The 63,953-nt window shown below is 31.5% G+C and overlaps 3 protein-coding genes and 1 long non-coding RNA gene across 5 annotated transcripts in view; 2 read left to right on the top strand and 2 right to left on the bottom strand.

Moving 5' to 3' along the window:
• Positions 1 to 33,200: 33,200 nt before the first annotated feature.
• On the bottom strand, positions 33,201 to 37,317 carry LOC139501678 (uncharacterized). The gene is made up of 2 exons (XR_011658627.1): positions 37,159 to 37,317; positions 33,201 to 33,395 (listed from the first exon to the last, which is right to left on the bottom strand). It is a non-coding gene; the product is annotated as an uncharacterized lncRNA (long non-coding RNA).
• An 815-nt stretch (positions 37,318 to 38,132) lies between these two features.
• On the top strand, positions 38,133 to 51,099 carry LOC139500541 (uncharacterized). The gene is made up of 4 exons (XM_071289290.1): positions 38,133 to 38,568; positions 42,808 to 43,811; positions 44,988 to 45,147; positions 47,948 to 51,099. The coding sequence occupies exons 2-4, from the start codon at positions 42,822 to 42,824 to the stop codon at positions 51,097 to 51,099; spliced, it is 4,302 nt and encodes a 1,433-aa protein (XP_071145391.1). The 5' UTR covers positions 38,133 to 38,568; positions 42,808 to 42,821.
• A 29-nt stretch (positions 51,100 to 51,128) lies between these two features.
• LOC139500540 (putative ankyrin repeat protein RF_0381) lies at positions 51,129 to 52,718 on the top strand. Its single transcript, XM_071289289.1, has one exon. It carries the CDS (start codon positions 51,129 to 51,131, stop codon positions 52,716 to 52,718), a length of 1,590 nt encoding a protein of 529 aa, XP_071145390.1.
• An 8,656-nt stretch (positions 52,719 to 61,374) lies between these two features.
• The window catches only part of LOC139501823 (E3 ubiquitin-protein ligase MIB2-like), a 43,647-nt gene continuing 41,068 nt past the window's right edge, over positions 61,375 to 63,953 (bottom strand). For both annotated transcript variants that reach the window (XM_071291038.1, XM_071291040.1), the window contains exons 26-27: positions 63,069 to 63,247; positions 61,375 to 62,202 (exon numbers count right to left, since the gene is read on the bottom strand). In XM_071291038.1, coding sequence (XP_071147139.1) covers positions 62,019 to 62,202; positions 63,069 to 63,247 — 363 coding nt within the window. In that variant the 3' untranslated portion in view covers positions 61,375 to 62,018. The remainder of the gene's footprint in view (positions 62,203 to 63,068; positions 63,248 to 63,953) is intronic.

Raw genomic sequence — 63,953 nt, 5'->3', positions numbered from 1 at the left:
TAAAAACGTACCGGCAAAGTAAAGCTCACTATAAGGTGGAATCATAGGGGATTTGTCAAAGTTTTGAAGAATAAAACTACCAAAGAAATTAGGGAGAGCATATTTGATTTCTTTAACAGAAAGTAACTTCTTTCAGTCAGGAATACTTCTCCCATCAATAATCTGATACACGTTGGTGGAAGCTATAGTCTTTGTGTGGCGTTCCCTTTAAGCAGACTTTATTGAGTTTTTTTATGTCGTAGCGCTCAAAAACGTATTCTATGGTGTGCGCTAGAGAAATACATTGGGTCATATTAACTGCAATATCATCGAATGTTTTACTTTTCTTATCATCAATACATTGAACCAATGCCATACCTTCTCTCAAACTCATAAAAGTTGTGAGTGATGAGCCAAAGGAAGGTAGGGAAAGTGCACAAGAGACTTCATATTCGAATTGCTTCACCAAATCAGGAATTTGAGCAGACGACCCATACTCTTCACAAATTGCTGACAGATTCCATCATTACATCTTTCAACTGAACTGAAGAATCAACGTTTACTCTTAAAACAGTAAAGGCATTTCGATACACTTTTCGAAATTAAAACACCTTTACGAACTACTAGGACGTTGTCATAAAGGACTTTCTAATTCAGACAATTTCCGAATAATTACAAGTCCAAATGGCTCTTAATTTTTTAAATGTTATATAAAGAAAAGAAAAAACATATCAAAAACCTTAACTTTCGTTTATTAAAATCATACGAAACAAAACCTAAAATAACAACGATGACCAACACGAAATGGGAACATGAACAAACAAAATAGATCGAATTGAACAAATTTTAGCAATGAAAAATCGTTGTGATACAAAATATCATTTATAAAGTTAAAGAACAGTATCAGTCCGGTTCAACTTGTGTTTACAAGTCGAATTATCGGAGGAAAACCTGTATCTTCGATTTTGTAGTGTAGTTTTTGTTTCAATGCAGAAGTCGAAATATTGCTTCTGAGATAAATGATTTTGATATTGTTGTTTAATAAAGGTTTGAAATATCATATACATGTTGATTATTTTACATTTTGCGTAAAAACAAATGATAAAATTGACTTGAAACGTATTCTATCAAATGCAAACTATTTTCAGTGTTCAATTTTTACAAAAACTCTTCAATAACGGATTAGTTTTGCTAAACTTTTTTTGAAATCGCTAAAATAAGGTGTCACAACAATTTATATAAAAACAGAAAGCATATCATGAATTTTCTTTTGGAATGTAGACCTAAAAACTTTTGAAAATCAATTTTTCTTTAAAGTAAGGAAGCATACTTCAAAGCCCATTTTCAAAAAATTGCACAAAACGATTTTTTGACGACAAGTCAAAATGTGAAGTGTAACCTTTGAACTACCAATACTGTGATTTATAGCTGTATAGTCCAAATGACGATTAAACTCTTTAAATAAGCAACTTTTCCTTACTTGGTCACCGTACTATATATTGTGGCTAAATATCGTGTCTTGCTATTATTTTCAAGTTTTAAAACCATCACCAATATTTTTAAGCTAACCCCATTGACAGCTAAAATACGTGCACCAAAGAGCCTCATCGAAAACGCTACACAAATGGTCTAGATATGAATTAAAAACTACTGGAATGTGTCAGTTAGTCACCAGCCCAATAGAAGAAAGTAAAATCATAACAATACTGAATTCCGAGGAAATTACATTGTGTTATAATCTAAATCAATATCAACACAACCATTCTGTAACAAAAAAGCACTAAAAGGCATATAGACAAAGCACAATAGCAAAAAAGAAAGTCACAAATTTACAATAGCGCAATAATATAATGACGGGATGTATAAGTACAGAGCCACGTCAATTGCACAAACAAAACCCAAAAGTCATATAGAAAGAGCCTTTGTGTATGATAAACCAAATCCCTTCTGGAGAATGCAACACATTTTAATATTAGGAAGGTATGTATAATATATGTAAAGTTCTAACTAGTTCCGTGTTTATTCAAGTTGTAAAAAGTAAAATCACAAAAATACTGAACTTTGAGGAAAATTCAAAACGGAAAGTTTGTAATGATGTATTAAACGCTCTGTCATAAATGCTCACTTCTACAAATATCCTCTTCATATTATGAGCAAGATTTCAATATCATTATTTGCATTACATGATCAACGACCCCAGGTCAAGCGAATACAGATAATTATTTTTCATATGATACAATCTATCTAAATACACATTATTAAGATTTGCAGATGTAATTTCGTTCGTTAGTTTCTAATCTACATATTTATAACAAAGGGTGCTGGCCTTATTGGTGCTGGGACATGTTTCTTATCGATTAACCCAACCTTAAACCTATTAACCCATAAACCCAATTGATATATTTTTGTTATCAAAAGTTAAATAAAAAAATACTGAGCAATGCTTCCCATTACGTGTATCAGTAAAAGGTAATATTTCTCCACGTGTGAATTCATAATTTCAATAATCTGTCCTTTATCTAAATAACCGAATATTCAAATGATGAAATAATATTTTATTTTATATGAGCTTTGGATTTCAAATAGTTTGGCCACGAGCACCACTGAAGAGACATGTATTGTCGAAATGCGCATCTGGTGCAGGAAAATTAGTATCGTTATAAATGTTATTACACTGTATAGAAAAATGAACATCAAAATGGATAAACACTAAAACACGAAGAAGAATATTTCATATAAAATGTTTATGATATTATTTTAAATTTAAAACATTGTCAAATTTAAATTATAGTGTACATGATACTAAACCCCTAACGGGAAGGATTGTGACTGATGTTCATATGATGAAGTCAGTTTAAATGAAGTCTGGAGCTGGCATGTCAGTTAACTGCTAGTAGTCTGTTGTTATTTATGTATTATTGTCATTTTGTTTATTTTCTTTGGTTACATCTTTTGACATCAGACTCGGACTTCTCTTGAACTGAATTTTAATGTACGTATTGTTATGCGTTTACTTTTCTACATTGGCTAGAGTTATAGGGGGAGGGTTGAGATCTCACAAACATGTTTAACCCCGCCGTATTTTTGCGCCTGTCCCAAGTCAGGAGCCTCTGGCCTTTGTTAGTCTTGTATTATTTAAATTTTAGTTTCTTGTGTACAATTTGGAAATTAGTATGGCGTTCATTATCACTGAACTAGTATATATTGTTTAGGGGCCAGCTGAAGGACGCCTCCGGGTGCAGGAATTTCTCGCTACATTGAAGACCTGTTGGTGACCTTCTGCTGTTGTTTTTTCTATGGTCGGGTTGTTGTCTCTTTGGCACATTCCCCATTTCAATTCTCAATTTTATGCATTATGTCAATATAGTAACTAGCCTGCTTTAATGCAAGCACGAAAACTGTGAGTAATATGATTAAGAATATTATATTAAAAGTAACAAGTTTTTAGTGATAATAGCATAATTTTTATAGAAAAAAAAGTATAATATTAATATCCAAAATTCATATTGAAAATTGCTGTTAAAAATCATTTGACTTAACACAAAAAGACACCATCATGGCAAATAGACATAAAACGTGAAAAGACATAAAACAGAAAATATAACAAGATCACTCACGATTTAAAAATGTGAACCTAATTTGTTTAAATTAATCAGTTAGGCATACAATCTCGAATTTTCTCGTTGTTCGACAAATTATATAGACCTAAGTTTAGGCTTTTTGTTTTGGCAGCTTTCAAAGAAGTGTAAACACTTTTCTATTATTAATGTAATTGTTGTTCTAGATTTTTAAATTGATAAAGACAGCAGTACTTTACCCCTGTTCAATTCATACACATCAATTATGAGAGAAAAACAACAGAACAACATCACTTTTAAACGGCTGAGATATGATTCAAAAGTGATTCAGCATTTTACTATATGAAAAAACATGTCATTTTTGCCTATAATTTTATGTAAACTTTACAATACATACCGTTAGTAGAAGTTCGAATTGTCATCTAGCTGTTCTAGATACCAAGATATAAAGCAGACATAGCCTTAGTCACGGTAAATATTAACCCACGAATTGTGTAGTGAAGGGCATCATGTATCTTAGGGGACTTAAAATTAAAGGATGGTGTTTGTTGTTATATTGACATGCCATTACCTGCCTCCTCATTATAAATGTAAGGAAATGTGTTTCCTTTACGGTTGATAAGACCATCTTAACTATTTTTTTTTAAACTAAATGATACATCAGAAAATCTTTGAATTTCATATCTTATGGTATAAAAAAGGGTATTAACAAAAATGTCGAATTTACAAAAAGTCAATAAAAACTATCATATTCAAACGTAAGCATGTACAACTAAAAACAACTGTCATATTTCCTTTTTGGAACAATCATTTTTCGAAGGAAATATATGACTCTATCTGATTTATAGATAGCTTGAGTTTCCACTTGTTGTTTATAGTTTCGCTTTCAGTGGTAACATTGACATAACTTGCAAGCAACCCGAACAGAATTGTTAAAGCTGACAATATTTTGTATCCAGCAGCCAGAACTACGTAAATAAACATAGCATATAACATAGCTATTAGAAAATTTAAATACAAATACAAATGATTCTAACAAAAACAGTGTGAAAGAGGAGTGACAGATTCCAGAGGGACAGTCAAACTCATTGATCAAAAATTAACTGACAACGCGATGGCTAAAATTGAAAAGACAAGCAGACAAATAATAGTACACGAGACACGTATCCCACCAACAACTTAGGGTGATCTCAAGTGATCCAGAAGGGCACCCGTCGTGTTGCTCATGTTATTAAAATTCCGGTAAATAGTCTAATTCGGTAGGTCACATTCATGAAAAGGGTAGCTGATTGTAGTTACGACGTAGGGAACACTTCCGATATTATCTGTTAAACTGTTATTCCATAGCGGTTAACCAACTCGTGATGGCGTCCGTAAAATGGCGTCTGTAAATTATAGTAAAATAATAGTGTCATTATAGTATCAAAAAAATTGAACAAAACACGTTTAATAATATCTTGAATCCGAAGCGCTTTTCTGGATTTATCTTTATCAGGAACGCTAAAAGCCAAACATTTGAAATTCGAAGATGTATAAGTACCCAAACCGTTGAACAATCAACTTTCCATGTATAGTACAAATCTAGTAAAATATAGATACAAGGTTCAAAAAATCTAAGTAGGACAGTTGAAAACTATCGCGTTCTGGTGGTACCACTTGACCACATGTAGCAAGACCACCTCAAGCTATTAAGGTGGCTCCTGGGTACAAAAATTTCAGCACAAAATTAAACCTTTATTTTTTCATTACAAGATTTATTTACTACACTATTAGTTATTACTTTATGGTATGGTACAAAAATCAACTAAAAAAATTGATTCGGTTTGGCCCCTGATGACTTTTTAAATGTTTATATCATTAAAAAAGCTCCAAATTATCTCCCTTTGGTGCAATAATGCCATTTTGGGCATTACATTTTAAATATCTTTTTTAACTCATCGGTGACCTATATTTTTTATTATTGTTTTCAAATAGGTTGTACATAAACTAAATAATTGTAAAATTTAAGCGATTTCTGTAAGTAGGTTATTTTTTTATTTCGATATTACATCTATTTCTCCTATTAGTTCAACACAGATTGTGAGCTTAAAGGAACGGTGACCCCAACTTTTTGTTTAATATTTCTTTTAGGAATAAGATAAAGTTCATTCATAAAAAAATATAGCGAAATCCTATATTAGAAAAAAAATTTGATTTATACCCAGAAGCCCCCTTATAAAGGATTCAATAAAAATAAAATAACTTTTTCATTGGAAACACATGTGATCCTTTACTTTCTAGCGATAGTGTTTCATATCACTCACTGCGAAAAGGAATAAAAAGTAAAATCACAAAAATACTGAACTCAGAGGAAAGTCCAATCGGAAAGTCCATAATCACATGACAAAATCAAATGACAAAACACATCAAAAACGAATGGACAAGAACTGTCATATTTCTGACTTGGTACAGGCATTAGTCAGTAAGATCAAAGGAAAAGTTCGTAAAATAGCGATAACAATAGTCATCAAAGGTATCAGGCATACAACTTGATACCCCAAACGCGAGTGACGCTCAGATCAAAATAGAAAACTAAACAAGTATAAAGTTGAACAGCGTTAGGAACCTAAATTCCAAATGTTGTGCCAAATACGACTTAGGTAATCTATTCCTGGGAAACGAATATTAAAAATTTTGAATAATTCAAACTTTTGTTAACAGTAAATTTATCAAAATGACCATATAATTGATATTCATGTCAACACCGAAGTGCTGACTACTGGGTTTTTGATACCCTCGGGGACGAAAGTCTAATAGCAGTGGCGTTGACCCCAAAAAAAAAGAAGGTTTGGTGTAATTGCGAATATGACATGAGACAACTCTTCATATGTGACCAAATGACACAAAAATAACAATTGTAAGTCGCTGTAAGACCTTCAACAATGAGCAAAGTACATACCGCAAAGTCACCTATATGATGCCCTAAATGACAAATGTTACACAATTCAAACGAGAAAACTAACGGCCTAGTTTATGTCAAAAAAAAAGAATGAACTAAAACAATCATGTTACAGAGCATCAAAAAACAACCACTGAATTGCAGAGTCCTGACTTGGGACAGAAACATACATACAGAATGCGGTGGGGTTTAACAAGTTAGCAGGATTCCAAGCCTCAACATCATCTGGTATATTGGTGTAACATTACAACATACACACTGAAACTTTTGACAATGTTTGAATTAAGTAGTGTTATTCTCTGTATTATGGCAAAGTTTCGGGGTAATTATGACCTGTGTTTATGGCAAATCAAAATACACCGCCTTGTGGTGTGCCTAACAGGGTTGGAATGTACTTATTAGGTTACAGCTGACATATTGTTTTCGGTATCGGATTTGACCTGGAACTTGTTAATTATTGGTAATTTTAGTTATGTGGAAAACAAAAGAGTATGAAATGGTGTGATTTTTCATCAATACCATAAACACATTCTCTGCTCCATGTACTCAGACTTTGTAAAATGTCACCAGGTTGTAGAAAAAGTTGATTAGACATGAATATGTCAAAGAATGGCTTATCCTTTTTCTAAAAACTTTTACAGAATGTGGAACGCATCTATCCCATCGAACTAGAGATAAAGAATACTACAGATACAGTTAAGTCGGCTTCAAATCTTGACTTACATCTAGAAATTGACAATGAGGGTTGCTTGAAAACAAAACTTTACGACAAAAGAGATGATTTCAGCTTTCCAATTGTGAACTTTCCATTTCTAAGTAGCAACATTCCAGCAACACCTGCATACGGGGTATATATCTCCCAATTGATACGATATTTCCGTGCTTGCATCATGATTTTCTTGATAGAGGGTTGCTGCTCCTTACAAGGAAGCTATTAAACCAAGAGTTCCAAATGGTGAAGTTGAAAGCACCCCTTCGTAAATTTTACGGACGCCATCACGAGTTGGTTGACCGTTATGGAATAACCGTTCATAACTGATATCGGATATGTTCCTTCCGTCGTAACTACAATCCCCTTCCCTTTCATGAATGTGACCTACCGAATTAGACTATTTACCGGATTTGTTATCACATAAGCAACACGACGGGTGCCACATGTGGAGCAGGATCTGCTTACCCTTCCGGAGCACCTGATATTACCCCTAGTTTTTGGTGGGGTTCGTGTTGTTTATTCTTTAGTTTTCTATGTTGTGTCATGTGAACTATTTTTTGTCTGTTTGTCTTTTTCATATTTAGCCATGACGTTCTCAGTTTGTTTTAGATTTATTAGTTTGACTGTCCCTTGTTTACAATTAACAATTAAAAAATCCGGAAGGGGATTGTAGTTACGACGTCAACCAACTCGTGATGGCGTCCGTAAAAGTGAATTGCATTTGATACCAATCAATATCTATAAATACAACATTGTCAATACTTAATCAACATCCACATGTATACACAGTATTTTATATCAGGATATAGCGACACAGTCCACAGCTTTGTAGAAGTTTCAAACTTTTTACCTCTTATGTCTGTTTGTTTTCTTTACGTATCGTTGTTAATATACTTGGATTGGTAGTCACTTTTATACAAGTGAGAATTAAAACAAGCCATAAAACTTATTTGAATCTACGATTTTCTACATAAAAAAAATGCTTGTATAAATTGAGGAATATTACAGTTAATATTAATTTATTTGAAGTGTATGATCTTTTGATTTTGCCATTTGATAAGGGACCTTTCGTATAGTTCGGCGTTTGTTTTTTTGTGATTTCACTTTATAATAGTTGAATTATTTGCTTCGTCGTTTTTTCTTCCTGTCAGGTAACAAATTGTACCTCATAATTTAAGTTATAAGAACTGTAAAAGAGACACGAGGTTATGTTGTCTGTCTGTACTAGGTAGTCCATTGTACAGCAAATCACTCGATTTTGTTATATAACGGTATTTATGACATGGTTCTATAAATGCGTTTTTCTTACATTTATTGTCATATAAATTGGTATTTCACTAGTATGATCCTACATTTGTTTCATTTAAAATACTTAGTTGGTCTTTTAAGATCAAAGTGGATTTTTTTTTAATCTTTCTTCCATGGCAGCTGGTTAATTGTAAACGATAATTCGAGATCTGCACCCTTTGCAAATGAGGAAATTGTAAACAGAAACAAGCCCGGAATACACATGCATCAATAAAAAAAGCTTAAAAAAACAAAATATTTCAAGAATATCTTTTTATTTATCTACAATCAATATAGTAAAAGATTGGTTTCGTTTGCACGATGAAAAAATAAAAGATTCAACTCTCTTTTTTTTTTTTTTTTAGATTAGTCTGTATTGTTTAAGCACTGAAATTAGAGAACATTCTTGTAGCGTGCACAAAAATCAGTTGCATGTGTTTACACTGCATGCAATTTGTTTAAAACTGAAATCATATATCAAACTCCGTCTATATTATTTGCATATCTGATTTTGAAACTTAGATATACATGTTAGCTGCTCACTCAAAACGGAAGTGTTGAACCACCAATCAAATGTATCAAAAAACTTATTTTTTCGCCAAAACTCGGCCTATTACGTACCTTCATCTAAGGAGAGTAGTGGATTCCCCGAAGATTGCCGATTGGACCCTCGTAGTTCTACCATAATTGACACATCTGGTTATTTGGGAAGCGAGAAGACGCTATCAATCTCATTCTGAGAAACATCTAACTAAAAACGCATTTTTTTTAACCACCTTTATACCCGTTATCTGCAAAAAAATCTACAGAGCCAATTTTGGAAATAGCGAATGAATATTTCATTTTGTCTCAAATGCCAAAGCTTTTTGGGGAATTTTTTGTTTTTGATTTTTTTTCGACTCTCGAATTCGTTTCACCTTCAACTGTCATAATCTGAGCACCATTGAAGATTTTGCATAGATTCAAACTTGAAACGAAGATAAAACAAAGGGGCATTCCAACTAAAAAGCAGAAAATTAAATTGAAAACACCATGGCTAAAACAATTTCAAAATAACACACAAACAATTGAAATGTATATATATATATCGTAATCAAGGTTACTTTTCGTGTAGGATGAATATAAAATGTACATCAAAGATACATCTCTTTAATATTCTGTTAACAATGAGCATTTAATATTTCAGTCTGTACGCTCCTAATGCGACATTTCTTCCAGCGATGGTATGAAATTCATACCAAAGGTGTTTTTTTACTTGTCTTATTAGCGATTTAACGTATGCAGGGGTAATGTCCCTTGACAATGTATAACCTGTGACACATTACAAGCACTCTTGCAATTCAGATGCTTGTTAAAAACAGATTATTAATCTGTGAAAGAACCGAATGTATTGAATTTCGGCAGATTTACAAAGTCTAGAGAATCGAATAAACCTCAAAAGGAGCGAGATCAAATTTTTTGACGTATGGTTAATTATTTGTTCTGGTGTTTTAATTCCTTAACTTGTCCGACATGTCTATTGCTTTTATTTTTGTCATTCTATCTCTTGGATAATTGTCTCATTTGAAATTATATCAAATATACTTATTTCATAAGAGAGGGGCGAAAGATACCAGAGGAACAGTCAAACTCATAGATTGAAAATAAACTGACACCACCATGGCTAAAAATTAAAAGACAAACAGACAAATAATAGAACAGAAGACACAACAACACTAAAGACTAAGCAACACGATCCCACCAAAAACTGGGGGTGATCTCAGGTGTTCCAGAAGGGTAAGCATATCCTGCTCCACATGTGGCACCCGTCGTGTTGCTTATGTTATTACAAATCCTGTAAATTCGGTAGTGCAAATCCGTGAAAAGGGAAGGGTATTGATAATCATCTCCTATTGTGCATGCATCTCTCGCCATTCGAAACATAGTTTTCTTCAACTTGATAGTTTGCATATCACTTTAATATCTTCAATCAATTTTTCAAACTCTCCGACATAATAACAAAAAACATTAATCAGGCCAATACACAAACAGCTAGTTCATAGTACATTTGTTTTGTTTTTTTATCAAATAAATCTTATTCTTATATTTAAATGATAATCGTACCAAGCGGGAGGCTTTAATCAACAAACTAGTGTAACCCCGCCACATTCTGTCAGTGTCTGTCTCAAGTCAAGAGCCTGTATATCTGTGGTTGTCGTTTGTTCCTGTATATCACATTTGTTTGTCGTTTATTATCTTGTAAATGAATCAGGCCGTTAGTTTTCTCGTTTACATTGTTTTATATTTGTCCTTTCGGGTCCTTTAATAGCTGATTATGTGGTATGGGTTTTACTCATTATTGAAGGCCTTATGATGACTTTAAGTTGTTAGTTTTATTTGGTCTTGTATGACGAGTTGTCTCATTGATAATGATACCACATCTTCTTGCTATGAAGTAAATATACTCATCTTTAAACTCGTCTTTCATATTTATAAATTCCTTTAGCCATTATTCTGGATACTTAATCTATGCTAATTCTAAAAAGAATAAATCAGACATTCCAGACATTCACACTCTATAATCATCTGCCTTCTGAAGATTGATCAACTCTTATATAATACATAAAACCCGTATCGACGGAAAATAAACAGTGAAACTGCTTCTTAATTATTAGTCCCTACTCAGAAAAAATGACAAATATTTCCGTTTTAAATTGTTATGTAAATAAGAACATGATTTTGACTCTTTAATATGTTATCTTAAGCTACAAAGTATGATAAAAATGTGTCTTATGCATATTGATACGTCCTACGTTAGTAGAGGCATATTGCAATTGAAACCGGTAGTGAATGTACTGTATTAGCCAATGTGCTAAGACGGAGGTTTCTTTTTTGTTCTTAATCAAAATGCTAGTCATAAAACCAGGTGTAACCCATCATATTCTTCGGAAAATGCATGAACAAAGTCAGGAATATTGCATCTTTTATTATGCTTGTTAAATTGATTGAAAGTGTTTGATTTTGTAATTGTCGTTATCTTTAGAATTGTTGTTTTACTTCTATTGCTAGCTTTGTGATGGTTATGATATAATAAATTAAACGTTTCATAGATAAACTTCGTTAACAATAAATATTTATCATATAAATCATTTTCAGAGTTTACATTGAATTAATGTCAAGAGTTCTGTTATGATACTGTGGACATTTACCACAGGGACTTTATTTGAAATAAGTTAACTCTTATGTAACATTACTTCAATGTCTTTTTTATTTTATTTCAAAATTTAAGTTTGAACATGGTAAACACATAAAAAAATAATGCACATTTACGTTATATTTTTAGACGGTATTGTTACAACTGACCCTTCCAACTTGGAAAATTCTTCCCATTTTATATCCATTTTTATAGTGACTTTAATATTTCAGTCAATGTTATCATCTTTAGTTTAATTATCAAATCAGGGATATCGTCATACAAAATGTCTTACATCTTTATGTGATTATTTAACAGGTCTCTTGGATTTGTTTCTGTACCTGTTAAGATATCTTATCACAAACAAATAAATATCATATTCTTTTTTTACTGTTTTGTTGTGTTTAGAACTCGTGAACTAGAAAACATTCATATAAACTAAGTAGTCTTTTTAGTACGATTATATATTTAATGTCCTAAAAAATATAATTTCAGAACTGTCTATATTCATTTTTTCAACTGTTAGAAACAATGTAATTAAATTTGTTCTTAAAGGATTAAAGTATATAGAATATTTTATTCCAATAAGAACAGATATTCTGGGATTATTTTTGTAACATTTAAGGAATCCATCATGAGTTGGTTGACCGTTATGAATTATCTGTTTCTTATATGACAACGGATATGTATCAAAGGAGAAGCGAACGACAAAACATAGGATATAAGGAATGCACATCAATAGGCTTCTGTAAGTTAAAGTCATATGAAACCTCAAATTAAAAAAAAATGTTTTTTTATAACAAAATGGATAGTTTTCAATAACAACCTTATGTACATATACTTTTTTCTGAGGAAAATTCTTTGCTTTTTCCACATTTAGAAGAAGTATACTTCTTTTTAATTGATTGCGTCCAGGACGCAATTTGCCGACATACTTTTTCGTATTCGAAGTGACCTTAGCGTGACCCTCCTCGTAAAAATCCGTTTATCACAATACGCATATATCTGTCACTGAAATAAACTATTATCTGAGTGTACATGTTATACAAGTGCTCAATATCCATGCTTGTTTGTTGATTGTTTACTTTAAGGTGACAATCGGTAAACAACGGCTTCAAAACACGACAATTAATGAGCTGCCGTATTTTCACTTCATACACAGGCAAATTTAATTCACATCAATTTCACGTGAATTTAAATTCATGTGAATCTCACGTGAAATTCACATCAGTTTCACCTCAAACGAACTAATACGTGAAACTCACGTGAAATCAGTTTTTGTGAGTTTCACGTGAATCTCATGTGAAACTCCTGTGAATTTCACATGAAAATCACGTAATTTATTATATATTGATATAAGGTTACAAAACGTCTCAGGTACGAAACAACCTTGTAAGTTACGAATCGACTAGTTACGAAACGATCAGTTTACGAAACGACCTGCACCCGTGAAATTCAAATGAATTTCTAAAATAGAGTAATTCAAATAACATCTAAATTTTCAAATTTAATAAAAATCAAGAAAAATATTAAATTTTATTTTTGTAAATTTCACGTGAAATTCATGTGAAAATTTTCACATCAGATTCATGTGAATCTCAATTTATGTGAAATTTACATGAAAATTTTTACGTGAGTTTCATGTATAAGCTCGATTGAGGTGAATCTCACGTGAAATTTACAAAAATAAAATTTAATATTTTTCTTGATTTTTATTAAATTTGAAAATTTAGAGGTTATTTGAATTACTCTATTTTAGAAATTCATGTGAATTTCATTTGAGATTCATATGAAAATCATGTGAGCATGTTTTGCCTGTGTAACAGACAGAGAGAAAACACAATGACAATTATACGATATACATTATTTTTCACCAGTCACTCGTTTTATATGACTTTTAATCATATGTGCTAATTATTGTGTAGATTTTGAATAAATTTATAAATGCATGACCGAACAAACCAAAACAAGTAAAATAACGAACGAACAAATCCTTTACCTGTCAATGACGGTGCCCAAAATCTGTTTCAATAAAGTAAGATTTGATTTAGTTAATCCCACTCTAATGGTGTTAGTTAACATGGATATCTAAATTAATATATTATGAAAATTTATGTATTTAAGGAATGACTGTAATATTTTTTCTGTCTATGAAGAAATAACATAAAAAATTTGGTGCACACTGAATAACGCGCGTAGCGGGTTATTTAACAGTGTGCACCACATTTTTTATGTTATTTCGAATATACAGAAAAAATATTACAGTCATTTCTTTTAATTTAATTCTAAATTTCATTTTAAACCGTAGAAAACCATGAAAAAATGTTGATTACGTCACGGTCACATTGCTAAATTTTGTCTATGGGCTCATAACAAATAACGTCAGCCAATCAGAAGACGAGTTACATCCAAAATTAATTATACATTATATAAACATGAGAAACAGATATATTTTGAAATCTAGTAATGACTTTTTCATGGCAGAAAAAAACACCATTGTTATCACTTCCTTTCGGTATCATCGTTTTCTGTCAAACCCATCGAAAAAATCTCTGAAATTCAAAAAAATAATATATCAGTATTCAATCAATATCTAAAGTTCATTGTTTATTGTACATTATTAAATATTTATTTCAGAGATTTTTTATAGTTGTTAACAAATAAATAAGATTTCAAATAGTTGTATGCAAGATATATTATAACATATAGTGCAATTGACTTGATTGTTTTATCTAACAGGGGTCGTTTGTTTGGTGTGATTTATTTAGTTGTTCAAAAGTGAGGTTGAAGATACTAGAGAGATGTTCAAACACATTATAGACAACACTCAACTTATTTTGATAGTTTGTTTATATGTTATACTGTTACACATAGTTATCAAAGGTACAAGTCGTACAATGTAATACGCCAGACGCGCGTGTCATCTATATAAGACATATCAGTGACGCTCAGATCAAAACAGTAAGAAAACCTGTACATAGTCGACGAGCAATGATGACCCAAATTTCCAAAATTTTATGATATATACGGCTAAGTTCATCTATGCCTGGGCTATCAGTAAATTTATAAAAACGACCATGAAATTAATATTCACAGAAGTGCTGACTACTGGTCTGACTACAACACCACTGTCCCAGGTTAGTGTAGGAGTTTGCCCCTTCAAACAAGTTTAACCCCTCACCATTTTGTGTGTATCTGTCGCATGTCATGTACGAGCATGTAAGTCAGTGGTTGTCGTTTGTTGCTGTGTAACATATTTGTTTTTTCATTAATTATTTATTACATAGATTAGGTCCTTAGTTTTTTCGTTTAAATTGTTTTAGATTTGTATTTTGGGGCTTTTTATAGCTGACTATGCGGTATGGGCTTCGCTAATTTATAGTTGTTTATTTCGGTGTCATGTATTCTCTGATGGAGAGTTGGTTCATTGTTAATCATAAAACAACTTCTTTTTTAAATAAGTGCAGTACAGTAACAACGGTACAAAAATTATTTTGTTCGCACAAATAATACTTTATTGTTTTCTAACACTGATGAAAGAGTATGTATTTTAGGAAAAATAATAAAATAATACACAACATAACATATCTTAACACTTTCTTTTAAAGGTTGAATGCTAAATGGTCTTTTGAGATTTGACAATTAATTTCCAAACGTTATTTATTCTTAAGGAAACGTGAAGCGAATCAGTATTTACGCGTGATTCTGTTGTTTGAAAAATTAATTTGTTTGATACATGGTATTATAATTTATTTCCTGCTAAACAGTAATAAACGTCTATTTTTATGACGAATCGAGGTGGCGACAATCTGACATGCAATTTATGCAATTCTGTCCTATCGGTTAATAATTTGGACTGTCGTAAATTGATTTCAGGTGTTCGTTGTTATTCTGTTGTTCACGTGAAGAAATGTACTACTTTATCATTTATTTATGTATTTCTGAATGTTCTTGTGTTATGTGTACTGTATTCCTGTCCCGTAATGTTGTCATTTTAGCGGTATTTTTAACATTGCCATATCAGCGGGAGGTTTGGCTTTCCATAACACTAGGTAAATCAATATTGGTCTTAAAATGTATTTTACTTAGTCAGGAATATTGCAGTTGTTATCAAATAACCCGTTTTGATGTATAATGGCGTTTGTTTTTGTAGCAGTTCAGTGTTTCTGTTGTTCCGCTGTTTTCTTCTTATAGTTGATGTGTCTCCCTTTGTTGTGTTTTGTCACCTGGATTTGTTTCAGATAAATCTATTGGTACTAATGCACAGCGGTAAACTACTGTTGCCTTAATTCATTGTAATTAATCATCAAATAGTTATCAAAGGTACCGGGATTATAATTTAGTACGCCAGACGTGCGTTTCGTCTACATACGACTCATCAATGTACTCATATCAAAATATTTATAAAGCCAAACAAGTACAAAGTTGAAGAGCATTGAGGATCCAAAATTCCAAAAAATTGTGCCAAATACGGTTCAGGATGCCTGGGATAAGAAAATCCTTAGTTTTTCGATAAATCAAAGTTTTGTAAACAGGAAATTTATAAAAATGACCACATTATTGATATTCATGTCAACACTGAAGTATTGACTACTGGGCTGGTGGTACCCTCGGGGACGGAACGTCCACCAGCAGTGGCGTCGACCCAGTGATGTAAATAGTTATCAAAGGTACCAGGATTATAATTTAGTACGCCAGACGTGCGTTTCGTCTACATAAGACTCATCAGTGCCGCTCATATCAAAATATTTATATAGCCAAACAAGTACAAAGTTAAAGAGCATTGAGGATCCGATAATTTCAAAGTTTTGTAAAAGGTAAACATACACGCCATCCAATATTGATCTATTTTATGTGTTATCTGCATGATTTGTTGTTTAAAATTAGACAGATAAATTACCTGCTCACATAAAACGGTAACGAAGTGAGTGTCTTCCAAAGCATCAAGACCCTTTTTATCCCTCCATATCTGAACACATGTACCACCCGCTGGTTCATTCGGAATCCAAAGGCTGCTTTCAATCTGTTGTCCAGAAACATTCCAAATGAAAACACCACCTTGTAGACTACCACTTACATACACATTACCTGTAAATACATTGTTATCACATGAAGAAAAATACATGTTTAAAGAATCACATGAAGAAAAATACATTATTAAATAATCACACGAAAAAAATACATGTTTAAAGAATCACATGAAGAAAAATACATTATTAAATAATCACACGAAAATAAATTCATGTTTAAAGAATCACATGAAGAAAAATATTTTTTTAAAGAATCACATAAAGAAAAGAGATTTCCTGAAAGACTTTTGTTAAACATGAGGCTAAATAGTGCTTGATATTTTGTGCAGACATTTGCTCAATATTATAAAACTCTTTTGAAATCAAACTGTCATCGAGCATATTTTTATAGTAAAACCTCCAAAATATACATAATTCTGCCAATATTCCTTTGAAGAATTTGATATCACTATTTATTAAGTGCTGAGTCTGTATGTATTTGTATAATACAACTAAAAGATTTGCATAAACTTATTAATAATGCGGAGCTTATTTTGTATGCCAGTCGTGGTTTTTGTCTACATAAGACTAATCAGTTGCTCTCTAATAAAAAAAAAAGGCCAGATGAAATATAAAGATGAAGAGCATTAAAAACGAAAAATTCAAAACGTTGTGCGAAATGTGACTTTTGCAATCCATACCTGGGGTAAAAATATTAAGTGTTTCGAATATTTAAACATTTTATGTTCTTCTCATATATGTTATGATGGTATACTACTAAACCTCTAACGGGACGGATTGTGCCTGATATGCATATGATGAAATCATAATCTTTCAATCAGTTTAATTGAAGTCTGGGGCTGGCATGTCAGTTAACTGCTTGTAGTCTGTTGTTATTTATGTATTATTGTCATTTTGTTTATTTTCTTTGGTTACATCTTCTGACATCAGACTCGAACTTCTCTTGAACTGAATTTTAATGTTCGTATTATTATGCGTTTACTTTTCTACATTGGCTAGAGGTATAGCGGGAGGGTTGATATCTCATAAACATGTTTAACCCCGCCGCATTTTTGCGCCCGTCACATATCAGGAGCCTCTGACCTTTGTTAGTCTTGTATTATTTTTAATTTTAGTTTCTTGTGTACAATTTGGAGTTTAGTATGGCATTCATTATCACTGAACTAGTATATATTTGTTTAGGGACCAGCTGAAGGACGCCTCCGGGTGCGGGAATTTCTCGCTACATTGAAGACCTGTTAGTGACCTTCTGCTCAATTTTATAAACAATGAATTTACAGGAAAATGAACATGTCTATGATAACGCTAAACAAATCAATATCAATCCTCTTGACTGAGGTTATCAATACATTTACTTGTGATTACTGTAAGAGCATTAGTCATTTCTTCGTTGCTGTAAAACTCAGCTGGGTTTCCTCCAATGGACAGGCATGTATTCTAAGTGAGAAAATAATCTTGTAAGAAAATAATCAATAGATTGTGAAAATGTATTTGTTCTGTAGTCCTGTCGTGTTATGTTGTCCTTTTGTTGTTATATTTAATATTGCCATAACAGCGCGAGGCTTGTCTAACCCACAATTTTGTTCTAAAATTGTCCTGTAGCAAGACATGAAAATGGCAGTTGTTATCTTATAGTTCGTTTCTATGTGTCTTACATTGTCGATTTTTTGTTGCACTCTAGTGTTTCTGTTGTTTCGTTGTTTCCTTTAATATTTGATTTGTTCCCTCGGTTTTAGTTTGTAACCCGGATTTAATTTCTCTTTCGAATAGAGTTACCCTTCTGTTGCCTTTATTTAATGAAGATGTAAATACATAGTCTTCGATAAAATACGTAACATACGAATAAAAGGTATAAGACAAAAATCATTTGTACTGGTCGTTATGAGATGGAGCACAAACATAAATGATCCCAAAGAATAACAAAATATTCCCTTGATAAACCTCAAATGAAATTCTATAAAGTAACATAGCAAACCACAAAAAATTACAAAAAATGCTCGATCATATTATAATTTTTGTTCATTTCGTTTATTTGACGGCGTGTTGCTTTAACTTTTTTTCTGTGATCAATATATTGATTCATTTGAGATTTGCCAGTATCCTTATAAACACTGTTAACTTAAAAACCTTCAAAGGGGCTGTCGTCACTCTTACGATGGTGAGCCTTTTCTATTATTTTCAATATATCACATTCGAAACGCACTCAACCTTAATCATATTTGGGAGGCAAAAGATAAAAGAGAAGGAATCAAACTCATAAGGCGAAAATAAACTGACAACGCCATGGCTCAAAGAAAAAAAGACAATCAAACAAACAATAGTTTTACCTTTGCATCTTGACAGTATTTCTTTTGTGTGGTTTGTAGATAGCATATTTCATTTTTTGGTGACCAACCAGCTTTACATTGAACTAAAATATGATTTGAAATTGTCAATGTATATCAATTTACAGTAAATGCTACGGTATCTATGAATTAAATTATGGCCAATTTTTCTCGGAATTTTTTTGAATAATGGGCCAATATATATTCAAGTGTGTACCTTGTTGCTGTTAGTATTACAGTATTATGGTTTACTCATAAAATGGCCCGCTGTGGTTCATATAGATCCCTCAGTATTCAGATATGTATATAGTGTTGGCTTCAAATTATTGGTTTGATGATTCCAGGTGGAAGTAAATAGAACAAAAGTCTGTCTAGTAGATTTATTAAATGTAAGTTTCATTTAAAACTGGAAATATACTGTTGATGGCGAAACGCTGTTGCCGAGGGTATAATCTGCTCAGTTTACCATGCATCGATATTGACATTAGGTATCATATACCGTTTGGAAATAATTTATCCAAATGATAATGAATTACGAAGAATATAACGTTCGAACTCCATCAGGCAAAGTTTACCTCAGTTGGATTAAGCTGTTCGTTTGAGATCCCCTTTTATAAGAGCCCACGTATTGAAGAACATATAAATCCCAGGCTTCAAACTATCGGACTTCCAATGACATATTCATCAAAGTGATGCGGCTGCATGAATACAATATTTCACTTTATTCAAAACATGTTTAGATTCCCTCTGAATTAAGTTTATTATGGATTTGAGATACACGGTTCTTTATTTTCATAAAGAGTCGTTTCAACTCAATGTATCAAATGAACCATATAATATTATGATTACTTCAAATTAATTAGACACAATAAATTCAAGTCAAGATTTCGTGCGTAAGAATTGCTTGTCTTGATTCACCTTCATAAAGAATATTTGATTATCGAAGATGTATTAACAATTTACACCACTGGCTCGATGCCACTGCTGATGGACGTTTCGTCCCCGAAGGTATTACCAGCCCAATAGTCACCACTTCAGTGTTGACATGAATATCAATAATGTGGTCATTTTTATAAATTTTCTGTTTACAAAACTTTGAATTTTTCGAAAAACTTAGGATTTTCTTATCCCAGGCATAGATTATCTTAGCTGTATTTGGCTAAACTTTTGGGAATTATGGATCCTCAATGCTCTTTTTTACTTGTTTGGCTTTATAAATATTTTGATATGAGCTTCACTGATGAGTCTTATGTAGACGAAACGCGCGTCTAGCGTTCTAAATTAAAATCCTGGTACCTTTGATAACTGTCTTAACATGCAAAGAGCTTAATCAGCAAACATAACCTAAAATAACCACATTCATGTGAGGTAAAATTTGGTATAGGGAAATGGAACCATAGGTCAGTTCTAGGTAATTGAAGCTGTCACATGAGTAAACATGTAGATACCTTCACTTCCAATACATGTTGAGTGAACGAGTGAAAAGTTTGATCTTGTTATATACTAAAAAAAATATTTGAAAATTTAAAATCTAATACGTTGTTCCCGTTAGTTTTACGGAAATCATGATACGTACTTACGGAACATAAATTATTTTTTAATTGCCTTGGTTAAGCATGATAATTGAATCATATTCTATTAAAGCTGATGTCACCATAATATAAGCATATAAATGAAAGATGGATGCGAGTGTAACATCGAATGGTATGATTCTTCGGATTTTACTGATGTAACCGTTCATTTCAAAACACATCAATTAAGATGTTTCTTTTCTAAACTACTTGGCAAGAAAATTAATTTTTCTTTATATTTTAAAATCTCATGATGATTTTTAATTCCTTTCGCTAAAAAGTTGTTTAATTTCTTTATTTATATTCATGACGTTATTATTATTTAAAGGATCCCGTTATTCGATATATGGACCATCTGAGCGGGATTAGTTCTAGGTATTATATACGCTGTTATTGCAATATATTGTCTGTACCCTTGAGGTTTAATTTGCAGCCGTAAATAAACAAGATAATTATGTTTTGGAAATAAAATTACAAAGTTGTTGTTTTCAATTATATATGGATGTAAGCATACATTAAAGTAGTAGAAAGTAGTTCATTTTTTAAACAGCAAATTCTTGGTGTCTCAGCTGTTGGACAAAAAACTGAGTGTAAGCTGTGATAATTCGTCTTCGTGCTTCTGTACTTATATAACAATGTATAAGCAGTCATTCCCGATTTGATAAACGAACCATTGAAAACAGGATTATTTCGTTACACATTAATCACTGGTAACTTAAAATGCAACACAAAAATTTATGAAAGAAACTTAAATCTAGCTTTAATGCCAGATAAATATATATGGGATGATAACTCAGTCTCAGCATTTCAAGATGCCATAAATTCAAATGAAATCAAAAATTTTATTAGACAGTATAAAGATCAAATTTATGACCAAGATTCAATTAATAATGCCGCAGAAGATTTAGATAAGATTTTTCTAAAAGCCGCAGATTTATCACTAAAGAAAATTATTAGAAAACCAAAAAAAAGCAAGAAGAAGAAAATTAAAAAGAATAGAGAATGGCAAGATCAAGATATAATAAATTTAAAACAAAACTTATATCGAAAATACAAATTAAAGCAAAATCACAACACAGATCCTTATGTACGAGGGTCCTTTTTTAAATGCCTGAAATCGTATCGAAAACAAAGAAGAGCAAAAATAAGAAAATTCAAACAAGACATCATGAATAAACTCGATAATTTATATGATCAAAATCCCAAAGCCTATTGGCAACTACTAGATAAAATTAAAAATATCTCAAATAATAGTCAAAACAAATCTGAGAATACTATCGACCCATCTGAATGGCAAGAATACTTTCAAAAATTAAATAAGAATGAACAATATAGTGATGATTTGATTAAGAAGAAACTTGAATCATTCCATAATGAAAATGTTTTTAATGAACTTGACTACTTAATTACACCTGAGGAAATAGAAAAAGCAATAAAAAGTCTTAAGAATTCTAAATCGAGTGGATTCAGCATGATCTCGAATGAAATGATAAAATATAGCCAAACCGTTTGTATCCCTCTAATACAAAAACTCTTTAACTTAGTATTTTCAAGTAGTATTTACCCAAAATTATGGGGCCAAGGCTTTATCATCCCCTTCACAAGTCTGGATCTAATCATGATCCATCAAACTACAGGGGCATTACTATTGCAGATAACATAGGCAAGTTATTTAATTCAATTCTAAATAACAGGTTGACAAAATTTTTAAAAACTAGAAATATAATTAGAAGTGAGCAAATTGGTTTTACTAAAGGATGTCGCACAACAGACCATATGTATGTGTTAAATACCATCATTCAAAAATTTGTGAAAAATAATTCGAAGCCTCTGTATGCATGCTTTGTAGATTTTAAGCGTGCATTTGATTCAGTTTCACATCTCCACCTTTTTTATAAACTTAAATGTATAGGTGTTGGAACAAAATTTTATGACATTATAAAATGTATGTATGAAAACACAGAAACTTGTGTAAAAATAGACCAACACAGGACAAACCTTTTTAAATCAAATATAGGAGTAAGACAAGGGGATAATCTCAGTCCCTGTCTCTTTAATATATATTTAAATGATTTGCCAACCTATTTTGACCAAACATGTGACCCAATCCCATTAAATACACATCCCTTAAATATTTTAATGTATGCTGATGATGTAGTTCTTTTATCATCATCAGAGCAAGGACTTCAAAATTGTGTTAACAAATTAAATAAATTTACAGTTGTTTATAAAATGACAGTTAACACAAAAAAGACCAAGGTTCTTGTATTTAACAAATCAGGAAGACTTAAAAATATTAAAATATCATTAGGAAACCAGACTTTAGAATGTGTACAGAACTACACATACTTAGGTATAAATTTTTCATCGTCTGGGAGTTTCCAAATAGCAAAGAAAGAACTTTATAACAAAGGAATGAAAGCATATTTCAAATTAAGGAAGACCTTTTCAGTGGAAAGCCCAAAACCTAGTACTTTATTACACATCTATAACCATACAATCCGACCAATCTTGTTGTATGGATCTGAAATTTGGGGTTATATACCACATAAGAAACAAATACATTTGGATAACTTTATATCAAAAGAAACTGATTATCTTGTACTAGAGAAAATTCATACTAAGCTTTGTAAATTTTCACTTGGAGTTAATATAAAAACATCAAATATGGCATGTAGAGGAGAATTAGGTTCACTCCCTACACTGTATTATGTAATAATGAATATGGTAAAATATTGGATCCATCTTATGAAAGATATTGAACCTTCAAATATTATTCTAAGGGAAGCCATAAATCTATCTCATTCTATGGACAAACATAACCAGGAATCTTGGATAGGAAGCATTAAACATATCTTTAAATTTCTAGACTTAGAATATCTATTTGTTAACCAGTCAAACTTTAAACAAAACCATATTCTAAAAAAAGTAAAAACATCTTTAACTATTAAATTTAAAGAAAGCTGGTTAGCTAGTTTAGAAAGCAATTCTGGGAAGTGTACTAATTTACAATCTGGTTATAAATTAAGAACTTACAGAAAATTTAAAAATATTTTTATGTTTGAACCATATTTAAAAATGAATTCAAAAAAAGACAGGCAAATAATTACAAGATTTAGAACTAGCTGTCATGATCTTGAAATCGAAAGAGGGAGGTATATTGGAATTAAAGCTGAAGACAGAAAGTGTAAGCTATGTAAGAACGCAGTTGAAGACGAACTACATTTTCTTTTAAAATGTCCTGTTCTAAAAGGTACTCGATCTCAACATCTATCTAATTTAAATTCAAAATTCAAAAAAATTTCAAGATTATCTGATGAAATGAAATTTGTTTGGATTCTTTCATCTGAAGATTTGTTTGTTACTTCAAACTTATCTAATTTATTGCACTCCCTTTTTGAAGAACGAAAGAAAATTATAGAAAATATTGTTGTTTGAAAAAGAAAAAAAAATAGAAGAAAAAAATATTTATAGATATATACATATATAGGAAATAAAATTGATCAGGAGTTGTCTCCCATAGACCTAGAACTATAAAGATTTATGTAATTTCTCCAGGTCACAGTGGCACCCATAACTATGTTTTGTCAATAACTTGATTTATATCAGGTTAATTAGTGTAAATGTGTATTCATGTGGTTTTGTTGTTTAAATGTACTTTAATCATTCAAATCATTTTCTGTGCTTTATTTTGTAATTCATTTGATTGTATAGCTCAAATTTTGGGCACCATGATTGGTTAATAAAATTATCTTATCTTATCTTATCTTATTGTGATAACGGTCAGATTAAAGACATTATAATTTCTTTATTTACAATGGCTTGGAAATCTAAAGGAAGGCGGTAAAATCTTCTTATTCAAGAAGGATTTAAAAATGACGATACATTTAAATGAAAAAAAAAATAATTCTAAAAGAATCATACAACCGATCTTGATTCCGGATATCCGAGGATTAGTAAACATATAATGTTACAGATAAATATTGACATAGCTATGATATATAGTATAAAGTAAAACAACAAATACCGAACTCCAATGAAAATTCAAAAAGGAAATACTTTTAGAAAAAGGGCAAAATACAAAGCTCAAAGACATCAAACGAATGCAAAACAACTGGCATATTGCTGACTTTGTACAGGTTTTTCGTTATGTTGAAAATATTGTTAAACCTGGATTTATAGCTAGATAAATCTATCACTCGTATGAGAGTCGCTTATAATTCCGTGATATTGACAAAAACGTGTGAACACATTGGTCTTTTATGGGGATTGTCTCATTGGCAATCATATCATATTTTCTATTTTTCATATAAACTATAAAGGCTAAAAAATAAATAACACTATAACACGTAATTTAGATGATAAACAAAGTAGACATGGACAAAAAAAATATACAATTACATTAGAAAGAAAATATTCCATACTGCAAAGACTTCTTATGAAAATCTAAAGGTTATAATATGATTGCTTTATAGATCCGAAGGATGCAACATAAGTGGTTTATAAATATAAAGGTTGTAATACGATTGGTTCATAAATCTAAAGGATGTTATAGGATAAGTTTGCTATACTTTGTTACTCTCGACGAACCAAAAAGTGTTTTTCATTATAATCTCTCCTTTTTTAAGTAATTTTAACTTACGCTTTTTAAACATTCTCATTGGCAAGAAAATTAATTTTCCGAAGGATGCAATATAAGTGGTTTATAAATATAAAGGTTGTAATACGATTGGTTCATAAATCTAAAGGATGTTATAGGATAAGTTTGCTATACTTTTTTACTCTCGACGAGCCAAAAAGTGTTTTTCATTATAATCTCTCCTTTTTTAAATAATTTTAACTTACGCTTTTTAAACATTCTCTTATTATGTACACCGATTTCATTACATCCAACATTGCTTCTGTAAAATATGCACGTGTTCCCTGTCTTTGCATACATATCGCACCCATGCATTTTATTGCACATAATACTTCCATATGCTACTGTGTCACAGTTATTGGTCAAAATAGGTTCCCGGATGAACGACATCTCTTCCGGTTGTACACATTTTGAATAGTATTGTCCATTGACAATTGTTTCTGCGACAGTCATCAGTAGAAAGAAATAATAAGTCTTTACTTGCATTTTCATGTCGATGTTCAATCTAATATCTATAAACAAATAGGAAAGTGAAATACTTAAATACAACATACGGCTCTTTATTGAAATACTTAAATACAACATAAGGCTCTTCATTGAAATACTTAAATACAACATAAGGCTCTTCATTGAAGATCCATTATAATTAATATTTAAATACAACATAAGGCTCTTCATTAAAAGTCCATAATAATTAATATTTAAATACAACATAAGGCTCTTCATTGAAAGTCCATAATAATTAATATTTAAGAATTATGAGATGTTCGGGGATGGTATAATTTGGAATTCAATCGTTTTATTATACATGTGCAATATCTAAATAATGTCGCATTCTTGTAAATGCTGAAAAATAAAGTTATTCACTATTAAAGATTGTATAAACCAATTATTGCAATTAAAAAAAAGGATGCAAAAAATGTAGGGAATTGATCTACTTGATTCATTGTACTAACTATGCAAAATTCATTAGAATGGTATTGTCCATAGGTAGTTGAAATTAAAATTAAAGATTAATTGCGTCATTTGCGTATTATCTATATCGAAAATGTTCTGCAAGTAGCTAAAGCGATGTATACAATATCCTTAAAAATAGACGCATTCCTTGCGTTGCAATCAATACATAAAAAGAGCAACAGTAGTATATCCCTGTTCGCAATTCATAATTCGATTGAGAAAAATAATCCGGGTTACAAACTTAAACTGAGGGAAACACATCAAATATAAGAGGAGAACTACGACAAATGACTAAGATTTAATGCAAAGGGAAACGAACTATAAAATAACAGTAGCCATTTTTCTGATTTGGCACAGAACATTTTAAGAAAAAATTGGTAGGTTAAACCTGAAATTATTTCGGGGGATCAAATATGTAAATGTCTCACTGTCATTAAAGTGAGAGGGTTAGCGCTATAGAACCAGGTTTAATCCACCATTTTCTACATTTGAAAATGCCTGTACCAAGTCAGGAATATGACAGTTTTTGTCCATTCGTTTTTGATGCGTTTTGTTATTTGATTTTGCCATGTGATTATGGACTTTCCCAATTGATCTTCCTCTAAGTTCAGTATTTTTGTGATTTTACTTTTTGAATGTGTTGCTCTTATAAAGCACCTGATACTAAGTCGAGGATGATACCAGGCAATGGGCTAAACGCGGGAAGAAAGACGTGGGTATTTTTTCGGAAATGATTATGCTGTTGATATAAATCAAAATGAAAAACCTAATGTGTATATGAATACAAACAATCACTTGTATGACCTTTATGACAATTATGTAGTTATGCCTTTAAATAAAGCCCCGAACAACATTATTTTTGTGTGTAAATCACATAAAATAAACTGATTATTAAAAATTATGTATTGACAATTCAGTTGGATCCTCGGCATATAACTCCCACAACGCAAGCCAAAGATTAAAAATCAGACGTTTGTTCATTTTTCCTTTGTAAGATTAATCAACGATGAACTAGACCTTTATTTACTCTATGGGATACATAAATTACATAATCGTTTTCATACAATAAAAGTTGTGTGGTCATCCGTGTACTCTACGGATTAACATAAGTTGTATCAACAATTAAAGTCGGGCATCAAAAAGTAAAAACACAAACATACTGAACTCCGACGAAAATCCAAAAAGGAAAGTCCCAAATCAAATGGCAAAATCAAAAGTCAACATTGTGTTATCATCTTAATAATTATAAAACAACAAAGTTATAGGGATACTTCCTTTTTCTAGAAAAAATGTGAATCAGATGAAGATACTAATCAGCAGTCAACATTGTGTTATCATCTTAATCATAATAAAAACAACAAAGTTATAGGGATACTTCCTTTTCTAGAAGACGTGTGAATCAGATGAAGATACTAAACAGCAATCAACATTGTGTTATTATCTTAATCACTATAAAAACAACAAAGTTATAGGGATACTTCCTTTTCTAGAAGACATGTGAATCAGATGAAGATACTAAACAGCAGTCAACATTGTGTTATCATCTTAATCATAATAAAAACAACAAAGTTATAGGGATACTTCCTTTTCTAGAAGACATGTGAATCAGATGAAGATATTAAACAGCAGTCAACATTGTGTTATCATCTTAATCACTATAAAAACAACAAAGTTATAGGGATACTTCCTTTTCTAGAAGACATGTGAATGAGATGAAGATACTAAACAGCAGTCAACATTGTGTTATCATCTTAATCCCTATAAAACAACAAAGTTATAGGGATACTTCCTTTTTCTAGAAAACATGTGAATCAGATGAAGATAATAATCAGCAGTGAACATTGTGTTATCATCTTAATCATTATAAAAACAACAAAGTTATAGGGATACTTCCTTTTTCTAGAAAACATGTGAATCAGATGAAGATACTAAACAGCACTCAAAATTGTGTTATCATCTTAATCACTATAAAAACAACAAAGTTATAGGGATACTTCCTTTTTCTAGAAGACATGTGAATGAGATGAAGATACTAAACAGCAGTCAACATTGTGTTATCATCTTAATCCCTATAAAAACAACAAAGTTATAGGGATACTTCCTTTTTCTAGAAGACATGTGAATGAGATGAAGATACTGAACAGCAGTCAACATTGTGTTATCATCTTAATAATTATAAAACAACAAAGTTATAGGGATACTTCCTTTTCTAGAAAACATGTGAATCAGATGAAGATACTAAACAGCAGTCAACATTGTGTTATCATCTTAATCACTATAAAACAACAAAGTTATAGGGATACTTCTTTTTCTAGAAGACATGTGAATCAGATGAAGATACTAAACAGCAGTCAACATTGAGTTATCATCTTAATCACTATAAAAACAACAAAGTTATAGGGATACTTCCTTTTCAAGAAGATGTGTGAATCAGATGAAGATACTTAACAATTCGAACGATATTTTAGTCTAAGACTTTTTGATCTTGAAGTATCAGTATGACATTTGTCTTTTCTACAATATAAAGAGGTAGTTCCAAATCTACTTAAGTGAATGTCTGTAGTATAACATTTGTCTTTTCTACAATATAAAGAGGTAGTTCCCAATCTACTAAAGTGACTGTCTGTAGTATAACATTTGTCTTTTCTACAATATAAAGAGTTAGTTCCCAATCTACTTAAGTGAATTTCTGTAGTATAATCATGTTTAATATGTATCCATATGTTGTTATCGTCGATATCGTCAATCTCGACACGATATCAAATTGATATCGATATTTCTTTCAAACATCCATGACACACCAAGACATACCGAGATGGCGATATCTTACCAAGTCAGCAAAATGACAGTTGTTTTCCATTTGTTTGATGTGTTTGAACTTTGTTTTTTTTCCATTTGATAAAATGTTTTTTTTATCGGAATTCGGTATGTTTGTAACTTTACTTTTCACGTAATTACACGTGAAAGAAAATGTGGTTTTTTTTCTAGTGAAAATTTGCATAAATTTAAAAAGAATAAATAAATAAATAGGGCATCCATGATCATTTTGAACAAAGCATATGATAAATGATCAAAAACTTTATGATAACAATTAGGATGAGTAACGTTTTAAACAAGAATCATATATCACCAATGATTATTAATGTACAAGTATGTAAATAGTAAAGTATCTTCATTCTGAATTTCGAAAAAAGACATCTTTTCTCATATATGTTTTGAAGAAATTAGTCTTATATATAAATTCAAACATCATATTCAAAAAAGATAGTTGAAATAAACTGAGTATCGTGATTATCTGCATTCTACATACTTTAACTACCGTATTGTTGGTGAAAGCTGTGTTCCTGAGTATATATATATATATATAAAAGAAGATGTGGTATGATTTCACATGAGTCATTTCTACACTAGAGACCAACATGACATAGAAATTAACAGATATAGGGTACCGTACGGCCTTCAACAATGAATAAAACCCATACCGCATAGTCAGCTATAAAAGATCCCGAAATGACAATGTAAAACAATTCAAACGAGAAAACTAACGATATAATGATATATTATACATTCGGTTTAACAAGTATCCATTAAATATTTAAAAGTATTATTCTTCCCAAAAAATGTTCGACAGTTTACAAAGTAATAACATAAAGATGTAGAAAGATAATGTTAGTATGCATTAATTTTCTCTATGTTATATTTAAATATATCAACATACATACCGTCTTTTAAGAAATTCCTTAGATATATAAGCCAGTTATAACCATCAAGGTGTAAAGCAGACTCAACTACATCTGTACTATGTTTATTGCATTTTCACTCTTTACAGATTCGATTGATGCAAGCATAGAATTAAATATATATTAATTATTTATTGACAGGACTTCGTGTTTCTAGTGGAACGTTAATTCGAAAGATAATTTGTAACAGTGACGTTCGACACGTTTGAAAATATTTATAAACAAAAGGCCTGAATCGGTCAACTAACAAAATCGAAAATAGAGCTGGTCAGATATGCACTTTCATTCCAAAATACAAATATACATAGTAGTTTATTTTTATGTTTACTTTTTAATGTATTATAGAGACAAAATGAAAAAATAAATAATCTGCTCCATAGTATACTTTATTATGAATTTTAGGGTTTATATACGTTAGTTTTTCACAAGACTTGAGACATTGGTTTAAAATCAGTATGTAGGAAGGTGATACATGGGCAATTCATGATGTTTCTGGTTTTAATGAAGTAAAACTTAAATTAAAATATTTAGAATGCTGGAAAAGAAAATTGGTTGAATAGATAGGATTTCAAACTGATAGTCTGACACCTTCAGTGATTTATTATGTTGGGGTTGGTTTTTTTTGGGGGGGGGGTCTTGTTATATAGTTTGATTTTATCATGTTGATGTTGTTTTCAAAAATAGAATTGATTTGCTGTTAAATAAATAATGCTGCCAATGTTGCACATCATTAGTGACATTGAAATTAACATTGTTCCAACCGCAAGATTTATTCAATTTTTACCCATATGTGTAAAGAAGGGGCGAAAGATAGCAAAGGGACAGTCAAACTCATAGATCAAATATTAACTGACAACGCCATGGATAAAACAGAAAAAGACAAACAGATAAATAATAGTACATAAGTCGCAACATAGAAATATAAAGACCAAGCAACACGAACCCCACCAAAAAAATTCTGCTGAATGTATAAGACATACTTTATATTTGCGAAAAAAACAAGAAAAATAAAAAAATATATTACTTGAGGAGAAGAAAATAGAATGTTCGTGTAACCCGTTTATGTTAAAATATGAAGCATATAAAACGGATAAGAGTGGCCTTTTTTTTTTTGCAAGATTCTGAGCACTGTACTATACTTGGTTTAATCAGTTTTTTAAACATTTGTATAAAGGTTTTGCCTATTCAAATGTTATGGCCTCAAACATTACGAAAGATGCATTAATTGTTGAAATGCGTTTCTTGCTCAATAAAATTGGTCAATATAAAAACCAAGTTATGTGATTACATTAAGGTGAATTAACATCAAATATCTGAACTGGCATACAAATCTTAACACAGGCAGCCTTAACCTCTGACCTTACAACTTCTTTTGTCATTTTCTTAGTAACCAAACCATTAACAGGGAGCTAACAAGACTGTCACAGTAGTAACCTGTTTTTTTGGAATAGAACCAATTATTCAGGCCCGGTTGGAAAGAAGTACATATTTAAAACAAAAAAGCTGCATCTTTGTCAATAGCGGGTAGATTTGGTTAGTTGAGGTATCAAATGAAAGCTTTGGGACTTTTTGTTAAAAGCTTTATTTGAATAATATAGAAGTATATGAAATTATGATAGAAGGGCACATTTGACATGTTGTTAAGATCAGACGTTCCTGTTCTTATACTGTCAAACTTCAGGGAACCAGTCCGGTTTAATATGCAATTAAAGGTATGTTGATTTTTTCAGCACAAGTCAGGATAAGGTACAGTTTTGACATGAAATAACTGCCACTTTATTTGAACTTAAGACAAAGTAGCCATAAATGCTTGAAATTGCTGAATTTAACATAGAAAGCAATGGAGCTATGAATTAGTGGTTTTATACCACTTACTGATGTGGAGTTCTATATTTAGAAATAATACCCTTTACAGTGAAAGTTTGTCACAATTGTTTTCAGAAATCATGTTACATTATTTTTTCTATTTAACAAATATGTTAGTGTCAAATTACAGCCTTCAAATTGCTACAATTTTAACCTTTTTTATTGCTTTTGGTCAAATTATCTAGTGAGTGTTCATGTTTTACGTAGACACTCTTTCCGATGGATTAAGGCAGTGAGGTCGTTGATACAAATCAGAATTAAGAAACTGAATGGGTCTATCAATGCCAATGCTACGTCAATCTTTAAAAACACAAAGGTTGCAAAACACTTATCCTACCTCCATGACAAATATGTTGTTGTCCCCGCAGATAAAGCCTCAAACAACATTGTGTGTACGTGTGTGTGTAAAACTCATTACATTAACTGCTTGATAAACGAATTAGGTATTGGTAATTCACTTGGAAACTCCACATATACCCTTACGACACTTATCAAAGAGGAAATTCTGGATAATCATATGTCTGTTCTATGTTCCTTTTGGAATTTCAACCAAAGATGAAGAACTGGATCTTCTATCACTGTATTGGATACCTGAACTACATAAGTGTCCTTAAAAACAACGATATATTGCTGGGTCTTCCAAGTGCTCCACGAAACCTCTTTTTAAATTATTAACATCTATTTTATCAGAAATCAAAGACGGGCTTCAAAGTGATTGTGAAATTACCTATTCTAGAGGTGGCGTGAATCAGATTTGGATACTTAAAAATTCCAGAGATCTTTTAGAGTACATACAATCTAACTCTCTTTCATCTTGCAATAGTATTGAAATCTTTTGACTTTTCTGCACTTTATACAAGTATTCCATATTCCAAACTAAAAGACAAATTGAAAGAGTTTGTATTGCTTTGTTTCATAAAAAAATGAATGGCCAACGAAGATCCAAGTATCTTGTCTTAGGGAGGGATAAATCCTACTTTGTAAAGGATCACTCTGATTCAAACAAAAAACTCTCTGAACTGACATTATCAAGATGCTTGATTGACAACATATTTGCTACGTTCGGAGGACGTGTTTTGCAACAGGATTCCAATGGGAACCAATTGTGCCTCTCTTCTTGCCGACTTGTTTCTTTATTATTAAAACATTGTTGTGACGTCATTCTCTTGTTGTACCCGTTCTTTATTTCAGTGATTGGACTTTCATTTACATTCGAGAAACCATTATGTTACCTTCAACTGTCCAATATTTTTAAGAAAAGCCCTCCTCTTTCTTAAAAGTATTGGACAGCTAAAGGTAGCATAACTGATTCTTACAGGTAAATGATAGCCCAATCACTGAAAAAAACTATCAGTTTCGCCAATTGTTTTCATCATGTGCATAGAAAAAATACAACCAAATACCAAATGACAATTACAATAAAACATTTTATTAAAGCCATCTTCAAATACTATAATTTTGTCACTCGTCAAAACAGTTTCTTGAAAACAAAAATCACTTTCAAATTGATTTTAACACTTCCAAAAGATTTATTCTTGTCCGTCTTTGGTTATCAATATTAACCTCTGGTGTTGCTCTTATTCTTCCTAACATCATTTTCATCTACAATTAAAATGAAAAAAAAAACACAATAAAGTAATGTTTCTAACGTTTGATAGATCATGCCGCAATACAAGAACCATACACAACATAAAACTCACCGTGTGTAAAAAAAATGAAAATCTAAAACTTGCTTCATGTACTTGGGGACTACAATAGGTTTTATAATTTTCAGGTTTCATCGTTGATTTACAAGTTGTTGTTTTTTCAGTCTGATATTATTGCTTGAATATGAATATAATGCAACATTTCGCTAATGAACGACGATGAATATGGGAATTTAAGCAGAATAGGAGGAAAACGTTACCGCATCTTTATGTTAAACAAATCAACCGTGTGTTCGATACGCTCTTTGTTCGTAGTAACCGATGTATGGTAAAATAAAATAAAAAGGTGGTTTTTTTTTGCAAAAGGAAATTGACAGACAAAATTATAATCCGTTAACATAAAAAAAAACACAAGGGACATCAATATAAAAATTAACGCGAAAAAAGAGGTGACACTACCTTCCAGAAAAATAATTGATAAAAAGGAAAGGGGATAAACCGGTGGTACCGTTTGGGTAAACAATAACATTCTTTTGAAAATTCCGATGAACTACAAAATAATTTCAAATGATTGCACGTTGTTATCTCTTAATTTGATCATATAATTATATATTTGAAACAAAATCGATTCAGTGCACTCAATATGGATCAACGTGAACCTGCCGTCACGTGTGCTTTTCCTTTTTTCTCTCATTCACATAAAAAGAAATGAAACCCTTTTAGAAAAAAGAAGCTAATAGGAGAGGCCTACAATTTGAAATAAATTATATATAAAACTTGCCATTATTAGCTGCTAAAACTATATCCTCTTTTAAATCAACACTCAAATCGAATATATCTGAATACACATTTGATTTTAATCCAAAGTTTGAAACAGCACAATCACTTAAAACGACATCACTTTATTTGTTTTTGGTTGTTTGTTTTTTTGCATTTGGAACACAAAACGCATGTAAAGGTATTCACTGAACATATTATGAGTAGTCATTTCGCAAAATCATGATGCGCATACCCTGAGTCTTAATCTACATGTAGCAATACATGTTAACAATGTTTACTTTCAGCTGTACTTTCTATTTTTCTATTATTTAAGTAGAGCTACTGTTTATAGGGACCAACATGTAGGATACATTTTAATGTAAAGAAAGCTTATTCACAAACAATTTTAACACTTGAATAAAAATAAATGTTTTTTTATTTGATTGCATTTTTGCACCTTTTTGACTTGTTAAACAATATTTTAAGTAAGATATAGGCCTCCAATAGTCCATTCTGTAAAATATTGAACAGGTCTTCGGCTTGCGGCCTCAGACCTGTCCAATATTTTAGAGAATGGACTGGTATCGGCTTACATCCTTTACTTATGAGGCTGACTTCATACATGAACTTCTCAGGAAGAAAAATAAGAAGTTAGCAATATCCTTTAACTCTACTTTCCGCTATATATATGAAGTTCTTTCACACAATAATTCAAAATTTGGTGACTATGTTGAACACATCTATCCCATCGAAATAGAGATAAAGGATACAACAGATACAGTTTAGTCGGCCTCATATCTTGACTCACATCTAGAAATTGACAATGGAGTCGGTTGAAAACAAAACTTTACGACAAAAAAGATGATTTCAGCTTCCAAATTTTGAACTTTCCATTTCTAAGTAGCAACATTCCAGCAGCACCTGCATACGGGGTATATATCTCCCAATTGATACGATATTCCCGTGCTTGCATTTCCTATCATGATTTTCTTGATAGAGGGTTGCTGCTCACACTGAAGCTATTAAACCAAGAGTTGCAAATGGTGAAATTAAAATCATTCCTTCGTAAATTTAACGGACGTCATCACGATTTGGTTGATCGTTATGGAATAAAAGAGGGACGAAAGATACCAGGGGGATTTTTAGCCAGGCGTTGTCAGTTTATTTCCGATTTATGAGTTTGACTGTCCCTCTGGTATCTTTCGTTCCTCTTTTATTGGGTTTCTTAGTGAATTATTGATTAAGGAAATTGGTGTATACTTATATATGAATTCCAAAATCTCACTGGAAATGCATTTTATAACCGTTTTAGCAAGTTATCTAGCTTAGAGCTATATATAAATTACTCATATATATGTAGTTTTCTTTGTTTGACGCATATGTTACTACCAGTCCAATGTGAGCTTCAATTCAGTGATATAATGTTTTGACAAAAGCTTTATGTGTTTTCTATGCTAGAAATAAATCATAGAAGGAAATTAAGTCAAGCAGAAGTGAATATAACAAGTTTGGTGCTGTAATACGTTAGTACGCCATACACGCGTTTCGTCTACATGAGAAACATTAATTGTATTCGAATCTAATAGTATTATAATAACTTATATTCCAACAGCAAACAGTTCTATAATATTGTACTAGGTGTCCTATTAAATATTTGTTAAAAAGAGTAGAATACTAATGAATTATTTGCAAAGCAACCATGTTAAATGTATCATTTTCCGTGTTATGCATTTGTACTTGTAAACAGGAGAACTGCGTACCTAACACATAATTCAATATTTATAACTAAAAAACATTTCTGCTTTAAAATTCAATATTTTATTGAAACATCATACTGTGCAAATGAGTGTTGTCGTCAATAAAAGACAATTCTATTTTATTGAAAATAACATGTTACAATTTCTCACATAGCTTAGGGTTAATTCCTTGCCATTACTTTTTTTAATGTAAAACGATAATGCATCATTGACAGAATAGCACCATTACAAAAAGAAAACTAAATTAAGTAATTAAAATGCAAATTACTAGTTAATATAATCATCCAATTAAACCAAGACCTTATCGAATTTTCAGTACTGTAATATTAGACTGCAATACACACAATTTAGTGTAGTATATTTAACATTGTTTATTATAAATGAATGCAATATGAATACATCTTTTAAAAATAAAATGTAATATAAAAAAATACCGAACTCATAGAGAAATTCATCTAGAAAATCCTTTATAAAAGGCTATTACACATAAAACGACTGGACTTATTAAAAACTGGTTATTCTGTGAAATCATATATATGGTAGTATTTTGTACCACAGATATTCAAAAGCTTTCGCAACATAAGGCTTTTATTTATCATGTAAATTTTGTCATTTTTGGGTTTCAAAAACAAAGCTACCCATAAAAGAAGCGAAATATACCAAAGAAACATTCAAACTCATAGATAGAAAATAAACTGACAACGCCAGGGCTAAAACATAATAAGACGAAAAGACTTATAAAAGAACATAAGACACAACAAAGAAAACTAAAGACTCAGCAACACGAACAATAAGCGACATAATCGTTTCGACTCGGAAACGGCCATTCTAAATAATCAAAGGCTATCATTATAATTTTCCTTCCACAACAATACTAATGGGGCAATTCAAAGTATATTTAAATATAATTAATATGACGAATAAAGAGGTATACAAAAGTTTGACTGTATGGTATATGATAAACGCCACATTAATGAATGAACAAAAATATATTTCCCTACAGACATTCGGATGAGAGTATGGCCACGATAACTTAAATTGGCAAAAAATATTTAAGCATTATAATAACAAACGTAATGACGTATAAATTATATAAAATATGCAAATTTATATAAACAAGACACGTTTGTTGTCTGCTGTTCGGTTTGACCATTTTTTTTTTCTGCTTCAAATATTTTTTCTTTCTACTTTCCTGCTAATTACCTATTGTTATGCATGCATCATCCTCCAAACAGGAATAAAACACAACCGTAAATGTCATGCTGAATGCCAAAACTGGTCTTTCATCAATGATTGTGCGCCGTAGTAAAATGGTTGACAGACAATTTTGACTGGACGTTAAGCAATCAAAAATCAATCAATCAATCTTATCTATGGGAAAACAAGATATCATATAGTAAAATGGTTATTTGAGAGTGTTGAAAAAATATATTTGAATGAATGGTGCATTTGTATGGTTAATACGCGAAGCTTGTAAGTACGGCAAAATAGCAATTATACAATATTTGCTGAACATGGCAGACATTATAATGATTTATATGAATGAAGCAATGACGACCATTCTTTTCCATGATGTTGTTAGTTTATTTTCGACTTATCGGTTTGAATGTCCCTTTGGTATGTTTCGGCTATCTTCAAGACACAGTAAAATGGTTTAAAGAGAATTTTCACAATGAATTATTTGATATAAAGGACGCAATGAACAATACTTGAAGATGAGGATACTCTGACATCGTGAAATAGTTGATAGAAAATTAGGACAATATTTTTATTTGATTTGAAGGTAGCAATGAATGGAGCACTAAGATGGTTGATATACGGCGTAATTCAATTTTTTAGCCTGTGAAATATGGTATTTTTTACGTAATATTTCAGTGTTACAAGTGGAACTTTTGTTAGGCGGAACAAATATACATAGACAAAATGAAATATATCTCGTAGATCGATATCGTAAGCAATCTCTTACCCTTGAACTTAGGTTCATGTAATACAACAATCACTACAACGGAACATGTGCAATCGGTAAAGTTTAGCTTGTTCGACTAGTATTTTAACTATTTGGGAAGAACATGTTGATCTTTATCAAATATCGAAATGGTTACATAAATTTGCTGCGGGATGATAAAAGCCTGTAATCGAGGTGAAAAAAACATTATAAATTTGATATGAAAAAAATTTCGTCCCGGTCAAAGGTACCATATTTTAATTACAATTAACGATACAGTCCCTATAACTCACAATGAAATAGGTGTTTTGATCCTTACATGTAGCTTCCTTGTATAAAATTTGAAATACATTTCGCTATAAAAATAGAACTCGTTATCTTACTTTGACACAGGGAAGTAGAAAGCTATTAATAGATTCATTACAAGGATCCAAATTTAAATTCACCCTTATACAACTAACGGAAAACCTGTATGTCATATATACTGTTCATGTATATCGTTATCATTTCGATGGAAACTTACACAGTTATGAATTCAAAACACGACGGAAATATACATGATTTATAAACACCTTTCTTGTGTAGACAAGATGAACTTCTTTCGTACAGTCTTTTTGAAACTTTGAAGAGTTTTTGTAACAAATACAGTCGAAGATATAAGACAGATGGTAAGTTACATTTTCTTTATAGTTAAAACAAAACTTTTAAGACCATAACATATTCTCAGAAGAAAACAAACATGAGAATCATTATATTTCACATCATTGATACACGCTTCAAAATAACTTTAATAGATAAAAATGTGATTGCTAAATGTTGATTATTATGAATTCTTAAAAATAATAAGGTTTACCCCCCATGTATTGTTTGTTGACGTGAACATGGTGAAATAAACCATTTTATTTTTATATCAAGATCAAAAATGTTTCAAATAATTGTCATTTTATATATGATCCGTAATCTATTAAAAAAAAGCTTGTCTTAAGATATAAATAGATTCATTGCAATCATCTAGATTTAAATCCATCCAAAGCAATTTATAGAAACGGGTATTTCCATAATTCATAACGAGGATGGTCCCCTATCAAACAGAAGACAGTAGTAGTGTAGGTTTGTTTACCTTAATCACTATGTTAGAAAATGTAAAAGGAATACATTTTATGTTGTAAGGGAATACAAACTAATAATGACGATTTGTATTTAGTTGCCTCTAAACTGCACTAAATTAACATAAAAATGGTTCATTATTTCAAGTTTTTACTTAAACTATCAGGCGTAATATAAACACCGCGACATATTCTGTATATGTCGGTCACAAATCAAGATCAATAAAAGTTAGTATTTATGATTGCAAATAACTAATCAAACTATTGTAAACATTTTGTATTCTTGTGTTTCATTTTTGCTAATGGGCTTTTGCTATATGCCTTTTTTGTGTTTCTTTGTTGTTAATTGTATATGACGTTGATCTGTACTTATACATCCCGTCATTGTGTTAATGTGCTATGGTAAATTTTTGTATTCTTGTCTGTCTTATTTTTGTGGCCAATATCTGTCTGCCTTTTGTTAAATTTGTGTTTGTATAGTAATTACCCCTATTTGTTTACATATTTCATTGCTAAATGTGAAAATAATTATACATAATTCGAGATTGTTTGGATTGGTAATGTGAAAATAATTATATATAATTCGAGATTTCATGTTTATTAGACGTCACTTTTTGTGAAGTCCTGTGGTTTTTGTTATTAATGGAAGATGTTTATTGTTGTTTTGTATGTTGCGTCGACTATTAAAATGTTTGTAGGTGTGTTACTCTATGATGAGTGTTCTTGAATGTGTGTGTGTGTGTGTGTGTGGGTGTGGTATTTCTATCACGTAATTTAATGTAAATAACAATGTTTCTAAGCTAGCTACTTAACCAGATTAAATACACCATTTTCTACATAAGAAAATGCCTGTACCAAGTCAGGAATATGACAGTTGTTACACAATTGTTTAATGTGTTTAATTTTTTTTAATTTTGCCATTTGACTACAGAAGTTCCGTTTTGACGGTATTTTTGTTATTTTACTTTCTGATTTTATTCCCGGTTCTTAATTAGAAAACTGTGTATTCCATGAAGTTCTCTTTGCGTAAACCATTCGGCTTTCCATAGCCTAAGATGTTCATACTAACCAAACAATTTAATAAAGTGAGACTCTTACCTTTTTTAGTGGAATAATTATATGACACAATATCAAAGATACCAGGGGTCTGTTGTTCAACTTGCCGTTAGTGCTAACGACTCGTTAAAATTTCTTAATCATTCGATTAAAATTAATCATATGATTAGTGTGTTGTTCAACTTGTCGTTAATATTAAAGTCTGCCAAGACGTAAACAAAAACATTGTTTCAAAATAAAAAAAACATAAAAGCAATGGTGTTACTCTTTGAGGCGTTTTGCATAAAAAATAGTTTAAAAGAACAACATTAAAGTTTTATGTTCATTGCGTTATAATTTAACTGGTAACATTGCAACAATTTAGTTAGACATAGTTCTTGCAATTGAAATCCTACATTTGTATATGTCTATTGATGAATAGATAAGATATAAGAAGATGTGGTATGAGTGCCAATGAGACAACTCTCCATTCAACTCACAATATGTTATGTAAACCATCATATTGACCATAAGTTGTCTTGTTTTTTTACTGTTTCGTTTGGTTGAACTCTTATAACTGGTGTTTCCTTGATTGAAACCTTAAGGTTTATTTTGGCCATAACAAAAAATGAAATCACAAAAATACTGAACTCCGAGGAAAATTCCAGATGTGAAGTCCATAATCGAATGGCAAAATTAAAAGCTCAAACAAATCAAACGAATGGATAATAGTGCCATGCCTGTACAATATAGTCCGACAGTAAACCCGTTCTACGGCTCTTGTATCTTTGGCTGTGTTTAAGGGATCCGTAGTGCTTTTTACACCCAAGTCTACAACATAAGAGTTCTAGTATTATTTTACTGAAGTGAAAACTAGGTTAATCGTTAATTGGTCATTTGTTTAAAAGAAACTTTGTTAACATAATCTTGATTAATAATGAGCTAGATTTAAAACAAACAAATGTTGTAGCGATATGTTTTAAAGGGTATGTGTAAACAATAGTAGACAGTGGGAAACTACAAAGCGCTGTAAAAGAGGGACAAAGAATACCAGAGGCAGTCAAACTCATGGAGCGAAAATAAACTGACAACGCCAGAGGCGGATTTAGGGGGGGGGGGGTAAGGGGCCCGGGCCACCTTTTTCTGGGGGAAATTTTGTTGCTTATATAGGGAATCACTGAAGCTTGACCGGAGCGTGCCCCTTCTTAGGCAGCAAACGGCTCTCACTTATGAAAATTTCTGGATCCGCCACTGAATGCCATGGTTAAAATTAAAAAGACAAACAGACAACTGAGAGTCAAGAATATGATCAACAAGACAAAATCTATAAATAAGTCAATCGAATGAAATAGTCAAACAAATGATTATGTAGGAATGTCCCGGATATAGTTACAACAAATAAAAAAAACAGTGATAGCAAACACATCTTTTATATTCCTTGTACAAAATAATATTTCAACGCACAACCTAATCTGCTAAGTTAAACTTGATATAACATTGTTCTACGAAAACGTCGAATGAATAGTTGAAGGACAAGTGTGTTTAAGCAAGCTTGAACTTATTACATGCTTTTCTGAACAGGTACCATCATATCGTATCATGACAATTTGAAGAGACAGAAGGCCTAATCATACATAAATAGTGGCTAAATTAGTATGAACTTGTACCACAAGACGCAACTTGTTGGCATATCGTACAATATAATAATTAAGTAAATTTGAACTTACCTGCCTTTACATTTTGGGTTTTTCATCACTTCAAGAGGGGGTGTATTTATCCGGTGGTATTGATTCAAACAACGGGGTCCAAATTCTTAATTCGTAAATGAATAACTTGTACATTGTCTATTTGTGAATTGTCAATTTTTAAATTGTCACTTTGAAACATGTAACTGTTATTTTTAATTCGTAAATTGTCAATTTGTAACTTGTAACTGTTATTTTTAATTCGTAAATTGTCAATTTGTAACTTGTTGCTGTGTAATTTCAAAATTCTTAATTCGTAAATTGTCAATTTGTAACTTGTATCCTTGTAATTTCAAAATGCTTAAATCGTAAATTGTCCATGTCAATGAAATTATGTGAATCCTAAAGCAAATGAGCGAATGTGCCTTTTAATTGAGTAGTTGTAAAATTTCAAACTAAATGCTTGGTTATCCTCGAGCCTTTTTCGTTCTTATGGATATACATTTTTATAACAATAAACCTCGTCCCTCTTTTTCATCGAATACTGAAGAATGTAATGCAAATGACCAAAACAGGGCTCTTTTAAAAATGTGTCCAGATATATCTGGACAATGGAAATGGTGATATTTCCCTTGCGTTGTTTTCTCTCTATCTCATGAAGAATACGAATTCTGATTGATTCCTATTGATTTTGTTTATATCAACATTTTGTAATAAATCTTTTTTTTTAATATAAGCGTCCGCTTATAGACTTTAAGGTCGCTAAAGTTTGGGGTTTAAAAACAAAAGAGACCTTGTCTGAAATTATATCGTTTAGGCAATTTAGACAATAATTTTGCGTTGAATAACAATGAAAGCTGCATACAATAGTTTGCAATTTGTCCGTGATCTTAGCGTATTGTTACAATAATTCATTGAGTCGGGGTTTATTCGGGTATTTAATGAAGTTTAACCTCAAACTGAAATGACTTTAACTTCTTTCTTACCAAGTATTATGTTCAAAACGATTTGCATGCATTACATTCTATTTCATGGCAACTCAATTAAAAAAAAATGATTAAAATTTCAATTTCATTACTAGAATCCAGCTGAACTATGACTTCAAAAGAACGAGAGAATTTCTTACGGAATGCCATTCTGGTTGTTGATCATTCTAAAGCTGCTCTAGTGTCTTTAGTAGAACTAGATGTGCAAAATAAAGGTCAGACGTTCGAACAGTTTGTAAACACAAATCAACATGAAATATATCATTTGTATAACAGTTCTAGATGTTGTCAATGTCCTCCAGGACATAAGCCAACCCATTCATCTCGTATTCTCCACAAATCACAAATGGAATTGTTGTTTGACCGAACATCAAAGTTAACATGTCACAATACAACTACACGATCAGCTGACTTCTGTTGCAGCATGACCAAGTCAGGGTTAGGTACTGATGTGCTCGACCTTACCCTGGCTAGATTTTTGTTGGTCAATTTTTGCGAAGATGTATTCTGGTTTAGTTGTCTTCAGTTTCAATCCAAAACTTTTGAAGATTTTCTCAACCACAACAAGCACGAGCTGTATCATCTATGGCAGTATAATGCACCCTGTTGTCAATGTTCACGAGGCTACACATTTCCAACTAACTATTCAAAGTTGAAACAAAATGACTGGATGCAGATGTTTAATGCCGTTCTGCTGCCTTGCACTAATCATAGAAAGAGACCCGTTCCAGGGAGTATGCAAAGTATCTGCTCCGTTGCAGCGACACCTGGTATAACGTTAATAAATATTTGCCCATCCGTTGGCAGAATCATATTACAGCACTGTTGTACTCTATGGAAGGCTATTGATGCATTAGTTCTGATCAGAAATCAGGACTACGGCCATGCTAAAGAAGGTATAATGTCAGATAACGATTATAACACATCAGTTGTCAAGATAGAACGTTGTATCTTAGACATTGCTAAAGTGTGTAACAAGGAAACACAATTCAAACAGAAATTACGAGAGGCAAAAGATGGTGCACTCGATCAAACTCTTTTCACACAGTATCAAAATAATTTGATGGAAACGCTTACCAGACAAGCAGACATTCACCAGGTAAGAATATGAACATAAAAAGATATGGTATGATTGTAAATAAAACACATTTAGGTCTACTAAAGTCACGCGTTCTTTCGTGTTAAAGATATCAGCAGTTACACTGAAAAATTATTATTACCCACTGATCAATGATAACATAACAATTATCCAAATTTATTTGACTTGTTTAACCTTGCATTATTAGGATGATACATTAGTAAGTTAGGTTCCGGAAAGAAACATTTATTCTTTTGTGTTTTACGATGCACATCAAATAACGAACCATGAACATTTTTTGCAATCAAAGAATGCATAAATATTATTTAAAGAAAATTAAAAGATGTTCGTACCGTCAAAATACTGAATCTATAACTATGTCAATGTAAAGAAAAAATAGTCTGACCTTCATTATTATATCGTTGTGAAAATCTTAAAACGATTTATTTCCCATTTTGGTAACAGTGGTAACAATTTGAATTAGAGCAAACAATTTGACTGAGATATAAAAAGTTTAATACAAATCAAATGTATGTAAATCAAAAGTAACTCTTTTACAATAGTTTTTTTTAAAGACTATTCACTATGATTAATAAAACATCCTTTTTCGTGAATAAAGAAGAACACTTTACGACAATAAATAATGTTGTTTTAAGAATGTATCCCTATATTTCTTTTGACGTTAGACCTGGGATTTTATAACTGTGTAATATCACAAATTCTGAATTGCTGAATTTGCGAAGAATTGCTCATGAATTGTGTTCAAACCATGCACACAATTTAAACTAAGATAAAAATTATGACAATTATTTGAAAGCAAAATGACCTGAGTAATGGAGGGATTGCAATGCTTTTATAAAAAAAAACTTTCTATCAAATTATTAGATGAAAAGGTTATTATAACCCAATGGGAATGTGAATAAGGAACACTATAGTACTGCTAAAAACGCTTAGAGTGTAGGATTCTCGTATTATTGTTGCATAGTTGTATATAATTGTTCACAAGACAATAAAGGTTCCACAAAACAGCACATATGTATAACTATAAAAGAAAATTGATCAACAGAACTCATTAAAGATACTTAGATACATTAAAACGCAATTACGGCATTGTACTTCATAAATGGATTTTTATTTCACTACTTCATTGTCATAATCAGTTCGACTTGAAATTAAAATTGAATAAATTAATTGTAGAGTGTTGCAGACATAGGGCCTTGTCTAAACAGGATAGGTAGCAAAATCGCAGAAAAAGCAGGGAAAATTCCAAAACTTATGGATGATTGTGTTCAGAAAAGCTATGACTATCAAGAACAACTGATGGAAAGGTTTAACCAAACTTTAGTAAAAGTAAAAAGTAAGTAGACCTGTAAGAGATGCTTTTAAGTTGACATTACAAGCTGTCATAAAACAAAATTAAAAAAACTTATTAATAGCATGCGTTAATCGCGCTCTTCCGGGTATACCTTCCTCAGGAACGCTCAAATCCAAATATGTCAAAGCATATAATATATACAAACTGAAACTATAAAGAGCTAGATGACCGAAAGAAACGAAACGTAACAGTCAAATCAATCTAAAGTACTCTGTTAAATTGTTCCCTTTAAAATTGTTACACGATGATTACTGCTGTACCCATAGTTTGACTATTTTATTAATTATGTCTGTTAAGTCACGCATCATTGTAAATATAACGGAATTCGATGAGACTGTCATCAAAGTCAGAGGTTTAGCGCTTTAAAACAAGATTTAATCCACCATTTCCTACATTTGAAAATGCCTGTACCAAGTCAGGATTATGACAGTTCTTGTCCATTCGTTTTTGATGTATTTTGTCATTTGATTTTGTCTTGTGATTATAGACTTTCCGATTGAATTCTCCTCTGAGTTCAGTATTTTTGTGATTTCACTTTTTAGTATGTGAAACCTTTGAATCTTCTTAATTCATAAACAGACAATCTATGAAAGGTTTCTCTTACATATTAACAGTACCGACTTACTAAGTACTGAGATTAAGATAACATCGGGGATTGATAGTCAACCAACAGCGATTTAGACCTAGTGCTGAAAAAAATATTGAAAATATCCTCTGATAAATTTCATGCATCTGGACCGTTTTTCTGTTTTAAACTTTATCCTTATGTTATAAGCGATTCATCACTTTTTATTTTTAAATTTCCTCAATTATCAGAAAGATAAGTTAAGTCCGACTTGTTTTTGTTTGGTATGGAATATGAATCGACAGAAAACTCTCAACGTATTTGTCACTTGATTTAGTTCATAATCGAACAACATTGTTTTAATTCAATCTCTTCTTTAAAACACCCTCTGATTGACTGATTTGAAATTAGTTTCAGGTTATGATTGGAAATTTCAATCATAACTTCGTACTTTTTTCCTCCCACCTGCTGAGCTTTTTGACAAAATATTTGCCTACTTGTCGACTGGCTTTTCTTAACATATGAAGCAGAATAAATACCGAAACTACTGCTCATTGTTAAACGCCGAACGTAGACCTATAGTTGTTAATATCTGTGTCATTTGGACGTTCTTCCACATACCCATGGTTCATCAACTTTTGCTCAGACACTGGGGACTTTTTTCATAGTCTGAGTAGTCTATGCAAGCTCTTGAATACCGAATAAGTTGGGAAATGTTTCTGAAGTTGATATTTTGCTACTAAGATGGGACAAAATGGTTCTTTAAAAATTAAAATCGTCTCGTTTGTCAAATTCGAGGTATAAGTCTAAAAATGAGGCAGAGGAAGCCGTTTCTGTTGTTTCTTTAATGTCAAGTTCTTGGGAATATATCAATTGAATCCAATAATAAAAGTTTGGACGGTTAATGGATAAAACATCTTAAAGTGAAATTAATTGATCTGGCTTCTTTGATCTTCTTGTTTTGACGAGTGTCTGAAGGAATTTCAATTCATATGAAAATAAGACGAGGTCGAAAAGGAGAGGCATATACTAATAATTCATTTAAGAATGACAATCATTTGTTAAAAAAGTTTACCTCCAATTTCAACAAATATGTTGACAATACGAATCTCCTGCATAACTAATCTCTTAAAATCTTATATATCCAATAAAAAAATGTTTTTGAAATTTTTAAAAAGGAAATTCTTCAACAATAAAAGGAGGCAAGTATAAGAACTACCAAAACTAGGTTGAAGATAATAGATTAATTTATCATTACTTCCCTCACTAAAATTTATAATTTATCATATTAGCCTATGAAGGCTGGCTGACATAACATATGTTTCATATTTGTATTATAATGTTATTGCAGGCTGCACTTTAATAAAACAATATATATATTATATATATATATATAAGTACGTCTGAGTCAGTGACAACTCTACAACAGATGTATCCATCGGATCGCCATCAATGATGGTGATACATGGCTGTGTACATAATGTATATACATATATATTACAAGTTGCATATAATTATTAGCTGAATTATTGTGTATATTATGTACTAACAGTATACTGACCCTTTAAGTGACATGCTCTACATGTGGCACCCGTCGTGTCAATTCAACCACAATACATATGCATATTTACTGGTAACATTTCCAAGCTATATATCTACGAGATGAAAAATAGAAATTATATCTGGGATACAGAACAAAAACAAAATGAATTATTTATATAGATTACATATCTCTCCAAAAAAAGCTTGGTTTGAAAACAGCTGTTTTTCCAAAGTGCAACCTATATAGTCTAATACGGTAGATCACAATCGTGAAATGGGAACGGGATTGTAGTTACGACATAAGAAACATATCCAATATCATCTTTGAAACGGATATTCAATAACGATCAACAAACTCTTGATAGCAACAAGTGCGTATAATGTTTTTCTTTTTTAAGACATGCATATTTCCACTCTGTAATGTTATTGATCTGTACCGCTTTCTCTGTTTTAAGAAAGAGCTTTGATTTTCGGAAAGGCATTAACATATATGATTCAAAAATACCTAGAGCCGTGAACCATTAACCGTAATCCTTTAATGTTTTCATTAGTTTCAAAGAGCTCAATGTTAATTTTAATGGATAAACTTATAGTTTTGTACAGGCGATACCTGGAACAATGTGGAAGTAAGCGGTGTGTTTTACAAAAGCCAATATTTTGTTTATATCTTTGTAGATCAAACACACATGGAAATTGATTATCATGTAGAGCAAGGAACTTTTGTTGAAACTAATGCTGTCAGAAAATGTAAGGAATGGATGAACAAAAAGGATGTCTTCGTCATCATTGGTAATGAAGGATCAGGGAAGTCTAGAATCGGATTGGAATTACTAAGACAGTTTGGTCTAATTGATGAAGACTTTGACTTATTAAAAGTAACAAATATCAAACAGGTAAAGGACCTTATTACGGATGAAAGAAAAACTGCCGTATTAATAGATGATGAATTTCGTTCAAAAGAAAACTCTAATAAGAATTTAAACAATTGTGATATTTTAGATTTTTTAAGTGCAAGGAAACATAAAAAAAATATGAAGATAATCTTTACTGTAGACTCTTCAACAATGAGTTCTTTCAAAATTGTACTTGTTTCTCATGGATTGTTTCAAAATTGTTGTAAAATTGATCTTAGCACTGACCGATTTTGCATGAGCGAAGAAGAAAAAGCAAGTTTGTTGTTTAATTTTTGCAAAAAACAAAATATTAGTAATACATGGGATTTATATGATGGTAACAAAGGTTTAAGCTTAGACAGGAGAACTGTTTACGATATCGCCAAAACGGACCCGTTTACAGGATATCCCAAATTATGCTGTATGTTTACGTCAAACAAAAGGTTTTTACAGCTAGGTATTAACTTTTTCAAACATCCAGATCAATCCCTTATGAATGAAATAAATTCACTAAGAGATTCTACAGACATTAATCCTGATTTGAATATTTCTTATGCTCTGTTGGTTTACACTCTTCTAAATACTGGTTGCTTAGAAATAAACAAAATAGACTTATCAAAACTAGAGGCAATTATGGACTCGTTTTGTAACAGTCAACGAAGACGTTTATTCAACAATAAAGTTAAAAAAATTGCAGAGCAAATGGATGGTCGCCTTTTGAAACAAGACTCTCAAACAATGGTGTATCATTTCAAACATCCCATGATATATGAAGCATTAGCGATATCGTATTTTGATGTAAACCCCTCTGAAGTTACATCAGTGTTAAACTTTGATTTTATAATTGAATCTATAAAATTAGAGTTGGAGGATTGGGGACAACAGGAGACTAGCTTGGTCATTGCAAAAGAAATGTTTGGATATTTGACAAAACGACTTTTCACATTATTTGAGAAAGATTATAAAATGAGATCCGCTGAGTTTATGAAGACACTTTGCGGTTCGTCAATCATACTGCAGAATAACCCTGATTTTATATGTCTTTTAATCAAAGAGTTTGACAACTGTACATCACAAGATACAATAGGCATACAAATTGAAGGTAAACTTGAGCAAATGTCATTCAACTTTCCAATAGCCCTATTATGGTCCCTTATAGAGAAACATAACGTAGATAAACATATTTCCACAGTCCTTTATTTCATTGAAAATGACATGAAAGACGAGCAAAATATGGAAAAAGTTAAAGCAAGTAAAAAAGTAGTAGTAGCATGTTTCTATTATTTGTGTGAAAAACACAACTCAGATATGAAGTTGGACCTTATATATGGATTGATAAATGAGTATGGAATAGAGTGTAATTACGATTTAAGCATACAAATTGCGTTGAAAAATGGTAATGATACAGCCGTTAGCTTCCTTTTAAGCCATGTTTCGAAAGAAATTGATATTGTAAAATTGGTTTTTGAAGTAGAACATGTAGAATATATTAGAAGATTGTGCGACTCAATATCAACAAATATTTCAATAGAATATATTGACGCATATAACAAAACCGATAATCTGAATATTTTGTTTAAGTCATTACCGCTGAATTTGTTCAATTTAAGAAAATCCATCAATACAGCCTGTACAAAACTTTGTAAAGATCTTGTGACACAAATGTTGATTGATGCACGGCCTTTAACATTTGACACAGGTAATGTTGTTAATACAGCCATTGAGAATGGCTGGGAGGATGTATTAAAGATTTTGTTGAAGAAAAAGTTATGCAGTCAGAAAGAAAAGTATCAAATCTTTACTGCTGCATGCAAAGATGGCAAGGAAACGTTTCTGAAGTGGATGTTATTTACAGTTGATGAAGTTGTGCTAGATGTTGAAACATTTCTCGTAAAGGATTTTAGTTGCGAAAATTTTGAGGCTGTTAAGAATGTTATATGGAAGTTGCGAAACTATCATGAAATGGAAACGATGATAAAAAACGTTTTCACACAATTAAGTTTGACGCTTTTTCGTTTTATCCAGTGGATAATAGAAGATACCGACCAACAAATAGATACAGTTAGCAAATCCGATTTACAAAATTTGAATATTCTTCGGTTGATATATGAAAGAATTCCTAATTTACAAATCGATGTAAAGAAAACCGCGTTGAAAACAATCAACGACAAAATTAATAATCTTGATAAAATATTACAATGGTTACAAGAGAATATAAAAACAATGTTTCATCCTGTTACATCTTTACTTAATTTCTCATGTAGACATGATCTTAGAAAAATTATAGAATGGATTTTACATAACTATAACCACTCTATATTCAATATGCATGAACTGATAATAGACACATGTAAAGAACGGCATTACAAAACAGCAGAGGTTATCTTCAAAACATTTGATTTGAATAAATTGGACGTCACTTCCCTCATTACTGCAATGTTTTCTACATGTCACGGTTACAGTTCGAAAGATCTTTTCATTTTCTTGGTACACAATATTGACCAGAAGTATTACAGGTGGTTGGATATCATCAAAGCTATGGTTGATTTAAAGAAGTATAGTTTCATTGAACTTATTTTACAACAGGTTCACTATTCTAAAAGTATTATGGAAGAAGTAATGAATCATGCTTGTTTAGTGGGGGAACTGGTCACTGTGAAATGGTTTATAGCGAATTTTGACAACAAATTATTTGATATAAAGGAAGCACTGATCAATGCATGTGGTTCAGAAAATCTTGATACAGTGAAATGTTTGATAGAGAATTTTGATATGAAGGAAGCAATGAACAAAGCCTGTCGTAGAGGAAACCTAGACACAGTGAAATGGTTGATAGAAAGAGTAGACAATAAACTATTTGATATGAAGGAAGCAATGACAAATGCTTGTGATAATGGAAACCTAGACATAGCAATATGGTTAACGGAAAAGTAGACAATAAATTATTTGATATGAAGGAAGCAATGACAAGAGCTTGTTCTTGGGGAAAACTAGACATAGTGAAATTGTTGATAGAGAGAGTAGACAATAAATTATTTGATATGAAGGAAGCAATGACAATAGCTATTTTTGGGGGAAAACTAGACATAGTGAAATGGTTGATAGAGAAAGTAGACAATAAACTATTTGATATGAAGAAAGTAATGAACGAAGCTTGTTTTATGGGAACACTAGACATAGTGAAATGGTTGATAGAGAGAGTAGACAATGAACTATTTGATATGAAGGAAGCAATTAAAAGAGCTTGTTCTTGGGAAAAACTAGACATAGTGAAATGTTTGATAGAGAGAGTAGACAATGAACTATTTGATATGAAGGAAGTAATGACAAGAGCTTGTTCTTGGGGAAAACTAGACATAGTGAAATGGTTGATAGAGAGAGTAGACAATAAATTATTTGATATGAAGGAAGCAATGACAATAGCTATTTTTGGGGGAAAACTAGACATAGTGAAATGGTTGATAGAGAAAGTAGACAACAAACTATTTGATATGAAGAAAGTAATGAACGAAGCTTGTTTTATGGGAACACTAGACATAGTGAAATGGTTGATAGAGAGAGTAGACAATGAACTATTTGATATGAAGGAAGCAATTAAAAGAGCTTGTTCTTGGGAAAAACTAGACATAGTGAAATGTTTGATAGAGAGAGTAGACAATGAACTATTTGATATGAAGGAAGTAATGACAAGAGCTTGTTCTTGGGGAAAACTAGACATAGTGAAATGGTTGATAGAGAGAGTAGACAATAAATTATTTGATATGAAGGAAGCAATGAACGACACTTGTTTTATGGGAAAACTAGACATAGTGAAATGGTTGATAGAGAGAGTAGACAATGAACTATTTGATATGAAGGACGCAATGACAAGAGCTTGTTCTTGGGGAAAACCAGACTTAGTGAAATGGTTGATAGAGAGAGTAGACAATAAATTATTTGATATGAAGGAAGCAATGAACGACGCCTGTCGTAGAGGAAACCTAGACATAGTGAAATGGTTGATAGAGAGAGTAGACAATAAATTATTTGATATGAAGGAAGCAATGAACGAAGCCTGTCGTAGAGGAAACCTAGACATAGTGAAATGGTTGATAGAGAAAGTAGACAATACACTTTTTGATATGAAGGAAGCAATGAAAAGAGCTTGTTCTTGGGGACAGCTAGACATAGTGAAATTGTTGATTGAGAGAGTAGACAATAAACTTTTTGATATGAAGGAAGCAATGAACGAAGCCTGTCGTAGAGAAAACCTAGACATAGTAAAATGGTTGATAGAGAAAGTAGACAATACACTTTTTGATATGAAGGAAGCAATGAAAAGAGCTTGTTCTTGGGGACAGCTAGACATAGTGAAATGGTTGATAGAGAGAGTAGACAATAAACTTTTTGATATGAAGGAAGCAATGAAAAGTGCTTGTACTTTTGGAAAACTAGACATAGTGAAATTGTTGATAGAAAAAGTAGACAATGAATTATTTGATATGAAGCAAATAATGAACAATGCCTGTCTGATGGGACAACTAGACATATTAAATGGTTGTCAGAGAAAGTAGACAATGAACAATGCCTGTCTGATGGGACAATTAGACATAGTGAAATGGTTGTCAGAGAATGTAGACAATGAACAATGCATGTCTGATTGGACAACTAGACATAGTGAAATGGTTGACAGAGAAAGTAGAAAATGAATTATTTAATATGAAAGAAACAATGACAATTGCCTTTCTGATGGGACAACTAGACATAGTGAAATGGTTGACAGAGAAAGTAGACAATAAATTATTTGATATGAAAGAAACAATGAACAATGCTTGTTTTATGGGAAAGCTAGACATAGTGAAATGGTTTACACAAAAGTAGGTAATAACTTATTTTACATGAAGGAATCAATGAACAATGCCTGTCTGATGGGGAACCTAGACATAGTGAAATGGTTCATATATAATTTTGACAATAACTAATTTGAAATGAAAGAAGCATGCAATTAACAATGCCCGTCGATCGGTACCTTGACATAGTAAAATGGTTGATAGAGAATGCGGAAATTATTTTTTTTTATACGAAGGAAGGAATGAACAATGTATGTGGTTCGGAAAATCTTGACATAGTGAAATGGTTGATAGAGAGTTTTGACAATAAATTATTTGATATGTAGAAACCAATGAACAATGCTTGAAGGTCGGAAAACCTTGGCTTTGTAAATGGTTGCTACAGAATTTTTAGATATGAACACAGCACTGATCAACAATTGTAAAGGTGAAAAAGCTCTACTACAATACTCTACAAATGATTGTGTGGGAAATGCTGATTAAAGGTTGTTTTCATGAACGTTGCTGTGACCATTTACTTGTAGTTTTACAGAGAAAATATGATTATAAAAAAGAAGATGTTGTATGATTGCCAATGAGACAACTATTCACAAAAGACCAAAATGACACAGACATTAACAACTATAGGTCACCGTACGGCTTTCAACAATGAGCAAAGCCCATACCGCATAGTCAGCTATAAAAGGCCCCGATAATACAATGTAAAACAATTCAAATGAAAAAACTAACGGCCTTATTTATGTAAAAAAAAATGAACGAAAAACAAATATGTAACACATAAACAAACGACAACCACTGAATTACAGGCTCCTGGCTTGGGACAGGCACATACATTAACAATGTGGCGGGGTTAAACATGTTAGCGGGATCCCAACCCTCCCCCTAACCTGGGACAGTGGTATAACAGTACAACATAAGAACGAACTATAAAAATAAGTTGAAAAAGGCTTAACTCATCAGATGGACAAAAAAACAAATGACATTGTGAAAATTTTGATCAGTTAAACTCTGACAGAACGAATGAAGCTTTTCCTAATGCATGTAAATTGTACAGCCTACTGTTAGATGGATGATATAAAACATAATAAAAACATAGTTAAAGATAAGAATACACCGACAAATTAAGCTTATTCGCAATGAAATTATCTCGAAAAAATGTTTTGAGATCCGTTGACACGAATAGTTTAAATTCACTTGATACTTAAATCGGAAATAATGCTTATCCATTATGTCAAGCGTCCATTCTTTCGGTACACTTTGTAAATATAGACATGAAATTTCCTTTGGGAACTCCGTTTACGGCTTACACTGTGTCACTGTTATTATGAAGTTTGGTATAAAAATACATCTTAGATTGAAAAGTTCATAATTATATCCACTATATATATGACCATATCTGGGAACCAGAAAGTAAACAAAACAAATATCTAGATAATTGAAATTATTCCCCATAAGAGGCGTGGTTTGTGAAACAGCTGCAACCCCTATCAATACACAATACAGTTATTGCCTACGAACAGGATGTGTTATGTATGTGTATACAACACTTAGATAAGTTTTGACCTATAGTTTTTTTCATTGACCCTTGACTAATTATGTTAGACTCATAGTTTTTTCAGTGACCATTGTCTTATTATCTTTGGTATCTAATTTGTCTTTGACCTTTTTATATTACGATTGACCTTTGTTATATTACGATTGACCTATAGTTTTTCATCGATCGTTGTCTGATGGTCTTTTAGTTTTTAGTTGCCTTTGTCTGATTATCTTTGACTTATGATTTTTGACATCGATCATTGTCTGTTTATCGTTGATCTTCGGTTTGTTATTGACCATGCCTTGATTTTTTTTGATTGGCCATAGTTTGATTATCATTGACCTAAAGTTTCATAGACCGTTGTATGTATATCTTTGATTTTTCGATTTTCCTTGATCATTGTGTTATTATATTTGGCCTATAGTTTTTCATTGTCTGATTATCTGTGGCATAAGTTGCTGTTGACCATTATTTAATCATTAATGACCTTTATGTTTGACTTCACCACTTAATATGTTCTAAATATTCTTTTTTGAGTTGTTATACTTGGTTCTCGTAAAATAACTTTACACATTAAGCTGACTTAATTCTTGTTTACGTTAAATTTTTCTTTTCTTTTAAAGTGAAATGAAATGCTTCCTTTGTATCCTTTTTAAATAGGTTCTGATGATAATTGTATCTTTTTTAATTTCCCAAATACGATGTTGAAATTGGTTTGTGATGAATGTTTTTTTTTTCTGTAACGGATCAGATACGACGTTGAATTGTCGATTTGTGATCTGCAAGAGGTCTGTTTGAGATTAATGAAAACAGAACAATTTTTCGATTTTGTTGATTAGAGTAAATTTATGTAAGATATTCTTTTTTCGTTGAAGGGAGTTATGAGATGCCTTTATTCTTAATTTACGTTTTACTATTATATGTGTTATTATGATCATTACGTATGATATATGCGTTAAATATTTTTGATAGAACGTTAACAGTCTCCGCTTTAGGATTTTCTGCTATGCTATGCTATTTCGGATTTTGTTCATACATCGTATTATCATTTTTGTTGAGCAGCGGACACAGATATATATGAAAATGATTAAAATACCTCCGATTTGTTTTATAATGAACTTCTAATGTTTAAGTTTGTATATAAACTGTTTGTCGGAGAGTATATGTATATGGATTATCGTCGTGTCATATGTTTTCGTATGTCATATGTTTTCGTATCAACCACATTTCGTCGGTTTCGACTGCATACGCGTACATTGTGGCATGTTTTTCTGTTTCTATATTTAGAACAATAACACCACTACAACTTGATATATTTAAAACATATTCAACGTCGCTTTTTAAAGACGTTAGAACAAATTAAATAAAACTGACCTATTTAGCCATTTTTATTTAATGTCAAAAATACGCATCACTAGAATAGTTGTGGAAAAAAATTCTGAAGGGTTAAAATAAAGTCCAGATATGTTTTTTGCAAGTCAGACACCGGATCTTCAAGACGTATGACTGTCATGTGTTTTTTTTTGGCCGTTTTAATTACAAACCATCGAGTTAAAATTAGCAGGGTTCTTATATAAAATGGTTGTTCAAAATCTAACTATTCAATATTTCATTGACAATTTTTTTTATACATCCTTGATACATGAAGATGAAAACAGTCTTAACTTTTTATATTTAATCATAAATTTTGAAAACTGCATTTTATTTTAGAAAAAATAATGTATTTTGTACAAACCAGGTGCCAATCTGAAATTAATCAAAATCTAAAAATTTCATCACACGAAACACCAACCTTACACTTTTTACTAGTAATTTTTTGTACTGAAAAGTATTTAATAACTTTTTTTAAGATTTAAGCGATCACCCGAACCACGACTTTAGAAAAAATGTATTTCCGGATTTTGTAGTCATTTTCTGTCCGTGTACTGATCCAATTTTTATTTCATACGAAAACATATGACACCGTTTTTTTTTACATACAAAAATCGCAAAGTAATCGGAAACAGTAAAAAATCGTAGAAATCATTGACAAAAATACTAGATACCTAAAATCAATCTACAGGACATGCTTTTTAAATTTGAGTAAACACCTAAATAAAAACTCAACAGTAAAAACCGTAAGCAGTGAAAATTGTTATTAGTACGAAAACACATTACACGATGATAGATATATAAGATTATAGCAAAAAAATGATAAATTAATTTATTTGACGATTACAATGTAAGCTTTTGTTGCAAGTCAAATATGTTGTGTAGCTTTTATCACACTGTATTAGTTTGACCTTATATGTTGTTGTTTTATAATGCAAAAAGTATGCTTAGACACCATAATCAGTCTTCGTGACTTTAAGGTAGCACAATACAAAGATTTTATAACTCCAATATCCAAGTTTTAAAATGCTGTAACTTTCTTAATAATGCTTGAACATTTATAAAAGTGGTAGTTTTGGATAGCTAACAGATTATTCTTTCAAAATAAATGCAATGTTAGTATTATGCAACAATTATGTAACCAATAATAATGTTAACTGTGTCTAAAATATTTTTCACCAAATTTCCACTTTCAAATGAAATTAGCTTCTGCATAGGTATCCCTAGAGGGTTGGTTTTATTATATGTTGTTCCTATGGCCATTATCTACAAAAGGGTGTCTCAGATTTCAGATAGAATGTATAGAACAAATTTTACACCTAACTAAACATTATCTTCTTTTATGTGGTTAGGATGTTTACACTAATTAGAGATTTATGAGAGAATGGAATACCATAGAGACAATCTGAGACACCCTTTTGAAGCCCGTGATGTGTTGATTAAGATTTCGTTAAAATTTTCTGTATAGTTAAAGAGATGATAGAGCTAAGTTCATTCAAGTGAACTTACCAAGATTTTGCCACTAATTACATAATAATTGATTACATAATGATTGCATAATAGAAATATTGCAACCATTTAAAAAATTAATCTTTTATCTATCTATATATACCTCTTTTATTATTTTCTATGCATTCATAAGAAAGTTACAGCATTTCAAAGGTTAGTGATTGGAAGTAAAAAAATCTTTGTATTGTGCTACCTTAAATAAGGTAAACTATTATAATTCTTTTAAACGTTTTTCAATTTACCCTCACAAATTGTTAGTTTCAAACATGTACATATGTATGTTATTGGTATTTTCCATATCTTTATATCCAGTATTGGTAAACGATATTTCTTTTTGGGTATCTATGGCAACAATCTGCATTCAATGGTTAAAGAATATTGCAAAAAAGGAAAAAAAAAAGGGTCACATTTTTCCCAAAACTGGCCAAAAATAAAATTTCAATCCTTTTAAGTGATACCTTTTCTAAAATTTAAACATTAATTACACCTTATATTAGAATGCCAGCTTTTGATTGGCTGATAGCCAGTGTATTTTTCGCATATTCTAACATTTCTTCCTCATTTCAAACGAATCTGACTGTTTTTCACCACTGCCGGTGAATATGCCTCAAATACCATGGTATTTGCCATTTTGGATATTCCTTTTTTACCCTCTCGAGCATTTTCCCGCCAATTTTTCGGATATGACGTTACATAAAGACAGCGCGAACGCGTATAAGTACATGTATAGTTCCCGCGGTATATTTTATGATAGTACTTGTCCTCAATTAAATATTTCCTTTTCCTAGTACAGAGAGTTTTAATTAAAATTCATTCGGTGTAATTAAACAGATATATCATGTTATGGAGGGGTATTTGCAAAAAATACAAGTCTTGGGACAAAATTTCCCTTGCCTAGCGGCTCGGGAAATTTAAGGCCCTCGACTTGTATTTTTCGCAAATACCCCTCCATAACATGATATATCTGTTCAATATCTACTTTCAGCATACTTAGCAAAACTTATGATGACTTTATTAATATAGAAACTTTAGTATCTTTGTTTGATACTTATGTTATAAGTACTATGAAATATGCCAGCGAAGTCTGGGACTTTCATAAAGTCGAAGATATAGAAAAATTGAATGTATATTACATGTATTATACGCGAAGAATTTTAAAGGTTAGAAATGGACTGTTAATCACATGGTGTATTTTTAGTTGGGCAGAGTGCCCTTGTATGTAAACAATTATGTGAAAATGATAACCTACTAGTTGAGACAGTTAGACACAGAGAACTGTATTTTAAAACATGTATATAAATATATGTATGAATCTAGTTGTGTGAAGACAAATGACAGGCTAAAATAAGTCATGTAAAGTACGAGATATAGCATGTAAATATGGTTTAAGTGATACTCAGTTTTCACAGAGAGTTAGAAATAGTCAATTATTTTTGAGTGAATTTGAACAAAGAGTTATAGATAATTAAATATCTGAAGGTTTATCATATTTTGAAAATATTCGCCGAAATGTACTTTGTATCAGTATTTACACGATGGCCACACTATGCAATTTTACCTTAGTTTGTATAGATCTTTTATTACTATAGAATAAATGCTCATGCATGATGCATAGAAACAGGCAGATACTATAGTATAGCCAGAAATAAACGTTTTTGTAGTATGTGTGATAAAAATGTTATTGAAGATGAGTGTCATTTTTTTATTTTTTATTTCTGCAGCAAAAATACGTAATGGTTAATTATTCAAATGCTTATTTTTAGTTTAACATGTCTATATGTCATACTCTGCTTAATTCCTTCATTGTGATTTGCATTATTTGTGCATCAAACAATAACATTCAAAACCAAGGAGTAAACAAAGACTCACAAAACCAAAGGTCATTTACATAAACAGTTATAAATAATAATTAAGAAACAACACGAACTCCACTAAAAACCGGGAGTGAAATCAGGTGCTCCAGAAGGGTAAGCATTTCCGGCACCGTATACGGCACCCGTCGTGTTATTTTGTTGTCCAGTTCGGTAATGATGGAAGGTTATCATGACTGAGGAAGAATATCAGATATGATTTCTGACACACTTTTGTCATAATGGCCAATCAGCTCATGATGGCGACCGTAAAATTTCTTGAGTGATGACCTTAATTTGATTGATTCATAGACCTGTCTTATATCTCTGTGTATACGGAATTATTTTTGTATATACATAAGTCGATTAACGTTTATACGTAAATATTTTTGTATATACTTAATTCGAATTATGTATAAATACATAAATAAGTATTTTTGACCCTGATTCCGCGCCATATTTGTGTGATGACATTAAACCCATCTACGTTTTGTCTTTTTTATTCTCGCGATTATATATTGCTTTAAATCAATAAAATAAAATTTTCACATCTTATTGTGTATTTATTCTAAAAAAAAGTTTGATGCATATGTTTTGGTTGATCTTTTATTGTATGTTTTGTGTCTTTGCGGGGTGTTGGTTGTCTTTTCGGTATTGTGTGACGGCTTAAGATTTCGATGCCATTTATTTATTATAACTTAGACTGTTCCTTGGTATTAAAGACCATCTGAAGCAGATTTTTTTAAAGAAAAAAAATAAAGATATTGGTAGGCTTGTGTCATATGAGAGGCAAAAGTCTAACATAAGCTGCTAATGCCAAGGCAAAAATAGTAAAAGACCAAACAACAAGTAACTGTACATACAACATAGAAAACTAAAGACTGAGAAAAACGAGCCCCACCAAAAAAACGCGGGTGATCCCAGGTGTTTCGACAGGGTGAGCAGATTCTGCCCTACGTGTGACCGCGTTGTGTTGCTCTTGTAAGTACAACCCGCTGTTTAGTCCTATTCGGTAGGTCATATTCCGGAAAAAGGAGGACGCGAGTATGGTGAAAAAGATCAAAACAGATCCGTCCTCATACATGTCTTATGTGACACAGATATTCCATAATGATTAACCAACTAGTGGTTGTGTCTGTAGACTTTTGATTGGATGATAATAACTTTAACTCTCGGAACTTTTGGTGTAATAGATTTCATATGAGCAGCGACTCTCAAGGAAATAATGATTGGAATAAATTAAAATAACAAAAATACCGAACTTCAAGAAAAATTCAAAACGGAAAGTCCATTATCAAATGAAAAAGTCAAAACTTCAAACACATCCAACGAATGGAAAACAACTGTCATATTTCTGATTTGGAAAAGGCATTTCCTAGTGAAGAAAATGATGGATTAAACCTGGTATTATAGCTAACTAAACCTCTCACTTGTATGACAGTCAAAACAAAATCCATTACATTGATAACAATGTACTTACAAAACAAACAGACATAATAGTTAAAAATGTCAAATAAAGGCAACAGTAGTATACCGCTGTTCGAAACTCAAAAATCGATTGAGAAAAACACAAATCCGGGTTACAAACTAAAACTGAGGGAAACGCGTCAAATATAAGAGGAGAACAACGACACAACAGAAACACAACATTGAAATGTAACACACACAGAAACGAACAATAATATGACAATGGCCATTTTCCTGACTTGGTATAGGACATTTGAAGAAAGAAACAGATCACTGAATAAGTGTGCAGTAGGTCTATAAAAGAGGGACGAGTGATACCAGAGGGACAGTCAAACTCATAGATAGAAAATAAACTGACAACGCCATGGCTAAAAAGTAAAAGCAGACAGACAAATAATAGTACACACAAGACACAACCTAGAAAACTAATGACCATGCAACACGAACACCACCAAAAACTGGGGTGCTTGAAGAGTAAGCAGATCCTGCTCCACATGTGGCACCCGTCGTCCATAAGACAGAATGTCTGCTTTGTTTGTATGCATATCTGGTAAATTGTAGAATGGTCATTAGACCTAATGTCTCATAAAGTAATGAATGATCAGAAGACCAAATATTTGTGAAACTTGTAGAATTAACAACTAAATAGGATTTATATTACACTTTATTTGCATTCATAGAATATATGATATCATAACCATATACAATTCAATTCATACTGTTACCTGCAAAGGAGGTACAAATTCATCCAAGTAACATTTACTCTGTGAAGCTTTTAATCACCAAAGTTTAAAATATCAGTAAACTGCAATGTATATAAAAGCAGTTAATAATATTCAATTATTACCTTATATAGTCTTGTCTCTGAAATTAAACTGTTTTCACTGAATTTTACTTATGAAGGAGTGAGAGAGATGTAGTATATATTTTATCAAGACAGCAAAAAATTACAAAAGAAACTGAAGAGGGATAACAATGCACAAATGCATAAGACCAACTCAATGTTCGATATAATGGACCAATACACAATCTTGATTATTTTTTTGCAGTTATGCAGTATTAACAGTATAAACGATATTGTGTCCATCGAATAATAAAAATGCAACATCATTTGTCAATTTCAATAACTTGTCATTGTGTATATTATGCTATAGAATAAATCATTATTAAAAGAATCAAAACAACAAAGTTTCACTAGAGTTCTTTGACTATTTTCAAGTCATGAATATTTCAGTATAATTTATGGTCAATTTTAATCGTAAAGTTTTTGTGAAAAGAGTCACTGAAACATTACTTTCTCCTGAGTGTTGTGGATGACTGTATACTTTTACCACAGTTTGGACAGCGCTTGAATTTGGGATTAAAACATCCATTACAAAGAGAACATCCACACGGTTGTACCACAAACACAGCATAAACCTCGTTACCTTCTTCTTCACACAAGGGACATAACTGGTGTTTTTCTCTGCTCGATCTGTAATTAAAAAAAAGTATTGTTTCAAGATTTCACTGTCTCTGTCTACATGTCCTTATTTTTGTAGCTTCTTTTACTTTTTGTTTGAGTGTATATTGTTTATCTGTTCAATAGTTTGGTCAGCAGTATAAATAGGGTATACAGTTTCAATATTATAATTTTTTCGTATCAAATGCTTTTATAGCTATCAAATGAGTGTGTGCTTTTTTTACCCTCCCCCCACAGTATTTTTCACAACTGAAATAAGCTGATCCCTAGTATATCCCATAAAAATTCAAGTGTTTTAGTAAAATGCAGAAAACCATTCTTAAGCTCCCCATATTTCAAGCAATGTTTTTGGATTTCATTTGTGAAATATTCATCTATTATTTTATACAAATCAACTATCTACTAAAGGAAACATTCATTGTATCATATTAATATTAAAACATACTTTCCAGTAACAAGTTAATTTGTCTGGCTGTTACTGCATCATCATTATAAGTTGTGATAAAAATTAAATATCATAATATTCCTCCATCTGATAATAACATGCTCAGTTGCTCAATGTGGGGGTATCATGCTAAAAACTAGGGTCAATTTGAAAAAGGTTATTGGATAATACATCAACATTGTTTGATCTATCTGTTTGATATAAGAAGATGTGGTTGATGAGCACCAATGAGACATCTCTCTATCCAAGTCACAGTTTGTAAAAGTAAACCGTTATAGGTCAATGTATGGTCTTCAACACAGAACCTTGACTCACACCGAACAGCAAGCTATAAAGGGCCCAAAAAATTACTAGTGTAAAACCATTCAAACAGGAAAACCAGCGGTCTTATCTATATGAAAAAACGACAAATAATCTTTAAATAATTACATACCTTAAAACTATAATAGCAGTGAATTCTTCTTTCAGTTTCTCTGCAGACGGCAGTTCCTGTGGTTGTTTCCCACTGTTATTTTGAACATTGTAAGGCACACCTTTATTGACTAAGAGTTCGGCCAGGTCTAGTTGTTGTTTTATCTGTTTGTCATTATCTCTCAGGTTCGGTCTCTGAATCTGTCAATACAAATCAGCCAATGTTAAGTAATAAACAGAGAAATAGGAAGCATGCAGTTTTATCAAAAATATATGTCTCAGGAAATATTCATCAAATTCCTGCTTTAACAATGAATGAAATTATTACATTGGTTGCAATGAATTACATTGATTTCCCAGTTAAATAAAAACCGATAATTTCACATGTGAAATAAACGTGGTTATTTCACTCTCTGACGTCATACAACAATAGGCGTTGTCAAGACGTCGATAACGTCGGATCAAAACAAATTGTCAATGCGTAGGAAAAAGATATAGTTCCTTACATTTTCTACATTAATTTCATGAAAAAAAAAGCCATTTGCCAACATGTAATAAAAATAATAACTAATCGCCGTATTTGAATATCAAAAATAAGACAACGCGTGACCGAACGACGCATGGATTAAACGAGTGCGCAGCACGAGTTTAATCCATAGCGGCGTTCGGTCACAAGTTGTCTTATTTTTGATATTCAAATTGTATATTAAAAATAAGGACCAAAAAGGGGCCAAAACATATTTTGAGAACTTGGAAACCAATGAGATCCCCACCCCTAAACCATATTTGAATATCAAAAATAAGACAACGCGTGACCGAACGACGCATGGATTAAACGAGTGCGCAGCACGAGTTTAATCCATAGCGGCGTTCGGTCACAAGTTGTCTTATTTTTGATATTCAAATA

The sequence above is a fragment of the Mytilus edulis genome, chromosome 13 (genome assembly GCF_963676685.1).
Source record: "Mytilus edulis chromosome 13, xbMytEdul2.2, whole genome shotgun sequence".
Classification (NCBI taxonomy): Eukaryota; Metazoa; Mollusca; class Bivalvia; order Mytilida; family Mytilidae; genus Mytilus; species Mytilus edulis.
This window is presented reverse-complemented; position numbering and strand designations above follow the sequence as displayed.

Coding starts and splice junctions, on each gene's coding strand:
- LOC139500541 (XM_071289290.1), top strand. CDS start 42,822: ATGACTTCAAAAGAACGAGAGAATTTCTTACGGAATGCCATTCTGGTT. Junction 43,812..44,987: donor GACAAGCAGACATTCACCAG/GTAAGAATATGA, acceptor AATTAATTGTAG/AGTGTTGCAGACATAGGGCC. Junction 45,148..47,947: donor AACTTTAGTAAAAGTAAAAA/GTAAGTAGACCT, acceptor ATATCTTTGTAG/ATCAAACACACATGGAAATT.
- LOC139500540 (XM_071289289.1), top strand. CDS start 51,129: ATGACAAGAGCTTGTTCTTGGGGAAAACTAGACATAGTGAAATTGTTG.